Source organism: Heptranchias perlo, chromosome 25 (assembly GCF_035084215.1).
Source record: "Heptranchias perlo isolate sHepPer1 chromosome 25, sHepPer1.hap1, whole genome shotgun sequence".
Classification (NCBI taxonomy): Eukaryota; Metazoa; Chordata; class Chondrichthyes; order Hexanchiformes; family Hexanchidae; genus Heptranchias; species Heptranchias perlo.
In genome coordinates, this window is record NC_090349.1 from 9,960,741 (window position 1) to 10,032,829 (window position 72,089).

At 41.9% G+C, this 72,089-nt stretch overlaps 4 protein-coding genes across 4 annotated transcripts in view; all 4 read right to left on the bottom strand.

The window, feature by feature from the left end:
* Positions 1 to 443: 443 nt before the first annotated feature.
* LOC137341994 (immunoglobulin lambda-1 light chain-like) lies at positions 444 to 4,935 on the bottom strand. Its single transcript, XM_068005565.1, has 3 exons — positions 4,828 to 4,935; positions 4,354 to 4,695; positions 444 to 833 (listed from the first exon to the last, which is right to left on the bottom strand). Exons 1-3 carry the CDS (start codon positions 4,874 to 4,876, stop codon positions 511 to 513), a joined length of 714 nt encoding a protein of 237 aa, XP_067861666.1. The 5' UTR covers positions 4,877 to 4,935; the 3' UTR covers positions 444 to 510.
* A 9,939-nt stretch (positions 4,936 to 14,874) lies between these two features.
* LOC137342347 (immunoglobulin lambda-1 light chain-like) lies at positions 14,875 to 19,594 on the bottom strand. The gene is made up of 3 exons (XM_068006283.1): positions 19,485 to 19,594; positions 19,010 to 19,351; positions 14,875 to 15,264 (listed from the first exon to the last, which is right to left on the bottom strand). The coding sequence occupies exons 1-3, from the start codon at positions 19,531 to 19,533 to the stop codon at positions 14,942 to 14,944; spliced, it is 714 nt and encodes a 237-aa protein (XP_067862384.1). The 5' UTR covers positions 19,534 to 19,594; the 3' UTR covers positions 14,875 to 14,941.
* Positions 19,595 to 31,776: 12,182 nt separating this feature from the next.
* On the bottom strand, positions 31,777 to 35,952 carry LOC137341996 (immunoglobulin lambda-1 light chain-like). The gene is made up of 3 exons (XM_068005566.1): positions 35,839 to 35,952; positions 35,364 to 35,705; positions 31,777 to 32,166 (listed from the first exon to the last, which is right to left on the bottom strand). The coding sequence occupies exons 1-3, from the start codon at positions 35,885 to 35,887 to the stop codon at positions 31,844 to 31,846; spliced, it is 714 nt and encodes a 237-aa protein (XP_067861667.1). The 5' UTR covers positions 35,888 to 35,952; the 3' UTR covers positions 31,777 to 31,843.
* A 33,324-nt stretch (positions 35,953 to 69,276) lies between these two features.
* The window catches only part of LOC137341997 (immunoglobulin lambda-1 light chain-like), a 3,220-nt gene continuing 407 nt past the window's right edge, over positions 69,277 to 72,089 (bottom strand). The window contains exons 2-3 of the mRNA XM_068005567.1: positions 71,922 to 72,089; positions 69,277 to 69,665 (exon numbers count right to left, since the gene is read on the bottom strand). The exon at positions 71,922 to 72,089 is cut by the window's right edge and continues 162 nt beyond it. Coding sequence (XP_067861668.1) covers positions 69,343 to 69,665; positions 71,922 to 72,089 — 491 coding nt within the window. The 3' untranslated portion in view covers positions 69,277 to 69,342. The remainder of the gene's footprint in view (positions 69,666 to 71,921) is intronic.

A 72,089-nucleotide genomic window follows, 5' to 3' on the forward strand; every position in this document is an offset into this window, starting at 1 on the left:
AAGTGTCGGTGAAAAAAAAGATGAGCTTTCAGGTGATTGGCAAAAGAACAAGAGGCGGCATGAGGAAAAATAAAATTACGCCGCGAGTTGTTGTGATCGGGAATGCACTGCCTGAAAGGGTAGTAAAAGCAGGTCCAATAGTAATTTCCAAAAGGGTATTGGATAAATGCTTGAAGGGAAAAATACAGGACTATGGGGAAAGAGCTAACGAGTGGGACTAATTAAATAGTTTTACCAAAGAGCTGGCACAGGCACAATGGGACGAATGGCCACCTTCTGTGCTGATTCTAGGGTTCTATGATTACACTGCGTTATTTGTAAAGTTACAATGAAGCTTTCACCAAGTCAATGTGGACACACTGAAAGATAGAGCCAGTGGGCTAAAGCGCGCAAACTGCACATCTGATGTTGTGATTTAAATGTTCCACTTAAAATCAAAGAGGTAATATCTGAATACGAAATTTATTTTAAAAGAGAATGTATAACAGATCAATACATAAGATTCTTGAATCAGATACAGCTGGATCTCGCGATGCTTGTTTGAAGCGGGTTTGTCTGAGTTTCATGTTTCACCACACAGGAGTAAAGCTCGTGTGAGTTCCAGTCTGAGGCTGCCAGAGTCAGATAACTGCTCGCACTGAACGTGTTGTCCTTCTCCTGCTGGACCCGACTGGTCTCAACATCATTCCCTCTGACACTGCCATCTACAGTCCACTCAATCTCCACAGCACCCGGGTTAAAACCGTTCACCAAACATACCAGGGTCGCCTTGTTCTTTTGCGTTATTTGATCCGATGAAGGCGGAAGAAGGGACACCGAGGGGGCCCGCGGATCTGAAAAGCAGAAAAAAATGAAAGAAGATCCAATCTTAATTGACATAAAAGTCGTAATCAATGTTGTACTTTCCCAAATCTTTTAAACTTCGGCGTTACTCCACAAATGTATGAAGAATATCTTTGGTTTGAAGAATACAACGGAACCAAATTAGTGTCAATTGTACAATGACAGGAGCCCGTAGTTCTAGAAAATATATAACCTGAGAACTTTTCCAATTTTTCATACGTGGAAAAGAACAAATAACAATTATTTAAATGAAATACAATCTAACTTATTGAATATACTATGATATGAATTTAATAGCATTCTTCAAAGTCATTATATTTCTTTCATTTTCTTCTGCTATATCCTTTCCCCATTAAAGTTTAACATGTCACTCAGAATATTTCCATATTTCGTGGAATCATAGACTCTTACAGCACAGAAGGATCCGTGCCTGTGCGGGCCCTTTGAAAGATCTGTCCAATTAATCCCACTTCCCTGCTCTTCCGCCATAGCTTGGCAAATGTTTCCTTTTCAAGTATATATCCAATTCCCTTATGAACGTTGCCAATGAATCTGCTTCCACCCCATTTCAGGTAGTGCAATCCAGATGATACCAACTTGCGGTGTAAGAACATTTCTCCTCACCTCCCCTTGTTCTTTTGCCAATTATCTGAAATCCGTGTCCTTTGGTTATCAACCCACGTGCCAGTGGGAAGAGTTTCACCCTATCTACTCCATCAAAACCCGTCACAATTTTGAACATCTCTATTAAATCTCCCCTCAACTTTCTCTGCCCTAAGGAGAACAATACCAGCTACACTCGTCTCTCGGCATAACTGAAGTCGCTGTCATTAGGAATATTTCCGTATTTGTGAAGGAATGGGGTCAGAAAATAATAAAACATAAAAATAACACGGCACACAGTATGGCATTCAAATGTACCGGTCGGACTCAATCCGTTACAGACATTGTGTCCGACGAGCAGTGGATTTAAAGCGAAAGTAAACAGCAATAAATTCGAATCAGGGGTCAATATTGGAACCAATGCTGACTACAAAAATACAGTAATATTTCGTTCAAAACACTCGATTCTAATAAATCTACTGCTAATTACGATTGTTTGCTTCTGTCTCTAGTTCCGCGCTACTTTTGACGGAAATGGTAAATATTCGACTAATATTTGGGCTTGTGTACAAGTACTGCCACGGCCGCTCTGCTCGGCTCGTCATTTCTACAAGGCTTCTTGCCCCTATCGGACAAGGAGTACATTGTGTAAAAGTTCAAAAGACTGTTGGAATAATTCTACCACACTCGAAATACGACATGTGGAGATAGATCCGATGTCAAAGTGTCACAAAGTTAATTTTTCACTACAGACAAACAGTTTCCAACAGGCAACGACTGTTATTGGAAACAATTATATCAATATTATAAAATAATATTCCCAAAGAACCTCAATATGAAAGCACAATGGCAAAAATGTCCTGGCCAATATATCCCTCAATCAACATCATTAAAACAGATTATCTGCTCATTATCACATTGCCGTTTGAGGGACCTTAATGTGCGTAACTTGGTTGCCGCGTTTCCAATATTACAACAGTGATCATTTCAAAAGTGTTTCATTGGCTGTAAAGCACTTTGGAACGTCCTGAGATCGTGAAAGGCGCGATATCAGTAAAAATTCGTTCTTTCTTTACTTTGTGACTATTAAACAGAAATATTCCCATGCGAATGACAATGAAACATAACCCAGTGTAAGAATGTTGAAGCCGGACTGTCACAATGCCCTGTCTCTTCAAATGACTCGAACCCTAACCCTAATGCAGCGTTCGCACTGACCATGTGTCACAAACACCAGCGACCAACGGCAAACCCTCGGTAAAATTGTTTCTGTCGTGAAAAGCGTCAAAGAAAAGGCTGAAATATTAATATCGTTTTCAATGGTAGAATTAGGTATCAAAGGCTGGAAATGTTTCTGGTAACGACGTGCCGTGTCAGGTAGAGCAGCGCGTTTCACAATGCCGGGTTTGTCCGGGTCGGTTTAACTATCTATTGCCATTCTGAGACGTTCGCCTTGGAACCTACAACATCCCCTGGCTTTCTTTACATTATAATTTGGAGGCTGAAACCACGAGTAGTCCCGACAATAGCCAACGTCCCCTCTTGTCACAGTTGGTAAAGTCCTTCTGCAACATCCGGAAATTAGCTTAACATTCTCGTATGAAATATCGGGCGTCCCGTGGGATATTAAGCAGATTTTACTGTCATTTTAAATTATCGTCTAAACGTCAAGTGAACTCCCTTTACATTGGTTTGGTATGTAATTTTTTCAGATATAAATTCTTAATGGAACAACTGATGATATAATGGAAGATTTTTGTCTGCTTAATGTCCCATGCTAGCCGGTTCCACCCTGATGTAGCCGAATAACCAAGTTAAAATAGCAATAGACTGTTCGCATCTTATGTAATATTCCTCCTCTTGCTGACACTAATCACAGAACCAGCATTAAAGCGCAATGGCGTGAGAATGAAGCAGGCACAAAAATCGGAAAGCTTATTCTGAGACATTATTCACACAAAATTAATCGCATAGGAAGATAATGAGCCCGTGTCTTGTTAAAAATAGACATCCTGCCAATAATTGATGTTTATTACTGCGTTATGCCGAAAATCGATCAGTGTGAATGATTATTACTTGCTGAACTGAGCTCAACAGTATGATTGCTATAGTCATCCGGGATTCATGCGAAATGTAGGACTGAGAACCTTGTACTGAATGGTTATTATATCCCGGGAGTGCTTTAAAGGGAATGAAAACTCTATCGTGTGAAACTTTTGAATTTGTGCTTTTAGCATTTTCCAGCAATTAATTCCAGCGGGGCTATAATGATAGGGTGTCAGCCATTCTGGAAGACTTCGTGGGACTCATATAATGATAGGATTGTACAGCTCAGAAGGAGGGCGATCGCGCCCAACCACTTTGTCCATTTCCAATACACTTTTCGTCCATTTTCCAATGTTTATCCACTTCCCTTTCAAACCCTACCACGGATTCTGCTCCACCACTCTTACAGGTCGAAAACTACCCGAACAGTCCCTTAGGTAACGAAAATATCCAAACCTCTCCCTTCGTCCTTCTCGTAACGATATTAAATTTACCAACTGACTGATCAGTGAAAATCGTTCTTTTTTAATTTCCTGGCTGTCTCTTAAATATCACTGAAAGTTGATTCATAAGCTCAGTATAAATGTTATTAAGGACAATAATCTTGATTTTCACTAACTTAATCGACCAAGAAAATAGTTTTAAGGGTTATTTTGGTATTTCGCCCGCAATGTTGCAAATATTGGGGCACAAGCGCTTTGGAAACCGAAATTTTAAAAGTGATTGTCGCTGTAATCACCATGAGAGGTGCGGACACTGATATGTTTTAATCCAGGGAATTTCGACTGAAAGCATTAAACCAAAGTTCGAAAACTGGTAGCTGACAAATCCAAAGTTGCACAATGCGAATAATTTACTTACTGCCCAGATTCAGCTTGGTTCCTCTCCCGAAGGTGACTATTCCGCTCTTCGCCACAGCACAGTAATAATCGGCGGCGTCCTCGGATTGTACGTTGGTGATGGTTAAATGCATCTTGTTGGTCGACGAGTCCACAGATCCAGTGAATCGATCTGGAATCCCTGAAGCTGTACCGGAGCTCTCATACCAAACAAACACAGGGGCACTGCTGGGTTTCTGCCAGTACCAGCTCGTGTAGTAGCTGCCGATGCTGCCTCCGGACAGGGTACAGGTGATCTTGACGGTTTTGCCCGGGGAGGTTGAGATGGATGTTTCCTGATTCAGGACAGCATCCGCGTTTGTACCTGGTGAAATAACAAGTTATTGATCAGTCACACTTTGCAATTCTGAATATTTAGATCTGTTCAACTGAAGCACAGTAAAAAATCAGTGCAATGTAAAAAGCAGCGATATTAAAGGTTAAGCCGTGTACTTACTTTGGAGACAGAGCATGAATACGGCGAGAACTCGAAGCCATTCAGTCATGGTGAAGGTTTTGGTGACGGTTAGCAGTAAAATGTTTCCTGAGAAGAACGCAGTTCTGGGCTCTTTCTAAATCTCCTTAAGAAGCTTCAAACATTGCAACGTCACTGAGAATTAATTATTCATGCAAATCTCCGTCCACGTGACATGATACCATAGGCTCCAAGGTACTCCACTGACTATATTTGTATAATGCACATTCCAGACATTTTTTAAAAGTTGAGTAACAATGAGTCAAAGTCATAGAGTACAACACGGGAATGGTTGAATACAGCAAAATAAAAGGTGCGGTGAAACAAAGGGGAGCGATCAGGTGACTCCAGGCTTGGGTTTTGGAAACCTGAAGTTTGTAATAGCGAGGAACGGCTGTCGGCGGGAGGATGTTGAATGGTTTAGGGGTCCACAGAGAGAATGAATTAGAGAAAGAGAGTTTGAAATGAGTTTGGATTTGTACACAGTGAGGAATTAAGGCGGTGGAACAGCGCGCAGAGGGGTGTATTTTGGGGTTAGGTGAATAATTTAGGAAAGTTCACATTTGTTTCTTTCACATATGTGACCATACATTTAATGTATCCCTTTGAAATTTGGAAGTTCCGTTGCTTCTGCATACAGGGCTGATTGTAAGCTTGATTCATACCAGAGAAGGGGAATGTCAAAACTGCATTATTTTCAACAATTTTAATACGTGTTAACAAATATGAATGAATCATGTAGTGAATAACCCAGAGTCAAGCGTTGACATATCGTGCCTCCACATTCATTATTTGGACGTGTTGGTTATCCCGTCCAGCGGCACACTTCTTGGGGGCAACTGAAATAATTGACATTTCCCGAAAGGAATTGATTCAACCGAGTTTTCATCCAGCCCAATCAGAAGGGATAAATATATTCTCTCTGCTGACTCGAAACATCTGACTTGTATTGCGTTAGGAGCTGTTTGGCCAACTTGTTCGTGAGGTGAATCAACAGCAAAAGCAGCGCGTGATTCAACACAAATTATAACACAATTGTCAGTCTCACTCAGAGACCCAAAAGAAGTTTGGGAGTTATAAATGCCACACTAGTGCAGTTGGGATGCTGTTATGAGGCTGATTTAGAAGGCACGAGTGTAATAATTCCTATGATCGCTTTTTTTGTAGCAACAAAAGGTCGAAGGCTCTGTACGTTTTTACATTTCCGCGAAACCAGAAGTGCATCGCGTTTAGAACGTGCTTAGAATTTCACTGGACACATCGGAACAGAAGGAATCTTCACCGATACATTTAGAGTGTCGCTACAAATAGCTTAATTTATGGTTTGTAAAGCGACGCGCGATACAATAACACTTGGCGTAAGAATTGCTTTGGTCGCAAATGTTTGTGAAGAATTCTTTATATTTTCTAGAAATATTGAATAAGAGAAATCTTCACCGAGCACCCGTAACACATACTGACAAGAGGAAGTCTCAATACATAGTGCATCATGTTGCCTGAGCGACACCCAGCGTTCACAAGAGCTAAACCTGGAGCCACCAATGCCACACTTCACAGGCCGCATTAGATGAAATACGGTCACTCCCACATGGCAATTATTGCGCATTTAGGGCGACGCTCAGTGTTATATGGTTGATCTCATTGGTTTATTATAATCGTCCAATCTCACTGATTTTATTCAATATCTTGCATCGCACTCTACACTGGGCGTTGATGAACATATTTCTGTTATAACCTCTAATTTTCCATGGTTTGCTTTTCAAATGTAAAAAGGACTAAGGAAATCAATCGACAAAGCATGCGAATAGCCAGTTTTGCACCAAACATTTTTCAGGTGAAGATGAAGATTGTGCTGCAGTTTGATCCATCTCTACCGGCAAACCCTTTAAAATCTTCTGAATTTGGCACTCTTGTACTTTCATTCTTATTAAATTAAACCGACATTTATATATCGGATTCACTCAGCCGACACGTGTTTACATTCCGTGGTATCGGGGGAGGGGAGAAGTGACTTTGTCTGGCGCTTTGGAGAGGCCAAATGGAGGGTATGGTGGACTGCCGCATGGCGCTCTGCGAGGTTCAGGCTGCTGCTTGTTGCCGGTTGGTATTTTCACACTACACATACTCCTTGGATTCAATGTCAATGACGACACCCACGAACGGATCTGCCTTCCTCTCCGAACGAGGAAGTGACTTTATCTGCTCAATATGAAGGAAAACACAATGTGATCCAGGGATTGACCAATGCTGCCTTTTATATGTGCTGGCCTGACCTCCTAATCTTTTTGTATCTGAAATAAGCTCAGACAGTAAACCAACCGACAAATGTATATAACGTTAAACATATAATTGAACAGTACTGAACATAAATACATATAGCAGTTTGCACACTTCCCCATCCTCCTCCGTGTTTTCTCCTGTGCGCTCTCTGGACATAAAATTGATCCTGTAAACACCGTCGTTCACTTCTTTAGTGGAGAAATGCCACCAGAGAGCTCGCTCTATCTCAGTCTGGATGCTGGCTTTAAAATCGCTTCGTGACTTCTGAGGAAAAGGCAGCTCATATATATCATTTAACATCCTTTGAGGATATACTGAAACAAAGAGTATTAAAAACCAGATCTCTCTAATTATATTAGACTAACCACATTCACAGCTTGTCAGTAGGTGGGATGTTAGTCCACACAAATGCCTCTGCCAATATCATAAATTTCAGAAGAATTCTTAGGTCTGTCTGCCTGCACCTGGCCATGGCGTCAGGTTAACGTAGTTGAACAGAAAAACATGTAAGTGGCTTCTGAATGATACCTTTCGCATCTCAGGCTGTGATCTATGACGAAAACTTGCATTTACATAGTCTGGTGGTGCGAACGGCACGTTTGAGGGTTTCAGTGTCAGATGGGCTGAGATAGGGTCTGAAAGGCCTTGCAGTACTCAATGTTAATCCTGTACGTAAATTGACTGGGAATTAAAGAATCAGTGGTTAATTTTAATGAGAATGATGCTTTCTTTTGGTCACAGCACGCTTAATTTTTGAAAGGTTCTTTGCATTCGAGGCCTGTGCCTTTCTTGGGAGTACCATGTACAATGTGGCGACATACCACCCTCCCTGTCGATCATTCAGTGTGTCATGATTCGATCGGCTACATAAAGCAGGCGTTTCAATCCAAACCCTGGCCCGGAACGTTACATGGTGTAAAACGATCTTCTGGCCATTCCTAAGGAGATGAGAGGATGTTTCCAGGATAAAATGTCTCTTTAAACATGGACTGCTCTACAGGTTTGAGCTCTTTCTCTGCCATCCCCTAATCCTTTGGATGCGGTCAATTTGCTGCACCTCCTTCAGTCCCACTTGCAGGATAGGGGTATCACAGATTTATTTGTACGTACAACCGGCTGCTCTGCATGAATCTATCACAAGTCTGTCATCTGAAATCCCGCTGGGCTCCTCACTCTATCCAAGTGGATGAAGTCCACGATCGTGCATCAACTGCTCATTCACCTATCAGTCTCATTGTTGAAATGCTCTTTCCTTTTAGTTCAAGCGTATGTCAGTTTTCCTTCACCCAACCGTGAATTTTTATGGAACGACGATGTGTTGACATCAGTGTAGAAATTCGATCACGCCCAAAAACTAGCGCGCAAGTGCAAAGTGCGCGCTACACGAGCATCTTCACCTACGCTGAAGAACAGTGTTAAATTCGTGCAGGCAGATCATTACAATGAGTAAAGGCTACCCTCACTGCTTATTGGCGTCCCTCCTGTTTGTGGGGGAGGTGGGTGTTATTGGGAGTCGGGCGTCGTCGGCGCCGCTTACAGGCAGCCAGCACCTCCTCAAGGGGAGCTGCAGCCAGAGTTCAGAGTAACTTCACAATATCGACAAATGGCTGCATGAGGTACAGTGAGTGCAGACACATTCTCTGCTATCGCATTGGGGGCCTGGTCCAGGCATCCAATCTTGATTGGGGGGGGGGGGAGCTGGAGGAGGAGAAAGCCCTCCAGGCAACATCTCTGCCGCCAGTGGGAAGAGATTGCCGAGGTGATCAATGCCAGGAAATTAGCTCCAAGTCTGTGGCTTTAATACCATGACCCCACCAAAATTATGGGGGGTTACCTCTTACCTCTCACCTCAATTATTCTCTCCTCACACCGACAGCCAAACTACCCTCCCGCGGTTCCATACACTCCTTTAGGATCACTGCATCACATTTCACTCCACCTCTTTCTCCTCCTACTCAAACTCTGCACTTCCCAGTCGCACCACTATTGCAACCCTCACTTCTCTACACCCATGCTGCACACAGCATCAACACATTCGCAAAAGATCTCACCTGGCTGTCACTAACACACTTCCTTCTTTCATGCAGGAAAAGGGCACACACAACACGAGGCAGCAGGCCGCGACCATCGGAGGCCATGCCCGCCTGTGCACACTTTCCCCACTTGAGGATGACAGGCTGGCTATCACCGGCAGCATGGTGACTGGCAACGCTGGAAGTGATGTCGTCAGGGTTTCTTCATCCCTCATCTTTTTCCCGTCTTCTATCTTATCCGACACACTGCATGGCTACTGTAGTTGTTTTCACCAGCCACTCATCTCTCTCTTCTCTTCCTTCACACGTAAAGATAACCCTTCCATTGCAACTCACACGGCTGACATCTTGACTCTGGGGACACAGAGCCGTAGGAGAGATGAGGCATGTCCCAGGAGAGTGGTCTCAGCTGAGTCGGAGAAGCACTTGCTCCTGCACCACCCATCCAGCCAGTGCTCTTGTTAGTGCCACGTAGACAGCTGGCCCAGGCATCCTTGTTCCACAACAAGATGCTGCAGTCTGTAGCTGAGCCCTCAAGGCCCCGCTCACCACCACAAACCTGGAATCACAGCAAGGACTGTAGTGTAGAGCTTCCCCGGAACTGTTCAGGCTGCAGACGCGATGCTTAGCACACCGAAGATCTGTCCAATTATATTTCTGGTAGTGGCATGGCTCTCGTCGTAGGCCAGTTCTGTGTCTGTGCACGGGTTCTCGACAGGAGTGTTGAGCCGCGATTGAAGGGGATATTCCTTATCGCCCAGTAGCCAGCGTGTGCCCAGGCAGCCTGGTTGGATTAAAGGCAGCATAGAGGACTGGCACAGGAAGAAGGAATTATGACTGCTGCCAGAAACCTGGGCACGGACCTGCATTTTTCCCGTTAGCTATTATGAACTTATGGAAAAGAGTTGTTTCGGCAATTTTTTCTGGATTTGGTGTTGTTGTAATGGAGTGAGGGTAAACCGATAAAGCTTGACTGAAGGAAAGCAATCAGGTGTTGGTACAAAGGGCGGTGGTGATAAGAATTGCGGGACTGTTGGTGCATTGGGTATGTGGGAAGGGGGTGATTGAGCTGATCGGTCGCCCAAAGCCCTGACAGCGAGGGGCACTGCTGGTCGATGCTGCTCCTGCTTTTCCTCCTCCTCCACGCATGCAAGAACGGTACTACTATAATCATGGGTGACTTTAATCGACATATAGATTGGTCAAACCAAATTAGCAATAATACTGTGGGGGAGGAATTCCTGGAGTGTGTACGTGATGTTTTTCTGGACGAATATGTTGAGGAACCAAGTCGAGAAAAGGCGATCCTGGACTGGGTATTGTGCAATGAGAAAGGATTAATTAACAATCTTGTTGTGCAGGGTCCCTTCGGGAAGAGCGACCATAACATGATAAAATTCCTCATTAATGTGGAGAGTGAAGTAGCTGAATCTGAAACTAGGTTCCTGAATCTAAATAAAGGAAATTACAAAAGTATGAGGTGTGAGTTGGCTATGATAGATTGGGGAAATTTACTAAAAGTGTTGACGGGGATAGGCAATGGCTAATATTTAAAGAATGTGTGCAGGAATTACAACATTTATTCATTCCTGTCTGGCGCAAAAATAAGACAGGAAAGGTGGCTCAAACGTGGCTTACAAAAGAAATTAGGGATAGTATTAGATCCAAAGAGGAGACATATAAAATTGCCAAAAAAAGTGGCAAGCCAGAGGATTGGGAGCAGTTTAGAATTCAGCAAAGAGGACAAAGAGTTTGATTAAGATGGGAAAATAGAGTATGCGAGTAAACTAGCAGGGAACATAAAAACTGACTGTAACAGCTTCCATAAATATGTCAAGAGAAAAAGATTAGTGAGGACAAATGTCGGTCCTTTACAGTCAGTAATGGGAGAAATTATAATGGGGAACAAAGAAATGGCAGAACAATTAAACACATACTTTGGTTCTGTCTTCACAAAGGAGGACATAAATAACCTGCCAGAAATGTTAGGGAACCAAGGGTCGAGTGAGATGGAGGAACTGAAGGAAACTAGTATTAGTAAAAAAATAGTGCTGGGGAAATTAATAGCTGACAAATCCCCAGGGCCTGATAATCTACATGCCAGAGTACTAAAGGAAGTGGCCTTGGAAATAGTGGATGCGTTGGTGATCATCTTCCAAAATTCTATAGATTCTGGAATAGTTCCTACAGATTGGAGGGTGGCAAATGTAACCCCACTATTTAAAAAGGAGGGGGGTGGGAAACAGGGAATTACAGACCAGTTAGCCTCATGTCAGTAGTGGGGAAAATGCTGGAGTCTATTATAAAATATGTGATAACAGAGCACTTGGAAGGCATTAACGGGATTGGACCATGTCAGCATGGGTTTATGAAAGGGAAATCATGCTTAACAAATCTACTGGAGTATTTTGAGAATGTAACTCGTAGAATAGATCGGGGAGAACCATTGGATTTTTAGAAGGCGTTCGATAAGATCCCACACAAGAGACTAGTGTGCAAAATTAAAGCACATGAGATTGGGGGGAATATACTGGCATGGATTGCGAATCGGTTGACAGACAGGAAACAGAGAGTAGGAATAAACGGGTCTTTTTCCGGGTGGCAGGCAGTGACTAGTGGGGTACCGCAGGGATCAGTGCTTGGGCCCCAGCTATTTACAATATATATCAATGATTTGGATGAGGGAACTAAATGTAACATTTCCAAGTTTGCAGACGACACAAAGCTGGGGTGGAATGTGAGCTGTGAGGAGGATGCAAAGACTCTCCAATGTGATTTAGACAAGTTAGATGAGTGGGCAAGAACATGGCAGATGCAGTATAACGTGGATTGATGTGAAGTTATCCACTTTGGTTGTAAAAACAGAAAGGCAGATTATTATCTGAATGGTGATAGATTGGGAAAAGTGTCGGTGCAAAGGGACCTGGGTGTCCTTTTACACCAGTCGCTGAAAGTGAGCATTCAGATGCAGCAAGCAGTAAGAAAGGCGAATGGTATGTTGGCCTTCATTGCAAGTGGATTTAAGTAGAAGAGTAGAGATGTCTTACTGCAGTTATACAGGGCCTTGGTGAGACCACATCTGGAGTATTGTGTGCATATTTGGTCGCCTTATCTGAGGAAGAATATCCTTGCCATGGAGGGAGTGCAACAAATGTTTACCAGACTGATTGCTGGGATGGCAGGACTGACGTATGAGGAGAGATTGAGTCGACTAGGCCTATATTCACTAGAGTTTAGAAGATTGAGAGGTGATCTCATCGAAACATATAAAATTCTAACAGGACTAGACAGACTAGATGCAGGGAGGATGTTCCCGATGGCTGGCGAGTGCAAAACCAGGGATCACAGTCTCCGGATACGTGGTATGCCATTTAGAATCGAGATGAAGAGAAATTTCTTCACTCAAAGGGTGGTGAATCTATGGAATTCTCTACCACAGAAGACAGTGGAGGCGAAGTCATTAGATGTATTCAAGAAGGAGATAGATATATTTCTTAATGCTAAAGGGATCAAGGGATCTGGGGAAAAAGCGGGAACAGGCTACTGAGCGAGACGATCAGCCATGATAATTTTGAATGGCGGAGCAGGCCCGAAGGGCCGAATGGCCTACTCTTGCTCCTATTTTCTTTGTTTCTATGTTAAATCTTGATGCCCAAGTCGTGGTAAGGGTTGGTCCCACAGTATTGCAAAGTTGTGCAGCGCACGACCACAAATCTGGAAACGTTGTCAGGGCTGTAGTGCCGAGCTCCTCACGAAAGGCCCAGGCAGCAGAAGCGATGCTTGTGCACACCGGAGGTCTGGCCAATTATATTATTGGTAGTGGCATGCTTCTCGTTGTAGATCAGCTTTGTTCAAGCGATCCTGTCAGAAGTCATGTGCCATGTCGGGAGGGGCTACTCCGTGCCACCCAGTTGCCAACCTGTGACCTGACAGCCTGGTTGGAATAAAAGCAGAGCAATGGACTGGCTCAGGATGAATTAATCATGTCTGCTGCCTGAAACTGGGCACAGCCCTGCATGATGTAATGCATGTGATCAGAAACAAGTTGGACATTTTCCGATTTGCAGTTTCGTGAAATCTGCTCCACAGCGACCCTGCTGGTGAGAGAAGGGGCTTCTCTTTCAAGTGCACTCAAACGGCAGTGAATTCCATCAAAACAGCTTGCCGTCCTATTATGCACCGGAAATGCCGCAAAAATAAATAAAATGTAATCTAATACAGGGATTATCGGCGTATGTTGGGTTGGGAAGAACTAACTTTGTACAACCTGGAATTGTCTCTGAAATCTCCCGAACTCATTGTTCTCAGCACATTTGAAGTTTGATTAATATTATTCTTATCAGTGAGTGTCACATCACATTACCATGATCTAATACCATGTGATTTCTTAAGGAGATCAGTCTGAACAAATAACACTAAAGGGATACAGAGTTTGTGATGAAGGTGAATGTGAATGTAAAAAGCGTGACAATTTGCTGGACTGGTTTCAGTAAAAAATGTTAATGGAATTGTAATTACTTCCAATCTGAGTTGCTGCCCGTCTCACTTGGTTCAGTGTTAAGAATTGCTAAACAAGGATAAAAGGAATCCAATTGAAAAATAAAATCTTGCAACGCCAGAAATTGCAGCGCCCAAATACCTGGACAATCAAAGCAGAGGCTGTCACATTTTGGACCCCAATTTGTGTCACCAGATGATTAAGTCAAACGTAAACGAGGTTCTTTCAATTATTGTCAGAAACACACGGATACACAGTTCAGACGGTTCCCTACACCGTTCGACTATAAAGAAATCCGGTTTCAAAAATATGGTACCACTGTACATATCTGGCAACAACCTGAACGTCGACTCTCTTGGTACCTCTTTATATATTGACTCACTCTCACAGACCCTTCTTTGTGCACAAATCTTTGAAGGTGACAGGTCAAGTTGAGAAGGCTGTTAAAAAAGCAAATGGGTTCCTGGGCTTTATCAATAGAGGCATAGACTACAAAAGCAAGGACGTTATGTTAAACGCTTAGAAAGCAAAGGTTAGGCCTAAGTTGGAGAATTGTGTTCAGTTCTGGGCATCACACTTGAGGAAGGATGTCAAAACCTTACAGAGGGTGCAGAAGAGGTTTACTAGAATGGTACGAGGGATGAGGGACTTCAGTTATGTGGCGAGATTGGAAAAGCTGGGGTTGTTCTCCTTAGAGCAGAGAAGGTTAAGAGGGGATTTGATGGAGGTGTTCAAAATCATGAACGGTTTTAATAGAGTAAATAAGGAGACACTGTTTCCAGTGGCAAAAGTGTCGGTGACAAAAGGATGCAGCTTTAAGGTGATTGGCAAAAGAACGAGAGGCGGGATGAGGAAAAATAAAATTACTCCGCAAGTTGTTGTGATCGGGAATGCACTGCCTGAAAGGGTAGTAAAAGCAGGTCCAATAGTAATTTCCAAAAGGGAATTGGATAAATGCTTGAAGAGAAAAATACTGGACTATGGGGAAATAGCAAACGAGTGGGACTAATTAAATAGTTTTATCAAAGAGCCGGCACAGACACAATGGGAGGAATGGCCACCTTTGCTGATTCTAGGGTTCTATGATTACACTGCGCTATTTGTAAAGTTACAATGAAGCTTTGACCAAGTCACTGAAAGATAGAGCCAGAGGGCTAACGCGCGCAATCTGTACATCTGTTGTTGTGATTTGAAATGTTCCACTTAAAATCAAACAGGTAATATCTGAATACGAAATTTATTTTAAATGAGAATGTATAACAGATCAATACATAAGATTCTTGAATCAGATACAGCTGGATCTCGCGATGCTTGTTTGAAGCGGGTTTGTCTGAGTCTCGTGTTTCACCACACAGGAGTAAAGCTCGTGTGAGTTCCAGTCTGAGGCTGCCAGAGTCAGATAACTGCTCGCACTGAACGTGTTGTCCGTCTCCTGCTGGACCCGACTGGTCTCAACACCATTCCCTCTGACACTGCCATCTACAGTCCACTCAATCTCCACAGCACCCGGGTTAAAACCGTTCACCAAACACACCAGGGTCGCCTTGTTCTTTTGCGTTATTTGATCCGATGAAGGCGGAAGAACGGACACCGAGGGGGCCCGAGGATCTGAAAAGTAGAAACAAATGAAAGAAGATCCAATCTTAATTGACATAAAAGTCGTAATCAATGTTGTACTTTCCCAAATCTTTTAAACTTCGGCGTTACTCCACAAATGTATGAAGAATATCTTTGGTTTGAAGAATACAACGGAACCAAATTAGTGTCAATTGTACAATGACAGGAGCCCGCAGTTCTAGAAAATATATAACCTGAGAACTTTTCCTATTTTTCATACGTGGAAAGGAACAAATAACAATTATTTAAATGAAATACAATCTAACTTATTGAATATGCTATGATATGAATTTAATAGCATTCCTCAAAGTCATTAAATTTCTTTCGTTTTTTTCTGCTATATCCTTTCCCCATTAAAGTTTAACATGTCACTAAGAATATTTCTATATTTCGTGGAATCATAGACTCTTACAGCACAGAAGGATCCGTGCCTGTGCGGGCCCTTTGAAAGATCTGTCCAATTAATCCCACTTCCCTGCTCTTCCGCCATAGCTTGGCAAATGTTTCCTTTTCAAGTATATATCCAATTCCCTTATGAACGTTGCCAATGAATCTGCTTCCACCCCATTTCAGGTAGTGCAATCCAGATGATACCAACTTGCGGTGTAAGAACATTTCTCCTCACCTCCCCTTGTTCTTTTGCCAATTATCTGAAATCCGTGTCCTTTGGTTATCGACCCACGTGCCAGTGGGAAGAGTTTCACCCTATCTACTCCATCAAAACCCGTCACAATTTTGAACATCTCTATTAAATTTCTCCTTAACTTTCTCTGCCCTAAGGAGAACAATACCAGCTACACTCGTCTCTCGGCATAACTGAAGTAACTGTCATTAGGAATATTTCCATATTTGTGAAGGAATGGGGTCAGAAAATAATAAAACATAAAAATAACACCGCACACAGTATGGCATTCAAATGTATCGGTCGGACTCAATCCGTTACAGACATTGTGTCCGACGAGCAGTGGATTTAAAGCGAAAGTAAACAGCAATAAATTCGAATTTGGGATCAATATTGGAACCAATGCTGACTACAAAAATACAGTAATATATTTCATTCAAAACACTCGATTCTAATAAATCTCCTGCTAATTACGATTGTTTGCTTCTGTCTCTAGTTCCGCGCCACTTTTGACGGAAATGGTAAATATTCGACTAACATTTGGGCTTGAGTAGAAGTACTGCCACGGCCGCTCTGCTCGGCTCGTCATTTCTACAAGGCTTCCTGTCCCTGTCGGACAATGAGTACATTGTGTAAAAGTTCAAAAGACTTTTGGAATAATTCTACCACACTCGAAATACGATATTAGGAGACTGATCCGATGTCAAAGTGTCACAAAGTTAATCTTTCACTACAGACAAACAGTTTCCAACAAGTAACGACTGTTATTGGAAACAATTATATCAATATTATAAAATAATATCCCCAAAATAACCTCAATATGAAAGTACAATGGCAAAAATGTCCTGGCCAATATATCCCTCAATTAACATCACTAAAACAGATTATCTGCTCATTATCACATTGCCGTTTGTGGGACCTTGATATGCGCAACTTGGTTGCCGCGTTTCCAATATTACAACAGTGACCATTTCAAAAGTGCTTCATTGGCTGTAAAGCACTTTGAAACGTCCTGAGGTCGTGAAAGGCGCTATATCAGTGCAAATTCGTTCTTTCTTTTCTTTGTGAATATTAAGCAGGCATATTCCCATGGTAATGACAATGAAACATAATCCAGTGTAAGAATTTTGAAGCCGGGCTGTCACAATGCCTTGTCTCTTTAAATGACTCTCACCCTAACCTGAATGTCGCGTTCCCACTGATCATGTATCACATGCACCAGCGACCAATGATAAACCCTCGGTAAAATTGTTTATGTAGTGAAAAGCGTCGAAGAAAAGGCTGAAATATTAATAACGTTTTCAATCGTAGAAATAGGTATCAGAGGCTGAGCCGCTACAAATGTTTCTGGTACCGTGTCAGGTAGAGCAGCGCGTTTTACAATGCCGGGATTGTCCGGGTCGGTTTAACTATCTATTGCCAGTCTGAGACGTTCGCCTTGGAACCTACAACATCCCCTTGCTTTCTTTACATTATAATTTGGAGGCTGAAACCACAAGTAGTCCCGACAATAGCCAACATCCCCTATTGTCACAGTTGATAAAGTCCCTCTGCAACACCCGGAAATTAGCTTAACATTCTCATATGAAATATCGGGAGTCCTGTGGGATTATTAAGCAGATTTTACTGTCAATTTAAATTATTGTCTAAACGTCAAGAATTTGCCAATGAACTCCCTTTACATTGGTTTGGAATGTAATTTTTTCAGATATAAATTCTTAATGGAACAACTGATGATATAATGGAAGATTTTTTTCTGTTTGATGTCCCATGCTAGCTGGTTCCACCCTGATGTAGTCGAATAACCAAGTTAAAATAGCGATAGAGTGTTCGCATCTTCTGTAATATTCCTCCTCTTGCTGACACTAATCACAGAACCAGCATTAAAGCGCAATGGAGTGAGTACAAAAGCAGGTACAAAAATCGGAAAGCCTATTCTGAGACATTATTCACACAAAATTGATCGCAGAGTAAGATAATGAGTCCGTGTCTTGTTAAAAATAGACATCCTGCCAATAATTGATGTTTATTACCGCGTTATGCCGAAAATCGATCAGTGTGAATGATTATTACTTGCTGAACTGAACTCAACAGTATGATTGCTATAGCCATCCGGGATTCATGCGAAATGTAGAAATGAGAACCTTGTACTGAACGGTTTTCACTGAGTTTGGAGACAAGTGGAAGTGAGTTACACCAAGTGGTCACACCATCCTCCCACGGCCTCAGCCCGAGAATGGTTATTATATCTCGGGAGTGCTTTAAGGGGAATGAAAACGCTATCGTGTGAAACTTTTGAATTTTTTTTAGCCTTTTCCAACAATTAATTCCAGCGGGGCTGTAAGGATAGGGTGTAAAGGGAGTTCACTGGCAAACTCTTGACGTTTAGACAATAATTTAAAATGACAGTAAAATCTGCTTAATAATCCCACGGGACTCCCGATATTTCAATCGAGAATGTTAAACTAATTTCTGGAAGACTTCGTGGGATTCATAGAATGATAGTATTATACGGCTCAGAAGGAGGGCGATCGCGCCCATCCACTTAGTCCATTTCCGATACACTTTTTTCCATTTTCCAATGTTTATCCACTTCCCTTTCAAGCCCTACCACAGATTCTGCTCGACCACTCTTACAGGTACAACACTACCCTAACAGTCCCTTAAGTAACGAAAATATCCAAACCTCTCCCTTCGTCCTTCTCGTAACAAGATTAAATTTATGGCCTTTGTTTACCAACTGACTGATCAGTGAAAATCGTTCTTTTTTAATTTCCTGGCTATCTCTTAAATATCACTGAACGCTGATTCATAAGCTCTGTATAAATAATATTAAGGACAATAATCTTGATTTACACTAACTTAATCTACCAAGAAAATGATTTCAAGGGTTTTTTTTTGGTATTTCGCCCGCAATGTTGCAAATGTTAGGGGAGAGTTTGACGAGCGCTTTAGAAACCGAAATTTAAGAAGACATTGTCGCTGTAATCACCATGAGAGACTCGGACACTGATATTTTTTGAACCAAGGAATTTCAACTCAAAGAATTAAATCAACGATCGAAAACTGGCAGCTGACAAATCCCAAGTTGCACAATGCGAATAATTTACTTACTGCCCAGATTCAGCTTGGTTCCTCTCCCGAAGGTGAATATTGGGTTTTTCCACACACCACAGTAATAATCGGCGGCGTCCTCGGATTGCACGTTGGTGATGGTTAAATGCATCTTGTTACTCGATGAGTCTACAGATCCGGTGAATCGATCTGGAATCCCCGGCCCTCTGGTGGAGCTCTCATACCAAACAAACACAGGGGCACTGCCGGGTTTCTGCCAGTACCAGCTCGTGTAGCAGCTGCCGATGCTGCCTCCGGACAGGGTACAGGTGATCTTGACGGTTTTGCCCGGGGTGGTTGAGATGGACGTTTCCTGATTCAGGACAATATCCGCGTTTGTACCTGGTGAAATAACAAGTTATTGATCAGTCACACTCTGTGCAATTCTGAATATTTAGATTCGTTGAACGGAAGCACAATGAAGGTTAGGGCAATGTAAAAAGCAGCGACATTGAAGGTTAAGTCCTGTACTTACTGTGGAGACAGAGCATCAATACGGCGAAAACTCGAACCCATTCAGTCATGGTGAAGGTTTTGGTGACGGTCAGAAGCAAAATGTTTCCTGACACGAACGTAGTTCTGGGCTCTTTCTAAACCCCCTTAAGAAGTTTCAAACGTTACAACGTCACTGTGGTATTAATTATTTATGCAAATCTCTAGCTAGGTTACATGGCGCTACAGGGTCCTAGGTCCTGCGCTGACTGATATTTGCATAATGCACATTCCAGCCATTTTTTTAAAATTGAGAAACAGATTGTTAAAGCCTTAGAATAGAATACGAGAATGGTTGAATACAGCAAAATAAAAATTCCGGTGAATCACGGGGGAGCGGTTAGCTGATTCCAGGCTTTAGAAGCTAGAAGATTGTAATAGAGAGGAAAGTCTGAGGGTGGTAAGAAGCTGAATAGCTATGGGGTCCTCAGAAAGAATTAATTACAGAAGGAGAGTGTGAGATGAGTTTGGAATTATGCACAGTAAGGAGTTAAGGAGATGGAACAGCGCGCAGAAGGTTGTATTTTGGGGTTCGCGGACAATTTAGGAAAGTTGGCACTTGTTTACTTTGACATATGTGACCATACATTCAATGTATCCCGTTGAAATTTGGAAGTTCCGTTGCTTCTGCATACAGCATTGAGCGTAGACTTCACCAATACGGTCTAACAAATATGAGTGAATAATGAATTGATTATTCCTCAGTCACACGTTGAGATATCGTGTCTCCAGATTCATTATTCGGAATGTAGATTATCCCGCTCAGCGGCTCACTTCATGAGGACAGATAATTGACATTTCCCGAAAAAAAACGATCGATCCGAGTTTTAATCCTGCCCAACCTGAAGGGATAAACATATGCTCTCTGCTGACTCGAAACATTTGAGCTGTTTGGCCCATTTGCTAGTGAGGTGAATCAACAGAAAAAGCAGGCCATGATTCAACACAAATTATAACCTAATTGACAATCTCACTCGGAGACCCAAAAGATGTTTGGGAGTTATAAAGTCCACATTAGTGCAGCAGAGATGCTGTTTTGAGGTTGGATTAGAACACACGTGGGTAATAATTCCTGTGGACCTTCCAGCTCATCTTGACCATAAGATCTTGCTCCCTCGACCCTATTCCCACTAAATTGCTGACCACTAAACTTCCCTTTCTGGTCCCCATGTTAGCTGACATTGATAACGGTTCCCCTCCCTTTCAAATCTGGTGTCATCACCTCCCTCCTCTAAAAACCCACCCTTGACCTCTCTGTCCTTGCAAACTACCGCTCCATCTACAACCTCCCTTTCATCTCCAAAATCCTTGAACGTGTTGTCACCTGTCAAATCCATACCCATCTTTCCCGCAACTCGATGTTTGAACTCCTCCAATCAGGTTTCTGCCCCTGCCACAGTACTGAAACGGCCCTTATCAAAGACACAAATAACATCCTATGTGACTGTGACCATGGTAAATTATCCCTCCTCATCTTTCTCGACCTTTCTGCTGCCTTTGACGCGGTTGACCACACCACCATCCTCCAACGCCTCTGCTCCGTCGTCCAGCTGGGTGGCACTGTACTCACGTGGTTCCATTCTTATCCATCCAGTCATAGCTGGAGAAGGGCCTGCAATGGCTTCTTTTCCAGCTCCTGCACCTTTACTCCTGTAGTCCCCCAAGGATTTATCCTTGGCCCCCTCCTATTTCTCATCTACATGCTGCCCCTCGGCGACATTATCTGAAAACACAACGTCAGATTCCACATGTACACTGACAACACCTAGCTCTACCTCACAACCATCTCCCTCGACCCCTCCACTGTCTCCCATTTGTCACACTGCTTGCCTGACATCCAGTACTGGATGAGCAAAAATTTCCTCCAATTAGCATTGGGAAGAACGAAGCCATTGTCTTTGGTCCCTGCCGCTAACTCTGTTCCCTAGCCATTGACTGCAACCCTCTCCCTGGCCACTGGCTGAGGCCGAACTAGACCTTTCACAACCTTGGCGTCCTATTTGACACTGAGATGAGCTTCCGACCACATATCTGCTCCATCACTAAGACCGCCTATTTCCACGTCCATAACATTGCCCGCCTCAGCCCCTGCCTCAGCTAATCTGCTGCTGAAACCCTCATCCATACCTTTGTTACCGCTAGACTGGATTATTCCAATGCCCTCCTGGCTATCCTCCCATCTTCCATCATCCATAAACTTGAGCTCATCCAAAACTCTGCTGTCCGTACCCTAACTTCCACCAAGTCCCATTCTTGCATCACCCCTGTGCTTGCTGACCTACATTGGCTCCCAATCTGGGAACACCTGGATTTGAAAATTTTTATCCTTGTTTTTAAATCCTTCCATGGCCTCTCCCCTCCCTGTCTCTGCAATCCTCCAATTCTTGCCTCTTGAGCATCCCCGATTTTAATCACTCCACCATTGGCTTCAAGGCAGCTGAAGGCCTAGGTCCCAAGCTCTGCAATTCCCCTGTAACCTTTCTGCCTCTCTACCTCTATCTCCTCCTTTAAGATGCTCCTTAAAACCTATCTCTTTGACCAAGCTTTTGGTCATCTGTCCTAATCCCTCATTATGTGGCCCCGTGTCAAATTTTGTATGATAACGCTGCAGTGAAGCACCTTGGGACTTTTTACTACGTTAAAGGCGCTATATAAATGCAAGTTGTTGTCGTTTTTGGTTGCTTTTTTGTAGCAGCATAAGGTTGCAGATTCTATACGTTATTAGTTTTCAGAGAAATCAGAAATGCATTTTGTTTAGAACTTCCCTGGAAATTACGGAAGCGATGGAATCTTCACTGAAATATTTACAATGTCGTTGCAAATACATTAATTTATGATTTGTAAAGCTATGCACAATACAATAACACCTGGCGTGAGAATTGCTCTGGTCGCAATTGTTTGTGAAGAATTCTTTCTCTTTTCTGGCAATATTGGACAACGGAAATCTTCACCAATTTATTGAGCACCCCTCACACATAGTGATCAGAGGAATTCTAAACCCATAGTGCCAACATGTTGACTGATAAACACCCAACGTCCACAAGAGCTAAACCTGAAGCCACCAATGCCTCGCTTCACAGGCCCATATGAGATGAAATACCGTCATTCCTATGTAGCAATTATGAGGCATGTTCAACACAGATATGGCGAGGTTCGTTACTGGTCCGTTGATCTAATTGGTTTGCGATAACCATCCAATTTCACTGGCCTTGACTTGCATTCTTCAGTTATAGCATTTTACTTTCCACAGTTTGCTTTTAAAATGTGTAAATGACTGAGGAAATCAATCGACAAAGCACGTGAATAGATATTTTTGCATTGTACATTTTGCAGGAGAAGATGAGGATTGTGCTGCTGTTGGATCCATCTCTACCAACAAACTGGTTAAAATTTTCTGTATTTGGCACTCGTATTTTAATTCTTCTTAATTAAATATATGTTTATATATCATGTTTAGTCATCTTAAACATGTTTGCGTTGCCGAGAGGGGAGAAGTCACTCAATGATTTTGTGTGGGACTGTTGAGAGCTCACTTAGGATCATAGAAACATAAGAACAGGAGAAGGTCATTTAGCCCCTCGCGCCTATTCTACCATTCAATGAGATCCTGGCTGATCTGTGACCTAACTCCACATACCCACCTTAGCCCCATATCCCTTAATATCTTTGGTTAACAAAAATCTATCAATCTCAGGTTTGAAAATAATAATTGAGCTCGCATCAACTGCCGTTTGCAGAAGAGAGTTCCAAACTTCTACCACCCTTTGCGTGTAGAAGTGTTTCCTAACTTCACTCCCGAAAATCATGGCTCTAATTTTTAGGCTCTGTCCCCTAGTCCTAGACTCCCCAACCAGTTTATCTCTATCTACCCTATCAGTTCCCCTTAATATCTTCAAAATTTCGATCAAATCACCCCTTAATCTTCCAAATTCCAGGGAATACAACCCTAGTTTGTGTAATCGCTCCTCATAATTTAACCCTTGGAGTCCAGGTATCATTCTAGTAAATCCACGCTGTACTACCTCCAAGCCCAATGTATCCTTCTTAAGCGCAGTACTCAGAACTGAACACAGTACTTCAGGTGTGGTCTAACCAGGGATTTGTATAGCTGTAGCATAACTTCCACCCCCTTGTATCCTAGTCCTCTAGATATAAAGGCCAGCATTCCATTAGTCTTTTTGATTATTTTCTGTACCTGTCCATGACATTTTAATGATCTATGTACACGGACTCCTAAGTCTCCTTGGACCTCCATTGTTTCGAGTTTTTCACCATTTAGAAAGTACTCTCATCTATCATTATTAGGTCCAAAGTGGATGACCTCACACTTGCCTACATTGAAATCCATTTGCCACAGTTTTGCCCATTCACTTAATCTATTAATATTTCTTTGTAATTTTATGCTTCAATTTACATTGCTTACAATGCTGCCTATCTTTGTGTCATCGGCAAACTTGGATATGTGGCTCTTTATCCTGTCATCTAAGTCGTTAACAAATACAGTGAATAGTTGGGGCCCCAACACAAATCCCTATGGGACACCATTAGCAAAATCCAGCCAATTTGAGTACCTGTCCATTATCCCTATATTCTGTCTCCTGCCGTTCAGCCAATTTCCTTATGAGGTCAATAATTTTCCCTCAATTCCATGAGCTCTAACTTTAGCTAACAGTCTCTTATGAGGGACTTCATGGAATGCCTTCTGGAGTTCCATATAAACAACATCCATTGACATTCCCCTCTCCACTACTTCAGTCACTTCTTCAAAAAAATCAAACATGTTTGTCAGGCATGACCTACCCTTTACAAATCCATGCTGGCTCTCTCTGATCAACTGAACATTTTCATGGTGTTTGGTCACGCTATACTTAATTATAAACTCTAGTAATTTCCCGACAACAGCTGTTAGGCTATCTGGCCTGTAATTCCTTGGTTTTCCTCTCTCACCTTTCTTAAATAGCGGAGTGACATGTACAATTTTCCAATGTAAAGGAACGGTTCCTGAATCGATAGAACTTTGGAAGATTATAGTTAGGGCACCTGCAATGTTCTCACCTACTTCATTTAACACCCTGGGGTGGAAACCATCTGGCCCTGGGGACTTGTCACTCTTTAGTGACGTTATTTTCTGCATTACTGTTAATTTGCTTATGCTATGGTGAATCCCCATCCCTGATTCAAAATTAGTTTCCTTGGGGCGATAGGCATGCTACCCTCTTCCTCTACTGTCAATACTGATGCAAAGTAATTAATTAACAGCCGTTTCCTTATTTTCATCTACAATATCAACATTATCAGTTTTTAAGGGACCCACATTGCTCTGACCACATTCTTTTTCCTAATATAATTGTAGAAAATGTTTGTGTTGATTTTGATATCCCTTGCAAGTTTCTTTTCGTACTCCCTTTTTGTAGCTGTTACTATCTGTTTTGTCACCCTTAGCTGTTCTTCATATCTCGCCCAGTCGCCAGGATCTGTGCTATTTTTGCATTTTTGTATGCTTTTACTTTTAGTTTTATGTTATCCCTTACCTCCTTTGTCGTCCATGACTTTTTTTGGCAAGTGCAGCTCTTGCCCCTTAGGGGTATACACTGATTCTGTATCTCATTAAATTAATTTTTGAACACCTCTCACTGATCTTCTGCCGCTTCACCCATTAACAGATTTGCCCAGTTTACTGTGGACAGTCTCTGTCTCATCCCATTAAAGTCGGCCTTACCTAAATTTAGAATCTTAGTAGCTGATACGTGTTTCTCCCTTTCATACACAACGTTGAACTCGATCATATTATGGTCGCTATTAGATAAATGTTCAAGCACCATTAGACTGTTAACGAAATCAGGCTCATTACTCATTATTAAATCTAATATGGCTTGCCCCTTGTTGGTTTTAGGATATATTGTTGCAGAAAGCTGTCCTGAACACACTCAAGAAATTCGCTACCTTTCTGACATGAGCTCACCTGCTTATCCCAAACAATGTGGAAGTTAAAATCACCCGTTAAAACCACTCTGCCTTTGCTACATGCTTATCTAATCTCTATATTTATATATTCTGCCACTTCACAGCTGTTACCAGGGGGCCTATACACAACTCGCACTACAGTCTTAAATCCTTATCTATTTCTTAATTCTACCCATAAAGTCTCTACAGCATGCTTATCTCTCGTTATATCCTCTTTTATCATTGGTGGGAATTGTGGACGCCCAATGACCACACCGAACAGCGGATCTGCCTTCCTCTAGGAAACTGAGTGTGTCTTTATCTGCCAAGTATCTAGGAAAACGCAACGTGACCCAGGGATTGACTGGAGTGATCGCCTAATCTTCTTATACGCCAATGAAAATACACTGATCTGAAATAAGCTCAGACTGTAAACAAACAGACAAATTTACTTAACGTTAAACAGGTAATTGAACAGTACTCAGCATAAATAGATACAGCAGTTTACACACGTTCCTATCCCCCTCCAAGTCTTCTCCTGTGCGACAGTCTGGATACTGGCTTTTAACTCCCCAACTGACTTCTGAGGACATGCCAGCCTCATATATATCATTTAACATCGTTTGTAGATATACTGCAACAAACAACATTTCAAACCAAATCTCTCTAATTATATTAAACTAACAGCAGTCACAGGTTATCAGTAGATAGGATGTTTGTCCACACAAGGGCCTCTGCCAATACAATAAGTTTTTTTAAAAATTCGGTCCATCCGGCTGAACCTGGCCAAGATGTCAGGTTAACCCAGTTGAACAGAACAACATGTAAATAATAGTTTCTGAGTGATACCTTCCGCATCTTAAACTGTAATATGTCACAACAATAACTGGCATTTATGTAGCACCTTTAATATAGAAGAACATCGGAAAGCCCTTTACGGAGGCATGATGGAAAAATGGACACTGAGCCAAAGACGATCAGTTAAGAAGCTTAGTCAAAGAGGTGAGTTTCAAGAGGGTCTTAAAAGAGGAGAGAGGTGGCGAGGTGGAGGGGTTTCGGGAGGAATTCCATGGAATGCGACTTCTGGGATTAAAGACACAGCCACTAAGTGTGTGGTCATGGGAATGTGGGCTGCACAAGAGGCTACAGTCAGAGGAACAAGGCGCTAGAGGGGATTGTGAGGCTCAAGGAGGTTACAGAGTTAGGGAAGGGCGAGGCCATGGAGGAATTTGAACACAAGACTTATAAACTTCAATTTGAGATGTAGGGGCACCCAGAGCCAATATAGGTCAGTGGGCATTTGGCCGTTGAGCAAGAAGGACTTGATCAGCAGAGATTTGGGTGAGCTGCAGTTTATGGAGGGTGGAGGATGGGAGTCAATCCAGGAGAGCAGTGGAGTAATTGAGTCTGGAGGTGACAGCGGTACGTTTGAGGGTTTCAGTGGCAGATGGGCTGAGGTAGGTTCAGTCACAGGTAACAGTACTCAATATCAACCCTATGCGTACATTGACCGGAAATTAAGAAATCAATGGATCATTTTAGAGAGAAAGGTATTTCATTTTTGTCACATCATGCCTCATTATTGAAAGGCCCTTTGCATTCGAGCCCAGTGCCTTACTTGGGGGTACCATGTACACTGTGAGTGACAGGCCATCTTGCCTGGCGATCATCCAACCCATCAGGATTCCATGGGTTTCGGGAAAGCAGACGTGCCAATTTTAAGCCTAGCTCCGAACAACTTGTGGTATAGAGCTATTTTCGGGTCATCCCTGAGCAGTAGCGAGCCTGTTTCGTAGATATAGTGTCTCTTTAAACTTGGACTGTGCCACAGATTTGAGTTCTTTCTCTGCCATCCCCCAATCCTATGGATGTGGCCATTTAGCTGCACCTCCTTCAGTCCCACTTGGCTCCTATTACGCAGATTTGCAGGAAGGGCAAATACTTCAATTATTTGAAGATTCAACTTGCTCTGCTCTCCACTGCTGAAATTCCGCTGTGCTCCTCAATCTATCCAAGTGGATGAAGTCTATGCCAGTGCCCCACACCGCCAACAAATACCATGAGTGTCTTGGCGCTTAGTGACGATACAACTATTTTGCCGGATATTTTTGATGCGCTTAGGATGGATCACAACAACTGAAAATGCTGCACGTATCCAACCATGCCATCTCACTCTAAAATTTAGCATCAGAGTGGATTGAATATATATCATCCCATCTAAAGTTAGGGAGTAGATCAACTGTACCCTTACCTATGAGTCTCGCTGCTGATATGCATTTTCCTTGTAGTTCAATTATGCCAGTCCTGTTCTTCCCCCACCGCCTGCCCCCACCATCTTGAATTTAGATGAATCCACTATGTGTAAAAATCGATCTCGCCCAAAAAACTGCCGCACACAACATCTCAGTGTCGAGAAATAGCTACAACAGGTTCAAATCCTTTTTCTTGAGGGGAAGAAGGGAGGCAGGGGAGAAAGCCTTCCACGCAACACCGCGGGAAGAGGTTGCTGAGGAGATCAATGCCAGGAGCTTGGCTCCAAAGACATGACTTTGATGCCAGAAAAGGTTCCATGAACTCACCAGAATTATCAAGATGATTTGATCTCAGTGATTCTCTCCTCACATCTGCAGTAAAACCATTCTCAACAATACCCTCCCGGTTCCTTCACTCCTTTACAATCACTGCATCACATTTCACTCCACCTCCATCTCCTCCTACTCACACTCTGCACTTCCTAATCTCACCACTATTGCAACCCTTACTTCCGAACATCCCTTATATTGCACACAGCATCTGCACTATTCAGTCTTGACAGACATTTTCTCAAAGCAGCTAATAAGGCAGTCACAAACGCACTTCCTCCTTTCTTGCAGGAGAAGGCCGTGCCAAACATGAGGCAGGAGGCAGCGACCATAGGAGACCAAGCCCACCTGTACACCCTTTCGCCACTCAAGAAAGACATGCTGTCCATCATGGGCAGCGGGAAAGTCGTGGCCATGGCGAGTGGCAACGTTGGAGGAAATGTTACGCAGGGTTTCTTCACCCCTTATCCTCTTTTTTCCTTCTTACTTGCAATTTACCCTACACACTCTGCATGGCAAACTGCAGTCGCTTTCAATAGCCTCTCATCTCTCTCTGCTCTTCCGTCACACTAAAAGGTAACCCTTGTCCCTCTCATTCATTTAAGGTGCTGAAAATGTTTTGGCCCCTGTGCCACTTGAGGAAGAGCAGGCCAGTGTGCCTGAAGATGCAAGGCTACGCAATCTGATCACAGCAAGCACCAGCGCAGAATTTGGCACGATGTACACTTTAGAGGATCGATTAAAGCAGGAGTCTTCACGTGGTGAATCATCGGGGACAACTGTGTAGGAGCTAGGGTAGGGGGATAGGACGCCACAGGTGCCAGCTCCATGAACACGACAGTGGTACCCTCTATGACACAGCCTCTGCTGACAGGTCTGACAGCTCACGTGGCTGCCATACTGGCTCCGAGGGCCAGTGATGATCATGACTTCCAGATCGCTACATGACTGATGCTCTCTGTCTCGTACAGAGCGATAGGAATAATAAGGCGCAGTCCCAAGAGAGAAAATCTTGGCTCACTAGTAGGATCACCTACTGTACTCCCTCAAGACAACAGCACGCCTGCTCCCCCGCCACCCACTCCACCAGTGCCACACAGCCAGCTGAGCCAACCTGCCCTGGCACACGACGAAATGCTGTCATCTGTAGCTGAGCCCTCAAGGCCCAGAGCTACTTGAGGGCACCCACCACAGCCACCTGAGGTGTCCTCAATGGGAGTTCAGCAGCATTCCACCTCCGAATCTGTTACCGGGGGATACACCTCGTAGCAGCACTGGGGTCGGTAAACAAGCACAGAGCGCAGACACTGAGGAGGTGCACAAGGTTGATTCTTAATTCTTCCTGTTAACTATTATACACATATGGAATAGAGGTGTTGGAGTATTTTTTTCTGGGTTTGGTGTTGGTGTACTGAAGTGAGGGAAAAACCCATAAGGCTTGACTGAGGAAAGTAACCAATCAGATGGTGGTAGTAAGGACGATGGTGATAAGAATTGCGGGAATGTTGGTGCATTGGTATTTGGTGGTGGTGGGCGGGGGGGGGGGGGTGGAGATGGGTTCAGCGAACGTGCTCGTGGATGAATCGGTCTCTGAGAGCGCTGGCAGCTAGTGACACTGCTGTTCAATGCTGCTCCTGCTCTTCCTTCTCCTCCTCCTCCACATCTTGCTGCACAAGCCGTGCTAATTGTTGGTCCATCAGCGTTGCAAAGTTATACAGCACATGACCACAAATCTGGAAAGATAATCAGGGCTCAGTGCAGAGCTCTTACAGAACGGCCCAGGCAGCAGAAGCGATGCTTGAGCACACCGCCGGTCTACCCAATTATATTATTGGTAGTGGCATGCCTCTCTTTGTAGATCAGTTGCAAGTGTTCCTGACAGAAGTCATGTGCCAACTCTGGAGGGGACATCCTTGTCACCCAGCATCCAACCAGTGACCTGGTAATCTGGCTGGATTGAAGGCAGGACGCTGGACTGGTTTGGGATGAATTAATCATGAATGCTGCCTGAAAATGGGCACAGACCTGCACGATGTAGTGCCTGTGATAGCAAATAAGTTGGACATCTCACGATTTGCAGTTTAGTAAAATCTGCTCCACAGCGACCCTGCTGTTGAGAGAAGGTGCTTCTCTTCCAAGTACACTCAAACGGCAGTTAATTAAATCAAAAACTGCTTGCCGTCCTACGATGCAAGGGAAATGCAGCTAAACGAATAAAAATTAAATCTAATACAGTGATTATCGGCTTATGTTGACTTGGGAGGAACTAACTTCGTACAACCTAGAATTGTCTTTGAAAACACCCAAGCTCAATATCCTCAGCACATTTGAAGTTTGATTCATATTCATTCTTAGCAATGAGTGCAAAATAACATCACCACGATATAAAGAACATAAAGGGATACACAGTTTGTGATTAAGGTGAATATGAATGAACAAAAGCGCCACTATTTTCTGGACTGGTTTCAGTAAAAAAATGTCAGTGATAGTGTAATTACTTCCGGTCTGAGTTGCTGCCCGCAGCACTTGCTTCAGTGTTAAGAATCGCTAAACAATGATAAAAGAAATCGAACCCTATTGAAGAATAAAATCTTGCAAAGCCATAAATTGCAGCGCGCAACTACCTGGACACCCAAAGCAGAGGCTGTCACATTTTGGCCCTGAATTTGTGTCACCAGATGAGTTAGTAAAACTTACACTATATTCTTTCAATTATTGTCAGAAACACACAGACAAACAGTTTATCCGGTTCCCTACACCGATAGAACTTAAAGAAATCTGGTTTAAAAAATATGGTACCACAGTATGTATTGACTCACTCTCGCAGACCCCTGTAAATACTGACACAGTTTGTCAACTGTCTGAATATCCACATTCTTTGGTACCCCTTTATATGTTGACTCACTCTCATAGATTCTTTGTACACAAATCTTTGAAGGTGGCAGGACAAGTTGAGAAGGCTATTAAAAAAAACAGATGGGATCCTGGGTTTTATCAATAGAGCCATAGAGTACAAAAGCAAGGAAGTTATGCTAAAGGTGTATAAAACATTGGCTAGGCCTCAGCTGGAGTAGTGTGTTCAGTTCTGGGCACCATACTTTAGCAAGGATGTCAAGGCCTGAGAGAGGATGCAGAAGAGATTTACTAGAATGTTACCAGTGATGAGGGATTTCAGTTATGTGGAGAGATTGGAGAAGCTTGGGCTGTTCTCCTTCGAGCACAGAAGGTTAAGAGGGGATTTGATAGAGGTGTTCAAAATCATGAACGGTTTTGATAGTGTAAATAAGGAGAAACTATTTCCAGTGACAGAAGCGTCGGTAACAAAAGAGGACATAGCTTCAACGTGATTGGCAAAAGAATCCGAGGCGGCATGAGGGGAAAAAATACGCAGCGAGTTGTTGTGATCGGGAATGCACTGCCTGAAAGACTGGCCGATGCAGACTCAATAGTAACTTCCAAAAGGAAATTGCATAAATGCTTGAAAGAAAACAATTGACAGGGCTATGGAGAAAGAACAGGGGCTAATTGAATAGCTTTACCAAAGAGCCGGAACGGGCACAATGGGCCGAATGGTCTTCTTCTGTACTGATTATAATTATATGAGTATATTATATGCGGTATTTGTTACATTACACTGAAGCTTTGACCAAGTCAGTGTGGACAGACTGTAAGTTACAGCCAGCGGGTTAACGCGGGCAAACTGCAGATCTGTTGTTGTGATTTGAAATGTTCCACTTGAAATCAAACAGGTAATATCTGAATACAGAATTTATTTTAAAAGAGAATGTATAACAGATCATTACATAAGATCCTTGAATCAGATACAGCTGGATCTCGCGATACTTGTTTGAAGGGGGTTTGTCTGAGTCTCGTGTTTAACCACACAGGAGTAAAGCTCGTGTGAGTTCCAGTCTGAGGCTGACAGAGTCAGATAACTGCTCGTACTGAACGTGTTGTCCGTCTCCTGCTGGACCCGACTGGTCTCAACACCATTCCCTCTGACATTGCCATCCACAGTCCACTCAATCTCCACAGCACCCGGGTTAAAACCGTTCACTAAACACACCAGGGTCGCCTTGTTCTTTTCTGTTATTTGATCCGATGAAGGCGGAAGGACGGACACCGAGGGGGCCCGGGGATCTGAAAAGTAAAAACAAATTGTCCGGTCATTATCGCATTGCTGTATGTGGGACATTGCTGTGCACGAATTGGCTGCAGCGTTTCCTACATTTCAACAGTGACGACACTTCAAAAGCACTTCTTTTGCTGAAAAGCGGGTTGGGACATCCTGAGGTCGTGAAAGGTGATATATAAATGCAAGCTCTTTCTTTTTTTCTTTATATTAAATAGAAATATTCCTATGAGAATAACAATGGAATACAATTCAGAGTAAGAATGTTGAATTCAGTCTGTCACTTTCTCCTGTCTCTTTAAATGACTGACCACGTGTTACAAGCACCAGCTGTCAATGACAAACCCTCGGTAAAATGGTTTATGCAATGAAAGAAACCAAAGAAAATGTTGAAACATCAATATTTCTTCGATCGTAGAATTAGGTATCAGCGGCTGAGTCGCCACAAATGTTTCTGGCATTGAGGTGCGGTGTCAGCTTCAGCGGCGCATCTCACCAATACCAGGTTTGCATGGGTCGGTTTCACAATCAATTGCCACTCTGAGACCTTCAGCTTAGAATCTATAACTTCTCCTTGCATATAATTTGGAGGCTACAACTGCGTGTAGTCCTGACAAGAGGAACCAACCCCTATTATCACAGTTGCTATAATCACTCTGCAGTACCCGGAGTTCAGCTGAACTTTCCTGTACTGAAAAGTCTGGAGCCCCTTGCGATTATTGAACAGGCTTTACTGTCAATTTAAATTATTGTCTAAACACCAAGCGTTTGACAGTGAACTCCATTTACACTGGTTTGGAATGTAACTTTTTTTCCAAATATAAATTCTCAATGGAATAATTGATAATATAATCGAAGTTTTTTCTGTTTTATACCTCATGTTAGCCCATTTCACCGTGATGTAGCCGAATAACCAAGTTAAAATATCGATAGCGTATCCGCATTTTCTGTAATATTACTCCTCTCGCTGACACTAACCACAGAACCAGCAGCAACATGCAATGGAGTGAATACAAAAGCAGTGTACAACAATCTGAAAACGTATTCCCAGGCATTCACGCAAAATTGATGGGATAGGAAGATAATGTGTACATGATCTGTTAAAGAATAGACTTCATGCCAATCATTGTTGTTTATTACTGGATGCAGAAAATCGAAGAGCTGACCTGAGCACAAAATATGTTTGCTATAGTCATCGGGGATTAATGTGAAATATAGGACTGAGAATCTTGTACTGAACGGTTTTTGCCGAGTTTGGAGACGAGTGGGAGAGAGTTACAGGAAGTCGCTACACTATCCTCCCGCAAACTGAATTCGAGAATGGTTATTAAATCGCGCCAGTGCTCTATTGGGAAATAAAAGGGTATATTGTGAAATTTTTGAATTTGTACTTTTAGCCTTTTACCAACAATTAATTCCAGCTGGGCTATAAGGACAGGGTGGAAGGGAATTTGAAAGGCTATGTGGGAAACATAGCATCATAGAAGTGTAGAGGTCAGAAAGAGGTCGATCGCGCCGGTCCCAGCTCTTTGAAAGAGCTGTCCACTTGCCAGGCATTTGTTGTCCTTTTTCAAGTTGACTTGGACTTGGGTGTACAGGGCACAATCTCAAAATTTGCCGATGCCACAAAACTTGGAAGGGTAGTAAACAGTGAGGAGCATAGTGATAGACTTCAAGAGGACATAGACAGGCTGGTGGAATGGGCGGACACGTGGCAGGTGAAATTCATCGCAGAGAAGTGTGAAGTGATACATTTCGGTAGGAAGAACGAGGAGAGGCAATATAAACTAAAGGGTACAATTCTAAAATGTGTGCAGGAACAGAGAGATCTGGGGGTATATGTGCACAAATCGTTGAAGGTGGCAGGATAGGTTTTGAGAAAGCGGTTAAGAAAACATGGGCTTTATAAATAGAGGCATAGAGTACAAAAGCAAGGAGGTTATGATGAATCTTTGTAAAACACTGGTTTGGCCACAACTGGAGTATTGTGTCCAGTTCTGGGCACCACACTTTAGGAAAGATGTGAAGGCCTTCGGGAGGGTGCGAAGAGATTTACTCGAATGATTCCATGGATGAGGGACTTCAGTTATTTGGATAGACTGGAGAAGCTGGGGTTGTTCTCCTTGGAGCAGAGAAGGTTGAGGGGAGATTTGATAGAGGTATTCAAAATCATGAAGCGTCTAGACAGAGTCGATAGTGAGAAACTGTTCCTATTTGTGAAAGGGTCAAAGACCAGAGGACATAGATTTGAAGTGATTGGCAAAAGAACCAATCATGAGAAAAAACTTCTTTACACAGCGAATGGTTAGGATCTGGAATGCTCTGCCTTGTGGGTGGTGGAGGCAGTTTAAATCATGGCTTTCAAAAGAGAATTGAATAAGTACTTGAAGGGAAGAAATTGCAGGGCTACGGGGATAGAGCGGGGGAGTGGGACTAGCGGGTTGCTGTTGCAGATATCCGACTCGGACTCAATGGGACAAATGGCCTCCTTCCGTGCTGTAACCATTCCATGATTCTATGAAATATTTATTCAATTCCCTTTTAATCACTACCGCGGATTCTTGTTGCATCACTCTTACAGTTAAGACACTACGCGTCCTAACATTCCTTTGGGTAAAGAAAATATCCTAACCTCTCCCCTTTGTCCTTCCAGTAATGATGTTAAATTTATGTCCTAAAACATTCGCTGTAACAAAATGGCTCATAATTCTGAACATTTCTAGCAGACCACATAGTAAGCTGTTAGCGAAAAGAGCGACTCTCGTCTCCTCTCATAACTAAAACCTCGCAGTGCTGGTGTCATCTTAATAAATAGCTTCTGTACGTTCTCCAAGGCCTTGAGACTCTCCCTAAAGTACGGCGCCCTTTGTACATGGCTATCTCTCCAATATCACTGGACGCTGATACATAAGCTCTTTATAAATATGTTTAAGGGGAAAATCTTGACAAACTGACTCAATGTACAAAGAAAATGATTTTAATTTATGAAGTTTGGCAATTCGTCCGTAATGTTGCAAATATTAGGGGACAGTTTGAGGAGCGCTATGGAACCGAATATAATAACGTGATTGTCGTTGTAATCACCACGAGAGACTCGGACATTGATATTTGTGTTCCAGGGAATTTCGACTAAAAAATTGAAAGCAAAAATCGAAAACTAGTAGTTGACAAATTCCAGTTAGTGGATTGCGAATAGTTTACTTACTGCCCAGATTCAGCTTGGTTCCTCTTCCGATAGTCAATCTACCACTGCCCCACACACCACAGTAATAATCGGCGGCGTCCTCGGATTGCACGTTGGTGATGGTTAAATGCATCTTGTTACTCGACGAGTCCACAGACCCGGTGAATCGATCTGGAATCCCCGGCCCTCTGGTGGAGCTCCCATACCAAACAAACACAGGGGCACTGCTGGGTTTCTGCCAGTACCAGCTCGTGTAGTAGCTGCCGATGCTGCCTCCGGACAGGGTACAGGTGATCTTGACAGTTTTGCCCGGGGTGGTTGAGATGGACGTTTCCTGATTCAGGACAGCATCCGCGTTTGTACCTGGTGAAATTACAAGTTATTGATCAGTCACATTCTGTGCAATTCTGAATATTCAGATCTGTTTAACACAATCACAACAAAAATCAGGGCAATGTAAAAAACAGCGATATTTAAGGTTAAGCCGTGTACTTACTGTGGAGACAGAGCATCAATGCGGCGAGAACTCGAACCCATTCAGTCATGGTGAAGGTTTTGGTGACGGTCAGAAGCAAAATGTTTCCTGATACGAATGCGGCTCTGGAGTCTTCCTAAACCTCTCCTTAAGAACTTCCAAACGTCGCAACGTCACTGTATATTAATTATTCATGCAAATCTCTGTCCACGAGACAACAGGCTACAGGACCACAGGTCCCGTGCTGACTGATATTTGCATAAGTCCAGCCATTTCAAAAATGAGAAATAGAGTCAAAGCCATAGATTAGAACACGACAATGGTTAAATACAGCAAAATAAATGGTAGGGTGAAACGGGGTGAAGCGATTAAGTGACTCCAGGCTTGGGTTTTAGAAGTCAGAAGATTGTAATAGAGGAAAGACTGAGGGCGTTAAAGGGTTCAATAGCTCCGAAATAGAGATAGAGATTGATTGCTAGATGGAGAGATTGGGAAGCATTTGCATCTTATGGAGAGTTAAGCGTTGTGAGAAAAATATGGAACAGGAAACGGAGCTTTTTACAATAAATTTTATTAATGAATCTGAGCGACCTATTTGAGGTCACATGAGAAAGTGAGGTTCAGAATGTCGATGTACGGAAAGACTAAGGGTGAATGAATCAAATGTAAATGTTGTCTATTTAGACTTGTGGTAGATATACAAAACTATCGGGTGAAATGCCGATGTGCGATGTCATTGTATGAACCTTTGTACGAAATTGAGTTGCTTCCTATTTGAATGGGAGAGTTAACCCTTTAAAAATAGCAATCCAAAAGAAATTTCATACAAATACTGTAAATGTCGGTAAGAATATCTCACAGCACGATTTCACTATATGCGTCTTTGAAGAATTGAAAGAAGTAAAATTGTCATCGTCCAGTTGAAGGGCACAGAAGAGAGCAAGATGTAACGATTCAATCATTGCACTGGGAGAGGACTGACGGTTGCAAGATCAGATAGCGTCCCATAAGCACATGTCTGATACTCTTTAAATACATAGGCCAAAACAGCTCGATTTTCTGCTATGCTGTACCTTTACCACTGAAGAGGACTGAATCATTCAATTTCCACAATTGACAATTAACAATACTTGATGAGAATATTCTGTAAAGCTGCTCTCGGTAAAGTTTTCTATATTTCCTATTTTAAACACACAATTTTGGCGTAAAATTTCTTGACGATGATTTAATTCCTATTATGCAATTGAAAACATATTTGCCCCATTGTTAGTCTGGAGAGTACAGGATAGTGTATAATAGGTTAACCGATTGGTATGGATAAACGGTACCATGGAATTACATCGAGTCTACAGCACAGAAAAAGGCTATTCGGCCCAACTGGACTATGTCGGCGTTTATGCTCCACACGAGCCTCCTCCCAATTGTTTCCTTGATTCTTTCCTAACCTCTTCTTATTCCGTTTTGTCATCCTCTCCTTTATTGTCTGTGTACTTAGAGTATGCTTTTATCTTTTGTTTCAATTTTACCTTTATCATCCATGGCGTTTCATTACTGGCTAGTTTGTTCTTGTTTTTTAGAGGAATAAATTTCTCCTGAACTCTATGGATCACCGTTTTAAATTTTTCCCACTGCTGTTCTATCCTTTTGTCTGTCAACATTTTTTTCCAGTTCACCTTCCATACGCATCCCCTCAAAATTAGCTTTTTTCCCCAATCTATTACTTTGGTCCTTGTCTTACCCATGTCTTTCTCAAACATTATTTTAAACCGTATTATATTATGATCTCTATTGCCTCGATGTCCCCCTAAGCTTACTTTTCTTATCTGATCTGGTTCATTTCCCAATACTAGATCCAGCAGTGATTCCTCTCCTGTTGGGCTTCACATACTAAGTAAGAAAGGAGTTCTGTACACGCTGTAAAAACTCAATTCCCCTTTCCCCTTTCCGTGCCTCTTCTTGCCAGTTTATTTGGGGGTAGTTGAAATCTCCCATGATTATCATTCGACTTTTTTTTACTCATTTCATAGATTTGCCTACACATTTCTTCCTCCACTTCCCTTTCACTATTAGGTGGTCTGTAGAATATACCTATTAACGTGATCGATCCCTTCTTATCCTTTTTCTCAATCCATATGGATTATGTTTCTATCTTGATATTACTTATGTCCCTTTTCTCTCTTGCCATTATGTTGTCTCTAATTAGTACAGCTACCTCCCCCACCCCCTTCTTCCTTCCCTATCCTTTCTAAATACGTTATATCTTGCAATACTTAACTACCAGTGCTGTTCTTTATGTAGCCATGTTTCAGTTATCCCTACCATATATGACTCATCGCTACGAATTATTGCCTCCAGTTCCACCGTTTTGTTTTGGAAGCTGTGCACATTGCTGTACAGGCAATTTAATTTGTTTTTGATATTTGTTCCCCTCACTTCATTTTTAACAGCCATTTTGTACTAATGCTCTATAACTGTATTTGTCCCCTGACCGTTTATGTTATCCTTATTCCTTATCTTGGTCTGACATTTACTCTCACCTCCTCATGGTTAGCATAGAGGGCTAAAGTAAAGGAGGAAATGTAGAAGTCGTAGGGTTACATTGGGCGTGATTCGGCAGAAGGCTGAGAACGTCCGCTATGAAATTCTGAAAAACAATTCAGAAGTCAGTACTAATATCTGTCTATTATGAATTTATCCTGTGAGATGGTGTCAGCACATCGTTTAGCTTAGGTTGTTCGGATTCTGTCGGTCGAAGCTAAGCAACAGGAGGTGTCAGTTAAAGGCAATTGAGGAAGCATCAAAGGGTTTATGTAAAGAATTATGGCTAGTTTTGAGGCAATTTGGCTGGTTTATTATTCTGGTAACGGCGTGGTCTTTATAACCGCAAAATTGTCTTATCTGTACTGTTCAGAAATGAAATGTCTTCGACATTCCGGTGAGTCTGAAGTGTATGTGGTACAACATTTTCACCTACTGGTGTAGTAGCATATGACACACAAGGATCAAATGACAGTAGTCTTAGATTTAACGGCATAGCCGGCCTATTATACGCCCCGCTTGATATTCCATTCTACTGAAGACAATGGAATTGAATATCATGCGGGGAGTAAAACAGACGGCCAATAACATACGGCCTGTTTTGCGCTGCCACGCAGAAGAAGGATTGGGTGGAATGGGCCTATTCTCTCTGGAGTTTAGAAAAATAAGAGGTGATCTCATTGAAACATGTAAGATTCTGAGAGGGCTTGACAGGATATATACTGAGAGGCTGTTTCCCCTGGCTGGAGAGTCTAGAATTTGGGGGATAGTTTCAGGATAAGGGGTCAGCCATTTAGGACTGAGGTGAGGAGGAATTTCTTCACTCAGCAGGTTGTGAATCTTTGGAATTCTCTACCCCAGAGGGCTGTGGGAGCTGAGTCCTTGAGCATAGATTTTTGGATTCCAAGGGAATCAAAGGATGTGGGGATCGGGCAGGAAAGTGGAGTTGAGGTCGAAGATCAGCCATGATCTTATTGAATGATGGAGCTGGCTCGAGGGGCCGTATGGCCTACTACTGCTCCTGTTTCGTATGTTCTTATGTTCTTACCACCCAATAACTTAGAATCTATTGGGGTTGAAATTCGGTGCAGCAGGCTATAACTATCCCTGACATAAAATCTGGCTCATACTACACAACCCCTCCCAATCTCCCCAGGTAGCGAAAGTATGCTTTTAATGAGCCTTAAGATGACCAGTCTAATAGAAGAATTTTGCTCCTTGTAGTGCTCCTCTGTTGTTTTCGGCCACTCATACTGGGAGAATAATTCATAAGTGGCGGGTAGGCTTTATCACCCAGAAGCCATTGATGTGATTTTCTTCCCTGCAGAGGTGAGTGATGGCCGAATTTTGTGGTATGAAGGCATCATGACAACTTCCAGCACATCGGTTGTCGGCATGAAGAATTCTCTGTATGTGATCACACGGAATCGGTACATTCAGGGATTGGAAGCCCCTCCTGTCGATGTAGTTCAGAGGGTGTTGTATGGGTGTGTGCAAAGCAAGATGTGTGCCATCGATTGTAGCCTTGAAGAAACCAGCAACCCAGTAAAAGCAGATGGCCCTATCCAGCTGCTGCCTTGTTATGATGCCAAATGTGATGGAAAGGGCATCTACAACCTGAGGAATGCATGGCCAGTCTGATATTGCAGAGATCCCTCACTGGTACTTAGAATTACCCTGTGATATAAAAGTTGAGGGCGGTGATTACCTGCATAGCCACAGAGAGAGCAATGTGAGTAGATGAGCGTGGCTATAGGTCCTCCTGCACTAGGTAACAGACCTGCCCTATTGCCCCTTTGGTAAAGTATACTTTTCTTATTCACAACTCCCCAGAGAAGTCCTCATATGGGGTAATATCTGGTAGGCTGCATCCTTCTTAAATACTGCCTGAGGCTTCTTTGCTCCATCTTGTGCAGATCCCCCCCACCTCACCCTGCATGATAGTTGCATTCAGGGGTATTCCATAGGGAATATCATCCTCAGAAGCCTGAGAGGGTTCTCTTGTCTTGGTTCACACAATGACCTTGACAAAAGATCCAATTCATGATAACTAGTTAAAGAGGAGAGTTTTCCTTTCAGTTACCTGCAACACCCATCCCTGTGTTTACTCCATTTTCCACATCAGTGCTAAACGATGTCTTGCCCTGTGAATTTGAGTCCACTAACAATGGAGTTCAAACTGCTGAATCTTATTTCCTGTAGGACCTTCAGGCCCATTATGAAGAGTTTTCCTTCTGCACTTTACACCAGTGCTCTTTCTGTGTTCGCAAGGAAATAAACAGGAAGATTTCCAATGGGATCCGCTCTTTCGTGATCTAAACCTTAAATAACGGTATGAGTGAACCTCTCAAATATTCCTCAAATTTTCGGCAAGTACTCGCGATTTCACCCTTTCACCCGTTCGCTGTGCAGCTGAAGGGTCCGACTTTCGATGCTCATAACAGTTCCGTTCAATGGGTTGTCCCGAATTGGGACTGATGAGACCCAGGTCTATTTTGGCGGATTTGGAAAGTCAATGGCCGAAATTAGTGCTTACTGGCACGCATTTCGTTAACTATTTTCCTCTGTGCGCAGAACAGTTGATCTGACTTCAGACCACTTAGGGAACGTTACAACAAGCCATCGTGGCCTCGCACCAGCAAAGGGAAAACCGTGCGAAGTTACCGCTTCTGATCGTTATTCTCCGCTGGAAGTGTCCAAGAGCGGATCGACCGTGAGGATCCGATCAAATTCGTCTTTGGCACTTCCCCTCCCAACAGTGGGAACGCTTATTTATTCTGAGAAATTGTCCCTGATCACAGTAACAAGGTACAGGAAAGAGGCTGCAAATTCAAGGGAGCAGGAGGGAGAAATTTGTTGGAAATAAAGGGCGGGAAAAATAAAATCAATGAACAGCAGGCCACAAGAAAATGCCGAGCAGCAGAGGTGAAACTAAACGGAACAAAAACAGGAGAATGAAACACTGACAAATATAAAACGGAAATACAACTTAGGAAACATACTTTCACAAGTCCAGGCTGGAAAGATCTTTACGATCAGTGGATAAATGTTTTATTACCTGTTAATTGCCTTAATGTTTCAACACTGACTGCACTTCAAAAATACTTCATTGGTTGTAAAGCGCTTTGGGACGTCCTGAGGTCGCGAAAGGCACTGTATAAATGCAAGTCTTTCTTTAACACAGGCAAGTTATCACACTAGTACTGAGCACAATGGAACCTCCTTCAATTATAATTCAACTGGACTGCAAGTTTGAAACTGTTGAGAGGAAGACTGATCAAGAGTAGTCATGTAATTCATTGATAACCAGAGTCACTGGTTTAGAGGAATGAATAAATCAAATTCTGATCTGGAATTTGGGCGCTTTGGGGTCACATCCATTTTTTTTCTGCAAATACCACAATGCAGTCGCCTTGTTGATAACTTAATTCAATGATTGTAATGCTACTTAAACTACAATGACCCACGAGGGTACGAATTCCTCTGATCACTGTGTGATGCGCTAACCTAAATGTTTGTGAAGGTTTCCATGGACTTCCCTGGTAAGCACATGAGACGTTCTTTTGGAAGGTTTACGAGCTCACTACAAATACTGAAAGGGGCAGCCTTCAGAAATGCATTAACAATGTCCCACTAATGGTGAAAAATTAATTCTTAACCTGCCCACAAGTTGTATGAGGGATACACGAAGTTAAACTCGGAGCCACCAATTGCTCACTGCACAGCCCTACTGCATTTAAATTAAATGATAATCACACTCACGTAAAAAGTAATGGTCATGTTCAATGCAGATGAGGCGAGGGTCACTACTGTTGGTTTAATCTCACTAGTTTCAGGTTCCAATTTTACCGACTTTATCAAATCCCACAATTACGCTCTACATTAAGCCTCAACGTGTAACCCCATATTACGATTCTGTATTTTTTATACTTCACTTTTCAAATATGTAAATGAATAAGAAAATCAATCGATACTAACATTCTTGCAAGGTGAGCGTGAGAACTGTGTTGTGGTTTGATCCATCTTTATCTGAATCCGGTTAATCTTTTTTATATTTTTATTCTTGTTAACCTAAATATGCATTTATATATCCGATTCAGACAGTTCACAATTTATTCACATTGTGTTGTATCCTGGGAGGGGAGACCGTTCTTCGTGTGACTAGGCAGCCAAAAGCCGAATATTGGGTTGCATTTACATAAAATAGCGCCTCAAACCTGACTCTGCCAGGTTGCAATGGTATTGTCAGCATTCAAATTATAACTGACTGAAAAGTCTGAACAGGCTGGGGCTGTGAAAGATTGAACAGGCTGGGAATCTTTTCTCTAGCAAAGAGAAGGCTGAGGGGTGACGTAATAGAGGTCTTTCAAATTATGGAAGAGTTTCATGGTGTAGATGTAGACAAGATGTTTTGAATTGTAGGGGTGTGCAAAACTAGGGGACAAATATATGAGATAGTCATTAATAAATCCAATAATCAATTCAGGAGAAACTTCTTTACCTAGAGAGTGGTTAGAATGCGGAACTTGCTACCACATGGAATAGTTGAGGTGAGTAGCGTAGATGCCTTTAAGGGGAAGCTACATAAGTACATGAGGGAGAAAAGAATAGAAAAATATATAGTTGGTGTTAGACGAAGTAGGGTGGAAGGAGCCCCGTTTGGAGCATAAACACTGGCATAGACCAGTTTGACCGAATGGCCCGTTTCTTTGTTGTAATTTCTAAGCAATAATCCAAGGAAGGTTGGCGGGGTTGAGCGTTATTAGACTTGCATCGCAACATTCTAAATAAGTTTGGACTACACATTCAAAGGAAGTTTAAATAAAGCAAAATTGGAATCTTCAGAATGTAATCCAAATAAGAATGATTAGTCTTTCAGTTTTAAATTTATTTCTAGATCTATAGGGCCCTCGGTTTTCTTCAATTCGTTATATAGTTTCCTCGATGTACAGACCCTATGTGATTAGTTAAAGAACATTATCAATCTGCCAATGTTACACTTTTAAGCTTGTACTGTAGTACTGAGTTTTGAACAAGTAAAACTTTGAATTTCGACTTTTTAAATCCATTTCAGAATGCATCTTCAAAAGTTGTTTCTACTTTTCTTTCCAGATCTGCGGGCCCATTCTATGTTCGTCCTTCCGCCTTCATAGGATCAAGTCACCTAAAAGAATACGGCGACCCTGGTGTGTTTGATGAACGGTTTTACCCAGGCACTGTAGAGATTGAATTCACTGTGGATGGCAGTGTCAGAGTGAATGGTGTTGCGACCAGTCGGGTCCAGCAGGAGACGGACAACACGTCCAGTGTGAGCAGTTATCTGACTCTGGCAGCCTCAGAGTGGAACTCACACGAGCTTTACTCCTGTGTGGTTAAACACGAGACTCAGACAAACCCGTTTCAAACAAGTATCGCGAGATCCAGTTGATTCAAGAATCTTTTGTATTCGTCTATTATACTCTTAATAAACTTTCTTTGAACAAAGTTAGATTTTAAAGGTTGAATTTTTATTTTAATTGCCGTATTTCAAGTCATAACAATAAACGTGCAATTAGTTTGTTTGCTTGATTCCACTGGGTGTAAACCAAGAGTGTGTTGACTCTGCGGTCATCATACCTTCTCCGTATCATTAGAAATACTGCAGTGTAATACAATTACTGATCTATTGTCTCAGATGATGTTATTCTTTTCTTGCTGTAACTCCCTCCAAACGTATGGAAAAGATAAATATTAATCAGAATTCCAACAGAATGAGAATATAACCTAAATTAAAAAGGGAACGCATAAAATCATAGAATCATATGATACGAATACCTCACTAGTGGCCACCACGCTGCTGGCCCTCTGAGAGTAGGGAACATGATGGGGAACACTGAAGAAAGAGCTGTTTAGTGCTGGAAAGAATTATAAATATAACACCAAAGCAGCGGCGGTGCAAGGTTTGTTCGCCATTGTTAAGGGAGTTACAGATGAGAATGAGAAACTAAGAAATGGTATGAAAGAAGAAAGAATACGTGCAAGGTGTCAAGAATTAATAACACGATTAGAACAGTGCTCAAAACATTGTAATAAATTGAAGGATACTACGCAGGAGGAGGCGGGGTATCAGGCGATAAAGGCAGCCATTAAACATTAGACAGAAGCTATAATGCAGTTACCTAAAGAACCCTCGGCTAGTTATATCGAGTGTAACAAAAGAATTAGAGAAAATAGAAAGAAATTGAAAGCCCAAAAGGTTGTTAGCCAGACCTTCACCGTGCCAGGCTTGGGTGAAGCCTCTGCTCAATGGGGGATCACATTGATAATATTGTTGGAGTACACAAGCCCGCAAACCCTGAGCTAGTGGCACAACAGGAGGACCAATGCAAGCCCTTGAGGGAGCATTTCTTAAACCTAAATGAGGTTTTAAATCAGTAGAACACTGGGCTAAGTAGTCAACATCAGAGATTGAAAGTTGAGATGAGAGAAAAAGGATAAATACATGAGAAGAGCGTATCCCTTTCTACCGTTGACACAGGCTACACCAGGATCTTTTCTTGTTTTCAGTGTACTGTTTTGTTTTAAATTTCTTAGTGAAACTACAGTCTGTAATACTGTGCCGGGGTGGCTCCGCCCCCTTTTCGCAGTCGCTCTCTAAAGTGTTAAACCTTTGTAGACATTACCTTCATCCTCTTCATTCATAAATGGTGTTCAGTACCAGAAGTCAAGAATATATAAAAAAAAGAGAAGAAAATATAAAACTTTAAATGAGATGCAAACTGAAAGATAGAGGAAAGACACATGGGAAGCAGCTAAATTCGAAAAGAAAAAAAAGTAAAAGCAGATGAAAAACATTTTCTATATAACTTCACGGATAGAAAAGCAGTTTCATTACCTTAGGCATTACCTTAGTTAACATTAAGATTGTTACAAATATTTCAATCCTGCAAGAGCTATTTTTTCCTCAGTTGATAAATTCAATGGTAAGGCAATGAAACAATCCACTTGGGGTGAATATGACTTATATTTTAAAGCCATGGGTCGTAATACTAATATCCGCAAGAGTAGTTATAGTGGTTCGAACAGCCAGCAACATATTAAGATCGATCACAACAGTGTTAAAAGGGGTTATTGGATAAAATTAGTCTCCGAACACAAAGGGACGCAGAGATTAGCAGTAAAATGTGGGAAGATGCCGCGTTTGAAATTAGGTTGGGAATGTGAAAGAATAACAGGTTTTCTCGGTAATAAATATCTATAAGAGATAAGGAAGTGAAGGCCAAGAAGTTAAGATGCGGTCAATCATGAGGGAAGAATGTCCGAGAACAAAAAACAGATAGCAGATACGATAACGCAGGTGCACATGGGGTTGCACTGCATAATGCAATGATGTATTAGCTGAACGTAACAGGAGAGGGCGTACGTATTACCCTTATGCCTAATAGGAGGGTTATAGGGTTATGCAGCTCACCCTATAACCCTCCTATTTCTCATCTACATATTGCCCCTCCGCGATATTATCCCAAGACACAACGTCAGGTTCCACATGTATGCTGAGGATACCCAGCTCTGCCTGACTACTACCGATTTCAACCACCTCAGTGCGTCTGTGTTTTCAGACATCCAATCTTGGATGAGGAGAAATATCCTCCAGATAAACATAAGGAAGACGGAAACCATTGTCTTAGGCCCCACCACAAACTCCTTCCCCTAACCACAGATTCCGTCTCCCTCATTGGCTAGTGTCTCAGGTTAAAGCAGACTGTTTGAAACCTCCAAGGCCTATTGGACCCTGGCGTGAGATTCCGACCCCATATCCTGTCCATCAGAAAGATCGCCGACTTCCACCTCCGTAACATCACCCACCTCAGTCCCTGCCGCAGCCCATCTGCTGCTGGAACTCTCCTCCATGCTTTTGTTAGCTCCATACTCGACTATTCCAATGCACTCCTGGCTGGCGTTTCATCTTCCACCCTCAATAATCTTTGGAGCTCATCCAAAATTCTGCTGTCTGTACCGTAACTCGTACCAAGTCCCGTTCACCCATCATAGGAACATAGGAACAGGAGTAGGCCGTTCAGCCCCTCGAGCATGTTCCATCATTCAATCAGATCATGGCTGATCTATATCTTAACTGCACCTATCTGCCTAAAATTTACAATTCAAATAGTACAAATAGTTGTTCAAGAAAAAGTGAAAGGGAAAAGCGTAGAGCAGCAGAAAGAGAATGTACTTTAGGCACTACATATAAAGTGAAAACGAGAAGGTGTAAAAAGGTTAAACCAGCATCAAAGCTGAAGGACAGTGTTCTATATACAAACGCACGGAGTATAAGGAATAAATTAAATGAACTACAGGCACAAATTCAAATTGGAGGGTATGATATGATAGCTGTTACTGAGACATGGCTGCAGGATGGCCAGGATTGGGAACTAAATATACCAGGTCATAAGGTCTACAGGAGAGTTAGGGGAAATGGGAAGAGGGGAAAGAGTAGCCTTAGTGATTAGAGATGAAATCACTTCAATGATAAAGAAGGAGAAACGAGAGGTAAGCAGCCAACAGAGACCTAATGGGTTGAAATGAGAAATAGGAAAGGATCTAAGACTATAGTGGGAGTTATGTAGAGGACCCTTGGCAGCAACTCTGAAATGCTAGATTGTATAAATGCAGAGATTAGACAAGCATGTAACAAAGGCATAGTGGTCTTAATGGAGGACTTTAACCTTCACATAGATTGGGAAAAGCAGACTAGCAACTGTCAGAAAGGTAGTGAGTTTCTTGAGAGTGTCCGGGATAGTTTTCTACAGCAGTATATCCTGGAGGCAACAAGGGGGCAAGCCATACTAGATTTAGTAATGAGTAATGAACCGGATTTAGTTAACAGCTTAACTGTGCGTGAACACCTATCCAATAATGATCATAACATGATCGAGTTCAAGGTAGCGTTTGAAAGGAAAAAAAGGTGAATCAGCTGCTAAGAATCTAGACTTGGGTATGGACGACTTCAATGGGATCAGACAGAGACTGTCCACAGTAAACTGGGCAAATCTGTTAATGGGCAAAACGACCGATGATCATTGGGAAATGTTTAAAGAAACTTTTAACGTGATACAGAATTGGTTTATACACCTGAGGGACAAGAACTCTGCTTGCCAAAAAAAAAAAACCAGCCATGGACAACTAAAGAGGTAAGGGACAGTATAAGACATAAGGAAAGGGCATACACAAAGGCAAAACATGGCACAGATCCTGGCGAATGGGAAAGATACAAAGATCAACAAAGGGTCACAAAACAGATAGTAAGAGCTACAAAAAGAGAGTATGAAAAGAAACTTGCAAGGGATATCAAAACCAATACGAAGAACTTTTATAGTTATATTAGGAAAAAGAGGGTGGTCAGGAGCAGTGTTGGCCCCTTAAAAACTGAAAGTGGGGATATTGTCATTGACAATGGGGAAATGGTGGACATGTTGAATAATTACTTTGCGTCAGTATTTAGAGCAGAAAAAGAGGATAGCATGCCAGAAATCCCAAGAAAACTAATATTGAATCAGGGCAGGGACTCAATAAAATTAACATAAGTAAAACAACAGTAATGAAGAAAATAATAGCACTAAAGAGTGACAAATCCCCAGGACCAGATGGTTTCCATCCCAGGGTTTTAAAGGAAGTAGGTGAGCAGATTGCAGATGCCCTAACTATAATCTTTCAAAGTTCTCTAGATTCAGGAACCATCCCTCTAGATTGGAAAATTGCACATGTCACTCTGCTTTTTAAGAAAGGAGAGAGAGAAGCCAGTTAGCCTAACATCCGTTGTGGGGAAAATGCTGGAGTCTATAATTAAGGATAGGGTGACTGAACACCTCGAAAATTTTCAGTTAATCAGCGAGAGCCAGCATGGATTTGCGAAAGGTAGGGCGTGCCTGACAAACCTGATTGAATTTTTGGAAGAAGTGACTAAAGTAGTGGACAGGGGAATGTCAATGGATGTTATTTATATGGACTTCCAGAAGGCATTTGATAAAATCCCACATAAGAGACTGTTAGCTAGATAGAAGACCATGGAATCGAGGGAAAAGTACGGATTCGGTAAGGAAGTTGGCTGAGCGAAAGGTGACAGAGAGTAGGGATAATGGGTAGGTACTCACATTGGCAGGATGTGACTAGTGCAGTCCCGCAGGGATCTGCCTTGGGGCCTCAATTATTCACAATATTTATTAACGACTTAGATGAAGGCATAGAAAGTCTCATATCTAAGTTTGCTGATGACACAAAGATTGGTGGCATTAAAAGCAGTGTAGATGAAAACATAAAATTACAAAGTGATATTGATAGATTAGGTGAATGGGCAAAACTGTGACAAATGGAATTCAATGTAGGCAAATGTGAGGTCATCCACTTTGGATCAAAAAAGGGTAGAACAGGGTACTTTCTAAATGGTAAAAAGTTAAAAACAGTGGATGTCCAAAGGGACTTAGGGGTTCAGGTACATAGATCATTGGAGTGTCATGAACAGGTGCAGAAAATAATCAATAAGGCTAATGGAATGCTGGCCTTTACATCTAGAGGACTAGAGTACAAGGGAGCAGAAGTTATGCTGCAGCTATACAAAACCCTGGTTAGACCGCACCTGGAGTGCAGTGAGCAGTTCTGGGCACTGCACCTTCGGAAGGACATATTGGCCTTGGAGGGAGTGCAACATAGGTTTACTAGAATGATACCCGGACTTCAAGGGTTAAGTTACGTGGAGCAATTACACAATTGGGGTTGTATTCTCTAGAGTTTCGAAGGTTAAGGGGTGATCTGATCGAAGTTTATAAGATATTAAGGGGAACAGATAGGGTGGATAGAGAGAAACTATTTCCGCTGGTTGGGGATTTTAGGAGTAGGGGCCACAGTCTAAAAATTAGAGCCAGACCTTTCAGGAGTGAGATTAGAAAACATTTCTACACACAAAGTGTGGTAGAAGTTTGGAACTCTCTTCCGCAGACGGCAATTGATGCTAGCTCAATTGCTAATTTTAAATCTGATAGATAGCGTTTTGCCAACCAAAGGTATTAAGGGATATGGGCTAAAGGCAGGTATATAGAGCTAGATCACAGATCACTAGATCACAGCCATGATCTTATCAAATGGCGGAGCGGGCTCGAGGGGCTGAACGGCCTGCTCCTGTTCCTATGTTCCTATGCTTTCATTCCGTAATACTTAGCTAACAAAAATCTATCAATCTCTGTTTTGAAATTTTTAATTGACCTCACCTCAACAGCTGTTTGGGAGAGAGAGTTCCAGATTTACATTAGCCTTCGTGTAAAGAAATGCATTCTGACATCACCCGAACTGCATAGCTCTAATTTTACGGCTATGCCCCCTTGTTCTGTACTCTCCCATCAAAGGAAATAGTTTCTCTATATCTACCCTATCAAATACTTTAATCATCTTAAACACCTCAATTAAATCCCCCCTTAATCTTCTGTATTCAAGGGAATACATGCCTAGTCTATGCAACCTATCTTCATAATGTAACCGTTTTAGCTCCAGTATAATTCTGGTGAACCCTGTGCTGTATTCCCTCCAAAGCCAACATATCCTTCCTCGGATATGGTGCTTTTAGTGATTTATGCACTTGGACCCCTAAATCTTTATGCTCATCCACAGTTCCTAACTTCTCGCCATTTAGAAAATACTCTTATCTATCTTTCTGAGATCCAAAGTGGATGACCTCACGCTTGCTCATAGTGAACTCCATCTGCCACAGTTTTGCTCATTCACTTAATTTAGCAATGTCCCTTTGCAACTTTCTGCTCTTCTCGCTAATATGTACTGTGCCACCAAACTTAGCATCGTCAGCAAACTTATATATAGGGCTCTCTATACCTTTATCCAAGTCATTTATACATATAATGAAAAGCAATGGACCAAGTACAGATCCATGGGGGACACCATTAGTCACATTCTGCCAATTTGAGTACATCCCTACTCTTTGTCTCCTATCTCCTAACCAATTCCTTATCCAAGCCAATAAGTTGACTTCAATTCTATGCACTCTCGCTGACTTAAACTGGCTGCAGGTCCTCGGTATTAAAAATCACATCCTCATGTTCAAATTCCTTCATTGCCAAACCCTTCCATATTTCTTAACCTCCTCCAGCCATACAACCCTGCAAGAACTCTAAGTTCCTCCAACTCTGGCCTCTTGTGCCCCTCCTTCGCCCCACAATGGCAGCGGTGCCATCTCCGGAGTCTAGGCCCTAAACTCTGAAATTCCCTCCTCGAACGTCTTCGTCTCTCCACCTCTCTCTTTTCCTTTAACACACTGCTTATTACCTACCTATTTGACCAAGTGTTTGCTTACTTTGGCTTGCTGTCAATTTTTGTCTGCTTACGCTCCCGTCAAGCTCATCGGGACGTTTCCTACATTAAAGATGCTATTTAAATGTAAGTTCTTGTTGTTATTGATGTTATTCTATAGCTACAGAGAACATAAGTGAACGTAGCAGTGACCCCCTGAGGGAAAATCACTCCCAACCCTTCTCCAGTCGAAGCAACATGCACTTACCCCAACTCTTCGTTTCCTATCCTCAACCAACTTTCGATCCATGCTGCTACATTTCCTCTTATACCATACGCCTACATTTTCTAAAAAGCCTCTTGTGCGATACCTTATTTGATACCTTCTGGAAATCCACACAGAATACATCCACTGCATTCTCTATATCTCTATAATCTGTGGAACGGATCCATTTTTGATATGCGGGTATATTGCATTGCAAAAGAGCAGCGAAGTATAAAGCAGATATGTTTTAGCACCACTAGTGAGTCATGGGAACGACTTGATACTGACACACCGAAAACCTCTTGAAGGAGGGCGAACTAATCAGATGAATTCCATCCTATTGCCATTGGGTCGAGCTAGATAGAGACAGAACAAATTTTCTGTCTAGAAGTATACATGAATTCATGATGAACTGTATAAATTCAGAGCTGGGACTGGGGTAAAATTAACTGCTACCCTGCTGTTGCATGTCAAACTTCCAGAAAGTGGCATTTGTCTTAGACTTCCATGCAATGTTAATATGTTAATTAAGCCATGGAGGCATTGTCTGGGAGACGTGAACAATATCGTACTGTGGATCATTCAAGTGGGCGATCAGAGCAAATATGAAACCATAATTTATGCATTTCTCATGTCTAACCTGAATTCACAGCATTCAAAGTAGTTCAAACGCGAGTGGGCCAGCTTGAGAGCTTTAGAAAGAACCAAGTAAGCGTGGGAACTCAAATGGTCCTGGTTGAAATGGAACTGAAAGCGACTGTTGGAGCATGTTACAGACTGTTGGTAAAGATACTTTCATTATATCCATCGCTGCCAGGAGGATAGGGAAGTGCTGGGAGATCGGATTATTTGCGGCAATCTTTATACATACGCGTGTAGTGGTCTATATGTGTGGTGCCTGCTTAATTTCTGTAAATAAATCTAATTGGTTAATCCAGGTTGCTGCTTCTGGTTTGTATCTGATACAAGATTTACTTGTGGACAGTTGCAAGAGGGAACAGCTCATTAAAATGCCCTAAAATTACACCGCACGGGTGGAAGGGAGCTGTGACAGGTTTTCGTTCCGTCACACCAGGGTAAAGAAAATATAAAGGAAAGGCAGCTTTATCAAATTTACTGTACTTCGACAAGCCTTGACTGGAGAGATCCAAAGGCCTTTTGCTGCCCTTCTTTAGTAATATATTTTATTAGTTAATCATACCTTAGACAGTGAGGCGTGAAATGTACGTCGTGAGCACAAGGGAGCCTTATTAAACTTCAACTTTACAATTCCCTTTAGCCTCAGGACAGTGGTTTTAAACCTACAATGTTTTATCCACTGTGACCCCCAGGTCCCTCTCGTGCTCCACCATCTTGAGTGGGCATCGCTGCGTGATATTAACACGTCTGGGATTAACCAGGCCCAAATACGTCACACTGCATTTATACATATTGAAGGACATCTGCTCACACAGGACCATTCCCTCAAAATATTTAAATCAGCTTATGTGTTTGATCTATGCTCCTAACATCAACACACATGTTTGTGTCATCAGCAAACTTGAGGATTGTTCCTTTAATACCTTTATGCATTTATGAAGATGCTGAAGAATAATGGAGCCAGCACGGATCCCCGTGGGACCCCACTTGTGAAATGAGGAGCTACTTCCATTAATTACCGTGCTTTGCCTATGAGAATGCAATCAATTCTTTATTCACCTGTAAACCCGTCCACCAGTCTCACAGCACGAGACCTTACATAGGTAATGCATCGTTTCATTGAAGGCTTTTTGGAGATGAAGATATACATTATCAACGGGGCTACAATCATTCATTTACCTGGTGAATTTTACAGAGAATTGAACTAGGGTAGTGAGACAACACCTCAGTTTTTAAAAGCCACGCTGCGATTCTTTAATTATTGCCGATCTCTCCAGGTGACTACACAATATATCCCTAATGATGCCTTCCAACATCTCACCTACAACTCACATCGAAGTAACTGACCTATAATCGTCAGGGTTTGGTTTACGCCTCTTCTTAATATTGGGACCATAGGCTGGGCCTCTCTCCACTCCGTAGGAACGATCCCAGCCCTCAACTAGATACAAAATATATTAGGCAGTGGCTGACATAATACACCACCCATTTCGTTCAATACATTTGGTTAAAGTCATCAGGTCCAGCAGCCCGATCAGCCGTAAGAGCTTTAATTCTGGCCAATATAATTTCTGCATTAACTTCCGCGAAATCAATTTTGGGAGCACTGCTATCCATCAAAACTGGCATGTTAACATCACCTTCAGTAATAAAAGCAAAGGCAAGGCATCTCAGCCATATCATGGTCTGAAGTCCTAAATGCAGGATGGTGTATACAATAACTGGAAAAATAGTTTAATAATACAGGTTAGTAAAGATATCTTTGCACTATGAGCATGTATTCTGTGTGATCGAGGCTAACACATTGTATGGATAATATCGTTAGGATTCCGCAGGGGGCTGATAAGTAAGCAGGAGGCATCAATCAAATGCAACTTAAGAAACATCAAAGGGTTTGTGTAAGAATTATAGTTAATTTGGAGCCCACTTCGCTACGTTTCAGCTTTTAAGGCGTGAAGTTAATAACCATGAAAATTTGTCTTATTATTTACATAAGCAAAGTCACATTCCAGAGAGAATGGAGTGCATGTGGTGCGACATTTTTTTTATTCGTTCATGGAATGTGGGGGTCGTTGCCCATCCTTAATTGCCCTTGAGAAGGTGGTAGTGAGCCGCCTTCTTGAACCGCTGCAGTCCGTGTGGTGAAGTAGCATATGACACATAAAGATGACATGACAATAATCTCAAAATTGATAGATTAAGAGCAAATCATCTTACGTTGGGCATCTAGGTGTATCATTAAGTCCGCTTTCAGTATTTCTTTGGTATTCCATGCTGAGAACTCGCCTGGATTGGTTAATAGTTCGTAGACCAGATGAACATCCCACAATAAGTGCATCGACGTCTACCTTGCTTGGATCTTCTGTAGATCTTAATTAAACCAATAAGTTGATTTATCTCTGGCGTCCAAATCTATATAATTTGGATTAATGTACTCATTGATCTAACACTAAACTGTCCCACCAAATCACTCGGATGATCTGTGCAGTCCTCAGTCACTGTCTGGTGTTTAAGATAATTGAAAAAACGTTTCAATTCCTACTGCATCTATTGTTTCCACTTGTGGGGGCCCAAAACTAGGGGACTTACATATAAGATAGTCACTAATAGATCGAATAAGGAATTTAAGAGAAACTTATTTACCCAGAGAGTGGTTAGAATGTGGAACTTTCTGCCACATAGAGTAGTTGGGGTGAATAGCATAGATGCATTTAAGATGAAGCTAGATAAGTACAAGAGGAAGAAAGGAATAGAAAGACATGTTGACAGAATTAGATGAAGTAGGGTGGGAAGAGGCTCGTGTGGAGCAAAAAAGCGGCCCAGACCAGTTGGGCCGAATGACCTGTTTCTGTGCTGTAAATGTTACGTACTTCTATTCCAACTCCTCTTTTCACTGCTATTTTGGCTCTCTAATGTTGTCTTTAGTTAACCTCAACTTTATCATACCTGTCCCTAATCTCTTGACATTTATCCTCTTTATCCTTGGTGAAATATTCATTTTTGAGTTGAATTTGTGGAAGAACCTCTCTCTATAGCCGTGTTGATTTCATTTTATCATCTGTCCTCGCGTTTATCATGACGGTTTCCCTGATCAACAAGTTAAAAGAGCACTGCCTAGGGTTAACAAAAAGATGAACTTGGACTCCCAATCCCACACGCCGCAGACTCCCTTTTAGATGAAACGTTGATCTTTCCTATACAGAAACTACAGTGAAAGACCAACACAGATAGAGCGACAGTCATGATTTTCAGTTGCTCTCACTAATTTAAGGATCGTCTCGCAACCTCGCTGATTTAATTTAATCTCTGAATTATACACGAGATTGACTGTGCAAACTTGTGTTACTATATTTTCATCATTTTGCTTCATAAATGTGGAAAAATCCAACCTTTTGACTGAGGAAATCACACAAGGGGCGAGAGCTGGAATTGTGCTCACCACTTGTTGGAGGTAAATTTGTCTTTGGACGACAATGTAAAACGGGCGATGTCGGGTCAGCAGCCCGTCTCTCCCGATTTTCACTTGGAAATGAAACGGGCTGCTGATCCGATATCACCTGCTTTACACTGTCACCCAAAGTAAAAATTACCCCGGTTTATTTTTAAAACGTTATTGTTACGTCAACAATCTAAAAAAATGAGTAAGATTCCTAAGTATCAAGTGCCGAAAGTAAATGTTCAATTTTCCATTTATATGTTGGCTGAGGAAACCACCCAATAAAGCACCTGAATTTTTAATTTGGCAGCAAAAATTCGGCGCTTCGAAGTTCCGTTTCTACGGACTTACCCCAGTCTCCCGCGGAAACCCTTGACAAATATTGGAAGATTTCAAACTCTCACTGTAATCTTGGAGATAACTTACTATTCTTCTATACTATTATTCCATTTAACCCAGAAATTGCTGGGTTGTAATAATGAAATCAAGTCTGTTGTTGTGCTTGTGGTGATTAACTTCTGTAGATCAATGCAAAATATAAGCCTCCTCATTGGAGCTAGAACACTGCCAATGGCTGATAAGATTTTACTGTGCGAGAAATTAAAACAAAGAAAGACTAGCATCTGACATGCAATAGATATTTGAGATCCAGTCAAGCTCAAACTCCAAATCCGGTTCACTCATCTTTAGTTTAGCTGATGATTTCTGCATGCTTCTTGTGAGATTCCTGTGATTATCCACGATTTTATACATCCTGTGGAATTGTGATCCACTTCACTATTGCCTACACATTGGCAGCTCCCATTTGGAGCGGCCACATAATAATGTAGGAAACGATTAAAGGAGAATGAGCTGTTCATCAAGCCAACTCCTTCCAATGGGACGAACACAACTTTACAGATCCTCCACAATCCTCCACAATGTATTCATGTTCAGTCAATAACCACAAGCAATACTGCTCATGGGAGAATTCTGTACATTTCTTTCTTTAAAAATTCCAGGATGTCATGCACAGAATCTATATTATGCAATGTTGACTGGTTGTATTCCCAGGTTCTTAACAGATTTGGAACCCTAATGCTATGAATTATATTTCACCTGTTTCTATATTATCCCTATAACATTCAATACCATTCATAAATATCAGCCGATTTTTAAATTGAATTAATTAACATAATTAACGTTATGGTAGGGGTCTATTTCACAAAAGTGTAAGAACTATTTTTATATTGTCATCACTTGCCACTGTCTTCTGCCTTGCACACAATGCTAAATCCTGCCCAAGCCAATAGACTTATTACTAAATATTCTATATCTCCCTTAGCTCTGTTTATTGTCCATTCATTCCTGCCCTGGCCGAATTTGATGATAATGTTGCCACTAGGAATCCCCATACTATTGTGTCTCATTGCAAACTATCCATTCTACAACAATAAATATTAGTTATACCTACTGGGATGTTTGGAGTTTACCAATTCTAATTTGAAGATCTGCTGATTTACATTCGAATTTATAGAACGTTCTTTTATTAATATTTGTAATAACTAATACTGGTTACCCTGCAGAAAATATAATTATTGCTGTGACTTATACTTAAAACCTATAATTCATAGTGGTCACAATCATGTCTTCATCATGTAGAAATCGGTGCACTTCGTAGTCTCTGAACAAGTGGTGCATTTTCCAACAGAATTAGATTTTAATTAAAATCTACAATATTTTTTAGGGTGTCACATTTTCAAAGAATGTTAATGAGGCATTTCTGTGTACGGGTGATTCCTGCAATTCAGTACTTCATTCGGAAATGTGATCCATTGATCAGTGAAACATATGATTTGTAACCATCGAGAGAGGCCACATAAGAAGAACACAGTACGCAGGCCTTAGTCTGAATGGTTTCTAGTGAGAAATAAAGTATGGTATATATTTAGACTTATAAAGAAATGCAGTCATTCTGTGCAAAATAATGTTGCCAGTGGAATCTGCACAAAACCCTTCGATTTATAACACAACCCATTATTTAAAGTATTTAATTTCCAAACATTGTTAACAAAAAAGCAGAATACAAGCTGGAACAAAGTTTTGGTTAACTATATATATGAGAAGCTTTTCTCAATTCTCTGAAAGTATTCAATCATCAAAACTGTTACTTGAAATTTAGCCAGAAGGAATAAACACAGGCAAAATGTTAAAAAAATTATTGAAAATGAGAAGCACTGCAACAGGCAACAAAGGAGCCGTGCGACAAGAGAAATGATAGATTAGAAATGGAGGAACAAATGCTATGATATTATCTGCAAACTGATGAGTTGCTTTGTTTTATAGGTCGGATCCTAAGAATTGTAGCCATTGTGATCCTGAGAGTATTTGATCATCTATGTCTTTATCTTTTACAGTAGTTTTCAGTCAAAAATATTCTTCCAGCTTTTTTTTAAAAAGTGAATCAACATAACATTGAAAAGTTTTAATGGAACTTTTACTTTTCCGATGGGCAAAATGTCTTACTTCCGATGGTCGATTGTGTGCTTGTGTCTTCTTACTCTGTTAAATTAAATAACCCACTTCTCAGTGCTTTTCAGATTTTAATGTACTCGATCTTGACCACTCTCAAAGTTCTTTGTCCAATGAGGACATATACAGTTCTGTCAACCCATCCGTATAAGATTTTACCCTTTTGATGTAATTTTAAAAAGAGTACGCACATTGTTGGGCGGAGTAGAATTATGCATCTGCCCATCCTATGCATAAGATGTCAGTGTATGACTGTAGAGTATGGAGAGAGCTTTACCTGCATCTAATCTGTGCTATACCTGCCAATGCCTTTAGACCCCAAGCGGCAAGTGGTTGATTCCCCTGCACTGATATTCTTAAATTTGATAATCAAAAAAGTTTAGCAACAGACAGAGGGTTTGAAATTAGGCCATGTTTCAATGTAGCAACAGATGCATATGTCTGAAATTCCGCCCTCCGATATGTTAATGGAAGCGTTAATCAAAAGTAATTCAGGCAAATGGGCACGGGTTCATGTGCCAGCGTTAGACAGTGACATTTCAAGGCCATAAATACATAAAGATAAAATGCTCCATACAACATTCCAGACATAGGCTTACTTACACTTCTAAGGAGCTACACCAGCTGGTTGTAGGTCAGCTCTGTCTGTGCAAGATTCCTGACAGAAGGCATGTGCCATGTCTGGAGGGGATACTCCTTGTCACCCAGTAGCCAGCCTGTGACCTGACAGACTGGTTGGATTAAAAGCAGCAAAGAGGCCTGGCTCAGGATGAATTAATCATGACTGCTGCCTGAAACTGGGAACAGACCTGCATATTGGAGAGCCGATGATCGCAAACAAGTTGGACAGTTTACGATACGCAGTTAAGTTAAATCTGCTCCACAGCGACTCTGCTGGTGAGAGAAGGGGCATCTCTTTCCAGTACGCTGAAACGGCAATGATTTCAATCAAAACTGCTTGGCCTCCGACTGTGCACAGGAAAAGCAGCTAAACTAATATAAACAAAATCCAATACCGGGTTTATTGGCGTATGTTGAGTGGAAGGAACTAACTTTGTGCAACTTGGAAATGTCTTTGAATACTAACAAGTTGATTGTTCTCAGCACATTTGAAGTTTGATCAATATTGATTGGTATCAATGAGCGTAACATCACATTACCGTGATATAAATATGATTTCTTACTGAGATCAGTCTGAACAAAGAAGACTAAAGAGATACAGAGTTTGTGATTAGTGTAAAGGTGAATGTAAAAGGCACGATTCTTTTCTGGGCTGGTTTCAGTAAAAGGTTTCAGTGAAAGTGTAATTACTTCCGGTCTGAGTTCCTGCCTATAGCACGTGCTTCAGTGTTAAGAATCGCCCAACAGGGATAAAAGGAAACGGACGGTATTGCAAAAAAAAAACTTGCAAAAATAGAAAATGCATTGCCCAACTAGTTGGACACCCAAAGAGGAGGCGATAACATTTTGGCCCTAAATTTGTGTCACCAGATGATCGAGTAAAACTTACACTATGCTCTTTGAATTATTGTCAGAACCACACGGACGCACAGGTTCAGCCGACTCCCTTTAGGGAAAGAATTTAAAGAAAACTGGTTTTAAAAATATGCTGTACATTTATTCCTCGAAATTCTCAACTGACAGTCATTCACCGTATCTATAATTTTAGTATTCCGATAGATTTCACTGACTTTACGTAAAATGTGCAGAATGTCACAAAGAATAAAACCTCACTATTTAAACAAGTTTAGAAACTCATTAGGAATTGGTGCAGCGATATCAGACAGAAAAGGATAACCTGAGATAATGCAAGAGTCATTTTATTGCACTGCGGTATTTGTAACGTTACACTGAAGGCTTGATCAGTTCAGTGTGAACACACTGTAACATACAGCCAGCGGGTTCCAGCGGACAAATCGCACATCTGCTGTTGTGATTTGAAACGTTCCACTTAAAATCAAACATGTACAATCTGAAAACCAAATTTATTTTTAAAGCAAATGTACAAAAGGTATAACAGATCACGACATAGGCTTCTTGAATCAGATACAGCTGGATCCCGCGATACATGTTTGAGGCGGGTTCGGCTGAGTCTCGTGTTTAACCACACAGGAGTAAAGCTCGTATGAGTTCCACTCTGAAACTGGAAAAGTCGGATAACCGCTCACAATGAACCCACTGTCCGTCTCCTGCTGGACCCGACTGGTCTCAACACCATTCCCTCTGACACTGTCATCTACAGTGCACTGAATCTCCACAGCGCCCGAGTTAAAACCCTTCACCAAACACACCAGCGTCGCAGTGTTCTTTTCCGTGAATTGTTCCGATGAAGGTGGAAGGACGATCAGGAAACAAAAATAAATAAGTGAGGGATGTTCACTTCTTCATTACACAAATAAATCAATGTTTGCTTCCTTGCAATATTTTAAAATTCGGCGTCATGAAAAGCTTATGAGAACTTTATAACGGAAGCTCATTAGTGGCAATTCTACAACCACATGGACTCGTTATATAATATAAAGAACCTGAGATTTTGCTACTTGTCGTACATGTAATATAATTGGAAAAATATTTAAGGGAAAAGAATACAAACTCATTGTGCATAATATAAATCGAATTTAATCGCGTTCGTTAAACACATCACATATTTCTATCAATTTCTGCGGCATTTACTTTCCCGGTTAAAGTTTAAATTTGCATTCAGGACCTTTTCCACATCTAAGAACGAACGGGGTCAGAAAATAAGAACTAAAAAAAGTAACATCGGGCACAGAGTATCACAATCAGAATATACTGGTTGGTCTAATAGGTTAACAGCTTTGTATGGTTAAAGGGTATGATGGGATGTTTAGCATGAAGGGCTACAGTAACGAAAGAAGTGTAGAAACGTTAGGTTTTCATTCGCTTTGATTCGGTGGAAGACTGAGAACATCCGTTGCGAAATAATGAAAAATATCGTAACGCTACAGAAGTCAGAACTGATATCGACAAATTATCAATTCATTCCGTTTGATGGAGTCTTATTCATGCTGTAAATTAGTTTGTTTGGACACTGCAGGCCACACCTAAGCAACAGGAGGTGTCTGTTAAAACAACTGAGGAAGTATCAAAGAGTTTATGTAAAGAATTATGTTCGGTGTCAAATCTTGTTTGATAATCGCTCTTGTGAAGCGCCTTGGGATGTTTTACTACGTTAAAGGCGCCATATCAATAAATTTGTTGTTGTTTAAGTTGTTATTATTCTGGTCGAATGTGTGATATTTATAATCGCAGCAATGTCTGATCATTACTGATTTAGTGAACGTGAAGTATATGCGGTGGAACATTGTCACATATTGGTGCAGTAGGATATGACACACAAGGATCCAATAACAACAGTCTTCGAGTTAATAGGGTCGAAACGAGTCACCTGACGTTGCTTTGAAATTGTCCTTTTGAAGTATAAATTAATGAGGTTGAGAACGATTGGACAGTCAAGATTGTGAATTGCCTGTGCGGTGTCGGCTAGCATATAGCTAATGGATTTTCTACTTGTGAGTATATAGAGGTATGACTTGCATGTACGACTCAGTGTGTTGTCATTAATTAACAGCTATAAGATAAACGAATGACTTATAGGTTCTCTGTTCTGTTTATTAAATAAAAGATAGGGTTCAGGAGATAGAGTACTAGTACTGATATGATATAAAATCTAACAGAGAGGTATACCTGGAACAACCTCTGGGATTCCACCATTCCACCATAAATTTGGCGGCAGCTCCGTGGCAACCCAATGGTGAAATTGGTCTTCGACAATAACGTAAAACAGGACAAAGCAAATCCTCGGTCCATTTCAGCAGAGTATAAACGTGAGCTACCGGTCGCTATCGCCTTTTCTGCGCTACGGCCCAAGGCTAATTTCACCCCCTCCTTTTACAAGCGGGGGCTCTGCAGGACGTCAACCAAAGTATATGCCGTGGAATGAGATGAACACTGGGAAATTCCTGGTGGTGGTTGCATCGCGGTTTCCTGGGTCAGTTCATTGCATATGCATTGCAGTATTCATTGGTGTAAATCGAGCGCCAAACGGGTGTAAGGTGCTGGAGTGCAAGGAAATTAGAGTGCAGCATTTGAAAAAGATGGTTGAAAATATACACTGCAGCATCATTCTGGAGGACAACCAGGTAAGGAAGGAGCAGTGATTGACTGAGTCTTTGACTCTCACATAACTTCAGTGCAAGTCTCCTCATCATTTACTATACATTTCAAGAATTATGTCGACAGCAGGATTATTTGCACCAAGCAGCCAATAAAGTCAGCAAGACATGGCATTCAGGTAAAAAGAACAACATAACATTTCTGACTGGGACCTCCAAATCCTCCTCAATGAAACTAAATTACGCAGGCAGAGTGACGTGGGTGTCTGTACCGGCAAGCCTGTCAACAATATCCATACCAGCAAGCCTGCCACAAATGTCACGTGCGCCACCTGGAGGGGAGATACACTGGCACTATGAGCCAACTCCCTCATTCCCTGGATTGCCGAATAGTTCCAGAAGATGTTCACAAACATCACCAGGGGAGGCAAGGTAACAAACGACATATTGCTCGTTATCTTTGTTACCCACCCTGGGCACCAGCACACTCTTCGCCCACTTAAAGCGACATTTAGCCAACTAACTCTTCATAATGCACTCTGGTTAAGAGGCGATCCAACTCAGGACCTTGTACTATGGATACCCAACTGCCCTAACAGTAATTACTTACATGCATAACCACTAAAACATTTTCTGACTCTCAGCTTGCACCAAGAAGCATTAGAATAGGTGAAAGAAAGAAATTTGTAGGCGCTTTGCTGGAGGAGCGGTTTAGGAAAGAAAAGTTGGCTTGTGTTCACTTTGGACTTCGTAGTAATAAAATATATTGTGCACTAGCATTACACTTTGTTGTTCATGCTGTAGTGGGTAGTGGATTGAGGGAATTTGTCTTTATTGGAAAGGTTGCGGGGAGAAGGAGGTAAGATGGTGGTGTCAAATGCAGGCTGTGTTAAATAGAAGGGAAGACTTGAGTGAAGTTTGCGGTCTGATGCAGCAACACCGAGGAGTCCCCTGAATGTTCGTCATTATGATACTCTACACCATGTAGTTCTGGATCCAGGGGAACCAATGTCTCCTCACCAAGAGTGTCAAAATCCGAGTCTTTTGAATGACGTTGTGAAGGGTACAGCAGACTATACCTGTTAGTCCCGTGTGATCTGGATCATACTGCAAAGTTCCTTCCAATCTTGCCAGGTAGCGAAAGCGTGCTTATAAGGCCATGATGGTCCTACCAATAACCAATCTTTAGAGGCATTTGCCTCTTTGTGATGCGCCTCTGTTGTTTTCGGGCCACTCTTACTGGGAAGATAATCCATGGGAGCAGGAGGTCGGCGTTGGCACGCAGAAGCCATTCATTGATGTGAATTTTCACCCTCTAGAGGTCAGAGAGGGCCGAACTTTGCAGTGGGATGGTCTTACGACAACTTCCAGCATATTGCGTGTTGACATGAAGAATTCCCTGCATGTTGTGGCACACGATCTGTACATTCAAGGACTGGAAGCGTCTCCTGTTGATGTAGTTCAATGGGTGTTCTGTGGGATTTGGAAAGAATCATAGGTGCCATCGATTGCAGCCTTTGCGGAAAGCAAAACCCCTGATCTTACTCTTATCTTACTCCTGCCTTACTGTGATGCAAAAACTAATGAATTTGCCTGCTCTCCCGTAAAGGACATCAACAACATAATGAATGCACGGTTCTCACGGCTGATATTGCAGAGATCGCACATTGGTGCCTCGAATTACCTTGTGATATAAAAGTAGAGTGCGGTGACTACCTGCATAGCCCCTGAGAGAGCTGTGTGGGCAGGTGTGCGTGGCAGTAAGTAACAGAGCTGCCCTATTGACCCTATGGTAAAGAACATTCTTCTCATTCACGACTCCTCATATGGGATAATATCTGGTACGCTGCACCCTTGTTAAATGCTGTCTGAGGCTTCTTTGATAATTGCAATCGAGGGTATGTCTATAAGGAATGTCATCCCTATTGGGGCGTGAGACTGAGAGGGTGACCTTGTCTTAATTGACTCAGAATGACACTGACGGAAATTCCAGTTCACTATGATTCATTGAAGACGAGAATTTACCTTCTGCACTTTACACCAGTGCTCGTTCTGTGTTCGCAGGGAGCAACGAGAGAGATTTCCAACAGGGACCGATCTTTAATGATCTAAACCTTAAATAACGACATCAGTGGACCTCACAAATAGGGCTTGATGATATTCCTTAGATTTTCGACAAACACGAGCGATTTTAACCCTGATACCCATTCGTTGTGCAGCTGGTGGGTCCGACACTCGATCATCTTGACAGTTGCGTTCAATGCGTTTTGACGAATTGGAACTGAATGGATCCATTCTATTTTGGCAGGTCTGGAAATAGAATGGCAGGATTTATTGCTTGCTGACTCATATTTTATCAGACATTACTGCGGGAGTATTTAACATTTTCCTCTGCGCAGAAGCGCGATATCTTTACACAAACACGTAGGGTTACCATCAGTCCTGTGGTAATAAATCTGTAGTTAGGCCCCAGCTGAAGTCTTGTATCCAATTCTGGACACCACATTTTAGGAAGGATGTTAAGGACTTGGAGAGGGTATAGAGGACATTCAGCAAAATGATACCAGAAATGAGGGACTTCAATTCTGTGAAGACACTAGAGATGCTGGGATTGTTCTCCTGAGAGCAGAGAAGGTTAAGCGGAGATTTAATCGAGGTGTTCAAAACTATGAAGGGTTTTGATAGATTAAATAAAGAGATATTCTTTCCACTGACAGGAGTCACGGAGGACACGGATTTAAGGTAATTGACAAAAGAACCCGAGGAGAGATGAGGAGATTTTTTTTACGCAGCGAGTTGTTATGAATTGGAATTCACTGCCTGAAAGGGTGCTGGAACCGAATTCAACAGGTAATTTAAGAAGTTAAGTGGAAGTATACTTGCTAATAGAAAATGTGCAGGGCTATGGGGAAAGAGCAAGAGAGTGGAACTAATTGGATAGTTATTTCAAAGAACCGGTACAGGCACAATGGGCCGAATGGCCCCCTTCTGTGCTGTATGAATCATGATTCTACGTTTCTCTAGAACACAGACAGATTGTATCAAGGAATATGAAGGGAATCTAATTTATTTATGCTGGAAATTATATTGACACAGGGATCCAAGGAGCGAAAAATGTTCCTCGCTCTGTTAAATTTTTATTGTCATTTGATCTCGGGATGTGGGCAAAAATGGCAAGGCAGAACATATTGCTCATCACTACATGCCCAGAGAAGGTGGTGGAGGGCCTTCTCCTTGAAGTTTTGCTGTCCTTGTGATTATGGTGCTCACATGTTGGGTTGGGTATGGAACCCCAGGTGAATTACCCAGCGATGATGAAAGAGCAGCGATATATGTCGAAGTTAGGATAGCATGTGATTTGGAGGGGTACCTGGAGGTGATGGTGTTCGCACAACATTGTTGCTTTGCTCCTTTTCGGTTTAAATGTGGTATGGAGGGCAAGTGCCATCAAATCAACCTTGGTAATTTGCTGCAGTGCATTCTGCAAGTCCTATATATTGCCGTTACAGTGCGCCAAAGATGAGGTAGATAATGGGTACAATGGCAGGAGCCCGGTTCAAAATGTTGAGTGGTGTTGAAGTACTTGAGTGTTGTTGGGGCTGCACACATCCAGACAAATGATGCGTATTCCATCACACTGTTCACTTGACTTCATAGATGGTCGAGAGGCTTTCTGGAGTCATGAGGTGTGTCACTCAACAAAGAGAACCTAACCTCTGCCCTGCTCTGCCCCGGTTTTGCTACGACTGTTTCAGTTAATCTTCCTCTGGTCACTGTGTAATGCCATCACCTAAATATTGGTGAAGATTTGCTCGAGTTTGTCTCGTGAACGTAGAAGCACATGAAAAGTTCTTTTAGAAGGTTTACGAGTTCATTAGCAATACTGAATGGGAGAATCTTCACCAATGCATTTACAATGTCCCACAAACCGTGATCAGAACAATTCTTAACGCCTGTGCAACTAGTTGGCTATCATTACAGATAGGGCGGGGGTCACTTGTTGATTGATGCTCACTAGTTTAGGGATCCAATCCTTTTGACTTTATCAAACCGCAGAACCGCTGTACATTAGGCCTCAGCGCGTCACCCCATGGTATAACTCGATATTTTCTATACTTCAATGTCAAATATGTAATCAATTGACAAAATCAATCAATGGATATTTTAGCACAATCGTTCGTGCGGATGAGGATGGTGAGCGCGCTGTGGTTTGATCCATTTGTATCAGAATCCGGTTATTCTATTTTGTATTTTTATCCTTGCTAACCCAAGCACACATTTATTTATCCTATTCAGTCATTTCACATCGTGTTCACGCTGTGCGGTAATCCGGGAAGAGAGGAGACTTTAGGTGCATTTCTGTGGCCCTGTTCGGTGGCCAGTTGAAAGAAAAACTGAGCTGGGACATTGCAGTCTTCGATGTTCAGACCGCTGCTTGTTACCTTTTTATATTTTACACAAGATGTACTGCTTGTGTTCAGTGTCAATGAGCACTCTCATCAGCGAACTACCCTCCTCTAGCAAACAGAGTACGTTTTTATCTGCCCAATATTTAAATGAAAATAATATGCCCCTGGATTGAACTAAAACTCTTGTACTCTGGTTGAGTGTATTTTAAAATGTGTTATCCAGCTCCATTTCTAAGTAGTTTGAAGACACCATTTGCAGTTTCGTTAAATATGCTCCATGGCGACACTGTTGGTCTGAGAAGGTACGTCTCTTTCAAAAGGATTCTGACAGCAGTGATTGGAACCAAAATTGTTCGTTGTCCTACTGCATATGGGGCATGCAGCTAATTGAAAGAAAATAAAATCTATTGTAAGCCTTATCGGTTTATCTTAGGTGGGAAGGGAATAACTGTGTCCAACGAGGAATTGTGATCTGAGACAAACTCTCAAGCTTCGTGTTTTCAGCACATCTGAAGTCAGATAAATATTAATTCTTGGAATGAGTGCAATGTGATGGCATCGTGTTATTGAAATAGTTTATCTCTACATAGAATTACAGAGAATCTGTAGCACAGAAACAAGCCATTCGGCCCAACCGGTCTATGCCGTGTTCATACTCTACACGAGCCTCCCTCCACTCTAATTACCACTTCCCACCTTAATTCCTTATCTCTCTATCCCTTTCTGCCTCATATATGCAACAAGCCTCCCCAAAAACATACCAGTGCTGTCCGCGAAAACCACTTCAGCGAGTTCAACATTCTCATCAACCTCTGTGTAAATAAATTCTTCCCAATAGAAACATAGCAACATGAGTTGGCCATTCAGCCACTCCAGCATTCAATTTGATTAAGGCTGATCTTTACCTCACCTCCATTTACCCGCCTTTTTTCCATATCACTTGATGACCTTATCTAACAATAATCTATTCATCTCAGTCTTGAAAGTTTGAACTCACAAAGCATCCACAGTATATTGGGGGAAAGAGTTCCAGATTTCCACTTCCCCTTTGTGTGAAAAAGTGCTTCCTGACTTTACTCCTAAATGGCCTAGCTCTAATCTTAAAATTATGCCCTTTTGTTTTGGATTCTCCGACTAGAGGAAATACTTTATCTGTATCTACCCTATCGAATCCATTCATCATTTTCAATACCTATATTAGATCACCCTTCAATCTTCTAAACTCAAGGGAATACAAGCCAGGTTTATGCAACCTGTTCCCATAAATTGATGCTTTACGTTTTGGTATCATTCTGGTGAATCTATGCTGAACACCTTCCAAGGCTAATATATCCTTCCTGAGGTTTGGTGCCCAAAAACTGATTGCGGTACACCAGATGGGGTCATACCAAGGCTCTGTACAATTGAAACATCACTTCCTCACTTTTGAATCCCAATCCACTTGAGAAAAATCCCTGCATGCTAGTTGCCTTTTTGATTCCTTTTGGTAGCTGTGCGCTATCTTTTACTGATTTGTGTACGTGTACACCTAACTTGCTGTGCTTCCTAACTTAATCTTATCTACAAACTTGGATATTGAACTCTATATTCCTACATGCCAGTCATTAATATACATAATGCAAAGCTGAGACCCGAATACAGATCCCAGGGGAACAACATTTGTCACAGCCCGCCACTGAGAGAACAGATCCTTTATCCCTACTCTCTGTCTCCTACCTCACAATCAATTGCCAGCTCTTATCTCCAAATAAATTCTATTAATGCGCACAGTACTCCAAGTGTGATTGAACCGAGGTTCTATATAAATTTAACAATACCTCTGCTTTTGTATTCTGTTCCTCTAGAAATGAACCTCAGTACTTCGTTTGCAGTCTTTATGACCATAACTGCTTGTTGCTACTTTTAGCGGTTTATGCATCTGTATTCCCAAATCAGTCTGAACTAAAAAGATTATGTACTAAAGGGATACCGAGTGTGTGATTAGTGTGGAGGTGAATTTTAAAAGCGCGACTCTTATCTGGGCTGGTTCCAGCCAAAGGAGTCGTTGAATCTGTAGTTATGACGGTTTGAGTTGCGGTTAAAAGTACCTGCTTCAATATCACGATTAATTAAGGAATCGGATCGTTTTGAATAAATTGTGCAATGCTCAGAAACTGTACCGCGGTAGATCCGGCATGTCCAAAAGGGAGGCGGTCACAGAGTTCGCCCTGAATTTGTGTAACGAGATGATTTAGAAGAGCTTACACTATGTGTTTTGAATTGTTGTAATAAGCACACAAACAAACGGTTCAGTTCCTTCCCCACACGGATAAAATTCAGATAGGTCTACTTTCAAAATATAGTGTACGATTTCTTTCACGAAATGTCAAATTACAGTCACCCATGTTGCCGGTAATCTCACTATTCAGGCTGATTTCACTGACTTTACATACAATGTGCAGAGTGTTACGGAGAATAAAATCGTTCAGTCAAATTTAGAAAGTTACTATGGATTGATAGAGAGATATCGCACAGCAAAGAGCAATAGCACCTGAGATAATGGAAGAGTCATTTTATTACTAAATCTTTATAAAAAAAAATGTTAGGCCCCAGCTGGTATATTGTGTCCAATTCTGGGCACCACAATTTAGGAAGAATGCCAGGGTCTTAGAGAGGGGGCAGAGGAGATTTACTAGAATGATACCATGCATGAAAGACATCAGCTTCGTGGGGAGACTAGAAAATCTGGGGTTGTTCTCCTTGGAGCAGAGAAGGTTAAGGGGAGATTTGATAGAGGTGTTGAAAATCATGAAGGGTTTTGATAGAGTTAATAAGGAGAAACTGTTTCCAGAGGTCACAGATTTTATGTAATTGTTAAAGAACCAGCGGCGACAGGATGGAAAATGTTTACGTACGGAGTTGTTGTCATCTGGAATGCACTGCCTGAAAGAGCAGTCGAAGCGGATTCAATAGTAACTTTCAAAAGGGAATTGGATGCATACTTGAATTTGAAAAAAATTTCAGGGCTATGGGGAAAGAGCAGGTGAGTGGGGCTAATTGGATAAGTCTTTCGAAGAGCCGGCACAAGCACGATGGACAGAATGGCCTCCTTCTGTGCTGTAACTTTCTATGATTACATGATTGCACGGCGGAATTTATAACAATGAAGCTCTGATCAATTCAATGTGAACACACTGTAAAATGTAGCCAGCGGGTTTCAGTGGAAAAACTGCACATCTGTTGTGATTTGAAATGTTCCAATTAAAATCAAACATCTGATATCTGAATATGTAATTTATTTTTAAAGAAAATTTAATCATGGTATAACAGAAGGTTTTTGAATTAGACACAGCTGGATCTCGCGATACTTGTTTGAAGCGGGTTTGTCTGAGTTTCGTGTTTAACCACGCAGGTGTAAAGCTCGTGTGAGTTCCAGTCTGAGGCTGCCAGAGTCAGATAACTGCTCGCACTGAACGTGTTGTCCGTCTCCTGCTGGACCCGACTTGTCTCAACACCATTCCCTCTAACACTGCCATCCACAGTCCACTCAATCTCCACAGCACCCGGGTTAAAACCGTTCACCAAACACACCAGGGTCGCCGTGTTCTTTTCAGTGATTTGATCCGTTGAAGGTGGAAGGACGGACACCGACGGGCCCCGTGGATCTGAAACGTAAAAACAAATGAAGGAAGATCCATTCTTAATTGACATAAAATTCGGAATCAATGTTTTACTTTCTTCATGTCTTTTACAATTCGGCGTCACTTTACAAACGTTTGCGGAATTTAATACAACGAAATCGCATTAATGCCAATTTTATAATGACATATAAGAATGTGGAAGCCGGTCTGTCACAATCTCCTATCTCTTTCAATGACCGTTCGCACTGACCATCTGTTACAGGCAACAGCTGCCAAAGACAACCCTGTGATAAAATAGTTTAAGTAGTGAAAGGCACCGAAGAAAATGCTGAAACGTTAATAATTTTTTCAATCGTCGAATTAGGTTTCAGAGGTTGAACCGTTATAATATTTCTGGTATTGAGGTGGGGGTGGGGGGAGGGGCGGGCATTCAGCTACAGCGGCGCGTCTCACCAATACCAGGTTTGCCCGGTTCGGTTTAACAATCTATTGCCATTCTGAGATGTTCGCCTTGGCAATTACAACTTCGCCTTGCTTTCTTTACATTTTAAGTTGGAGGCTGAAACTGCGAGGAGTCCAGACAAGAGGAATCAACCCCTATTTTCACAGTTGATATGATCTCCCTGCAGCATCCGGAGTTTAGCTGAACTTTCTGGTCCTGAAATATTCGCAGACCGCTGGGATTATTGAGTGGGTTTTAGTTTCAGTTTAAATTATTGTCTAAACGCAAAGACTTTGACAGTGGACTCCCTTTACAATGGTTTGGAATGGAATTTTCTCCAAATATAAATTCTTATTGGAACAACTGATAATATAATGGAAGGTGTTTTTCTGTTTTATATCTCGTTAGCCCATTCCACCGTTATGTCGCCGTATTACCAAATTCAAATAGCGATAGAGTATCCGCATTTCCTGTTTTATTCCTCCACTCGCTGACACTAATCACAGAACCAGCAGCAAAGCGCAATGGAGTGAATATAAAAGCAGGTACAAAAATCGGGAATCTTATTCGAAGATATTCACACAAAATTGATCGGATGACGAGACAATCAGACCGTGACTTGTTATAAATTAGACATCCTGCCAATCATTGATGTTTGTTACTGTATGCAGAAAATCGATCAGATTTGAAGATTATTACCAGCTGAACTGAGCGCAACAGTATAATTACTACATCATCCGGGATTAATACGAAATGAAGGATTGAGAATCTTGTAGTGAACGGTTTCGCTGAGTTTGGAGACGAGTGGAGGTGAGTTCCAGCAAGTCGCCGCACGATCCTCCAGCAGTCTCAATCCGCGTGCAGTGATTACATCGCGACAGCGGTTTAATGATAATGCAAACGGAATCGCGCGAAACTTTTGAATTTGTGCTTTTATCCTTTTACCACCAATTAATTCCAGCGGGGCGATATGGACCGGGTGTAAACCAGTCTTAAAGACTATGTGGGACAGATAGCATCAGAGAATTGTACAGCTGAGAAGGAGGTCGATCGCGCCCGCCCCAGTTCTTTGAAAGAATTGTCCACATAGTCCATTTCCCAGACATTTTATGTCGGGTTTCAAAGGTTTATCTACTTCTCGTTTAAACGCTGCCGTGGATTCTGCTCGCATCCCTCTTACAGGTCGGACACTACATGTCCTAACAATCCTTGGGTAAAGAAGATATCCTATCCTCACCCTTCGTAGCTCTGGTAATGATGTTAAATTATTCTCCTCTGATTACCGACTGAAGGTTTAGTGAAAATAGTTCTTTTTAATTTTTAGTAGCAAAATGGCTCATAATTCCAAACATTTCAGCAGATCACATTGTGAGCTTCTTGTGAAAAGAGCTTCTATTGTCTCCTCTCATAACGAAAACCTCTCAGTACTGGTATCATCTGAATAAATGTGTTCTGTACCCTCTCCAAGAACTTGACACGCTCCCTGAAGTCGGGCGCCCTTAGTACCTGGCTATCTCCTAAATATCACTGGACACTGGTTCACAAGCTCCGTATCAATATATTTTAAGGGCAAGAATCTTGACTTGCACTAACTCAATCTGCCAAACAAATGATGTTAAGAGATTTTTTGGTATTTCGTCCGTAATGATGCAAATGTCAGGAGAGAATTTGTGCGCGCTTTGGAAAGCCAATAGAAAAACATAGGATTGTCGCTGTAATCACCACGAGAAACTCGGACACTGATATCTTTTGGATCCAAGGAATTGCGACGAAAAAAACTAAACCAAAAATCGAAAACTGGTAGCTGACAAGTTGCACAATTCGAATAATTTACTTACTGCCCAGATTCAGCTTGGTTCCTCCTCCGAAGGTCCTGCTCACAAGACAGTAATAATCGGCGACGTCCTCCGATTGCACATTGGTGATGGTTAAATGCAATTTGTTATTCGATGATTCCACAGACCCGGTGAATCGATCTGGAATTCCCGAAGCTGTACCGGAGCTTT

Coding starts and splice junctions, on each gene's coding strand:
- LOC137341996 (XM_068005566.1), bottom strand. CDS start 35,887: ATGACTGAATGGGTTCGAGTTCTCGCCGCATTGATGCTCTGTCTCCAC. Junction 35,706..35,838: donor ATTGATGCTCTGTCTCCACA/GTAAGTACACGG, acceptor TAATTTCACCAG/GTACAAACGCGGATGCTGTC. Junction 32,167..35,363: donor AACCAAGCTGAATCTGGGCA/GTAAGTAAACTA, acceptor TTTACTTTTCAG/ATCCCCGGGCCCCCTCGGTG.
- LOC137342347 (XM_068006283.1), bottom strand. CDS start 19,533: ATGACTGAATGGGTTCGAGTTTTCGCCGTATTGATGCTCTGTCTCCAC. Junction 19,352..19,484: donor ATTGATGCTCTGTCTCCACA/GTAAGTACAGGA, acceptor TTATTTCACCAG/GTACAAACGCGGATATTGTC. Junction 15,265..19,009: donor AACCAAGCTGAATCTGGGCA/GTAAGTAAATTA, acceptor TCTACTTTTCAG/ATCCTCGGGCCCCCTCGGTG.
- LOC137341994 (XM_068005565.1), bottom strand. CDS start 4,876: ATGACTGAATGGCTTCGAGTTCTCGCCGTATTCATGCTCTGTCTCCAA. Junction 4,696..4,827: donor ATTCATGCTCTGTCTCCAAA/GTAAGTACACGG, acceptor TTATTTCACCAG/GTACAAACGCGGATGCTGTC. Junction 834..4,353: donor AACCAAGCTGAATCTGGGCA/GTAAGTAAATTA, acceptor TCTGCTTTTCAG/ATCCGCGGGCCCCCTCGGTG.